Source organism: Cucumis melo, chromosome 2 (assembly GCF_025177605.1).
Source record: "Cucumis melo cultivar AY chromosome 2, USDA_Cmelo_AY_1.0, whole genome shotgun sequence".
Lineage (NCBI taxonomy): Eukaryota > Viridiplantae > Streptophyta > Magnoliopsida > Cucurbitales > Cucurbitaceae > Cucumis > Cucumis melo.
In genome coordinates, this window is record NC_066858.1 from 19,079,712 (window position 1) to 19,151,800 (window position 72,089).

The following is a 72,089-nucleotide window of genomic DNA, read 5'->3' on the forward strand; positions in this document are numbered from 1 at the left end:
GCAAGTTGAAAATTTCAGATTCTCGGAGAGAACTGGACGATTTTGCTTCCACTATAGTGCGGCCTTTTCTTGAACGAGAAAAAAGATTTAGCTCAATTAGTTACAGTTTGGAGGCCTCAGATGAATGGAGGTACCGTTCAGTCCAGAAGGAACGTGATGGGATTGAACTTTTTGAGGACAATGATAATGACCAATTGGAAAATCTTGATAAAAATATTAAGGGGAAAATACGTGAAGATGGCAGCATTGTTTTAAGACTTAGGATTACGGATAAAGAAGGTAGCTCAGTACATTTATTTTCCTTTCGTTTTTGGTTATGGATGCTTGCTTTCTATTTATAGTTACAGAAATGTTCAACTGAACAATGCGGTATCTGTGCAGGGCTTATTCGGAACATATATTTCCCATTTGACACCAAGAATGATACAGCATTAACAGTAGCCACCGAAATGATTGCAGAACTTGATATTACTGACCAAGATGTGATCAAGATAGCTGAAAAAATTGATGGGGAAATTTCTTCCTTGGTACCCGAGTGGAAGCCAGGGCCTGGCATAGACGAAACACCTCGCATCTCTTACGATGGTGGCTCTCAAAGCTACAACGCTTCTAATCAACCATCTGATAATATTTTGATAGAGAATAAAGGAAATGGAATCAAACTTTATCAGATTTTGAACTTAAGCACAGATGGGCATGCTTTGGCACATAAACATTTCGAGCAAGAGCAGTTCTCGCTCAAAGCAGATCGGCCTACACAACCTGTGGTAGGGAGCATACCAAATGTGTCAAGCCAGCACTATCAGCCAGATTCTGTCCTCCCTGAAAACCAAGCTCTTAGTTCTCGTAGTTTTAGGCAAAGACATTATGATGATAATTACAAGAAAACTGACCAATCACTCGCTGTTGGGTATAAAGAAAAACTACCAGATAAGAAAGCCACTGTCATTGACACTTCACAAAGAAGCTTATTGGGTTCCCGATCACTGTCCAGGGTTTCATCCTATTGCGAAGATAAATTTTCCTCTCAAATCCATTGGGAAATTAGATGGCTGTGGAATTGACAAAATTTAGATATTCGGTTTTTATTGGACAAGAGTGTGAAGATTGTAATCGTAGTTGGTTTGAGATTCATTTTGCTAGAGCTGCCCCGTTCGGATACCAAAAGGGTCCGAAGTTGCGAGGCGTTAGTGAGATTCTTTTATTGCAGAGTATATTTCAAGAATCAAAGCTTACAGGCACATTGCCTTCAAGCGACAGAACAACTCTCTACTCCACCGGTTGCTGCTTTTTTGTTGTACAAAAATATGTAAGTTACTCACAGCACTCACTGAACTTTTTACACTTACAATGTCATCTCTTCTCTTCTCTTTTCTTTTTCTTTTTCTTTTTTTTTTTTTCTTGATCATTGTTTTATAGTTCACAAAGTTATTTGAATTGTATTGGTTATTCTCTTGTATAGATAGTGAAGAAAAAATTACTTATGTCATGTGTACCTTTGTAAATATTTTGAGTTCGCTTCATATTTTTATGTATGATTGTAACTACCGGGTGAAGGATATGTAGTTTCTTAGAAGTGAAAATATTTTCAAGTTGTAAAGCTATAGATATATTGGCATGAAAACTAAATATATTTTTTTTTAAATTGTATTTTTTTTTAACTCAACAATTATGGAAACGAGAAATTGAATCTTACACCTTTAGAATAAAAAGCTCATATCAATTATCGTGGAGTTGATTAACTTTGGTTTCTTCTCAAAATTATTTTTAATAGCATTTTCTGTGAAATAATACATTAAAAGGTGTACACTCTTTTTTTTCAAATAGGATTGACTTCACACAAAATAACAAGTATTCTCTCAAATTTTGTGGTCCAAAACTCCTCGTTTATAACCAAGTTGGAAATAGTTTAAATATGTATGATTTAGGTCTTGTTGGGTAGTTTTTAATTTTCTATTTTGAAAATCAAGCCTATAAAAAGTCTTTTTATTTTTAAATTTCTTTCTTTGTTATCTAATTTTACCCAGGTTTGAATTAACAAGTCAAGTTTTTTTAAATTAAAAAAAATTAGATCTTTTTTTTTTTTGGTTAAATTTTGGCTAAAATTTTAACGCTTTTACCAAAGATACAAACCATTCTAAAAAACTGAAATTGTTACTAAATAATATGATCTAACATCGTTGAGACTGTGTGGGAAAAGAATCCATGAGAAAGAAGTTCAAATAGACAGATTTTTTTTTTTATTTTTATTTAAAAAGTGTAAATAGACAGCACACACTATTGAGTGGTGATGAGTTGGAATCTTTGTCAAACATTACAACTTTGAGGGAAAAGAAATAAAAAAAAAAAAGGAAGCATATCCAAAGTCCACTCCTCTTGCATATTGAACATCGGTAGCTACTTTTAATTTTGATGCCAAAGATTTTTGGTCAAATAAAATTGCCATGACCCACTTATCCTTTTATTCATTTTGTTACAAAATAACCCCTCTTTTGTAATGATTTAGATTGTGGCATGAGTTATTATAAATTAGTTAACATAATGATTATTGAGATTATTTTCAAAATATATATATACTTATTTTCAAAATTACACCATATAACAAATTTATATTCTATTTTAGCATCCATGTCATCAAACTTTTAAAATAGTGCACCATATGACAATATCTTATAGACAGCTAAATTCATGTTATTGTTTAGATTAGGTATGTGATTTATGATTTTTTTTTTTTATTTTTTTCAAAACTACCCACATAATTAAAATCACATTAAAAAATTGGATGTTACCCGCATGCTAGCCTTCAACTTTCTACCACAAACAGCCCTAAAATCACGTTCAAAATTTGGTTTGATCCACAATTTCTGATCTAGTTCATGTTTGTGCACTTACGAATCCTATTTTTGGAATCAACGTTTGTGTGGTTTCAATTTTGGTCAACTGGAGGTTCCTTGAAGCTGATTACTTTGTCTTACAATTTATGTTCAATTTGTTGATTGAAATTCGCTCAAACCTTCTCTCATCATGATTGTGCTCACCATAACAATGTTGTTTTTGGAAAATAGCCATTTAACTGAGTTCAATTTTTTGTGCATGAGATATTTTGAAGCCAATTATTTTTCTGTTTTCAACCGTAGTGTTTGATCTTTTTTGCTCGAATTTCGTCTTCACCTAGGAAATTTTCGTAGATTATTGATTTCTTTTTTTTCCATATCAATTTCGTGACAAGTTTGTGTTTGATTTAAGACAGTCATATATATTAATGCTGTAGCTCAAAGTCAAACATGTTTAAGATTGAGTTTTGGTTTAAGCTTGTGTTCATTCTTGCCTGAACACATGTATGAAGATTGTAGATTGTGTTTTCCCTTTCTATTTCTGATTTTGTTTGGATTTGAAGAGATTGTGTGGTATGGATTCACTGGTATGATAATTTGAGTTTTCTTAATAGTTCTGGCTAGCAATTGTGTTCGTTGTTATTTGATTATCATATAATTAATATCTAATTTCTATTTGATTATCAAATTTCGTATTATACATTGTTGTTGCACTTCGGTGGAGCTAAGCTTCTTGGTGAGAAAATCTTCAAAACAAAAAGCACATTAAAAATAGGCAAATAGGCAACTCGCTCTGATCTTTAAGAATGTTTCGCGACTCTGCATGAATGTGCAAACATAATTACTCTGCATGAATGTGCAAACACTTGAATGTGCATTTCACATGCCCGTCGTCCCAGGATAAAACAACTTATGATTTCGTCGGTATGAACTGTATTGGAACCAACACCAAAATTCCAACACTCGATAGGACACTTTTATGCTCGGCATACAAAAAATAAATAAAAATAGTAAAAATAAACTTTTGGCCGAGAGAGATAATAGACTGAGAGAGATGATAGACCGAGAGAGATGAAAGAGATTTTAGATTCATGGAAATTTGTTATATTCCAAAGGCAGAATAGTGATTTTATAGTGGATGGGGGAGACTCCAACGAACACATATTAATTATGTAACTAGTGTTTTTATGGTGGATGAGGGAGGCTCCAACGGACAAGTAACCTTAATATGGTAGTCAATGAAAACCGTCCAACGACTAGAAACAGCCCAATGATTTATGTTAGCATGAATGTTCACAACTTACCAACATCGCTCACAGCTTACCACGATCGCACATCCACGATCGCTCACAGTCCATCAACAACTAGCATCCACGATCGAGCAGATAGGCAGCCACGATCGCGCACACAAAATTTTCATTAACAATCCCCTACTTGAAAATTTTTTAAAACATTTTCATTGAGCAATATCTATCTGTGTAATATTGTGCTTAAGCAAAGGTGTCTTACGACTTTAACCTTTACGTAGTGACAATGATTTAGAATATTGTAAAGTAACCATTGACTTTGAACTTTACTCCTAACAACATTGCACACACAATATTATTTTAGTGAAGTTCTAAATGGTTGTGTTATAAGGCCTTGCACATATATCCCTGTTTAGTGAATGCTCTAGAAAATTTGCCTAGTATATATAGGAAGTAGCTCTCACTTCCACATCCACAAAGGTGAATCTATCAAGAGTACTCCTGTAGCTAGGTATCCTACTTGACATCAAGGATAGAATTCATTAAGAACTAAGTTCAACCTTTTCATTCACTTCATGATATCATGTTAATCGCTGAATCATAAGAATAAAATTCTTAGGTATTTTAGCATGATTCTCTTTATATCACTTGTGATTAGTTATTACCCTTTGAACTTGTTTCTTGGAATCTCTAGTCTTTCAAGTTGGGTTTACCTCACAAGTGATTCAGTTTTCATAAGCTTGAGTCCCATTCTTTCTGGTGTTTTAAAAACCTTCTCTTTAGCTAGTTCTTTCGTCAAAGGATCAACCAAGCTATAACCAGTCCCTACATGATCCACTATCACTGCTCTCCATGGTACTATGTTTAAAACGTATGTGTCCTCTCTTGTCGTTATAATGACGGTTCTGAAGTTTTGCGATAGCTACAGTACTATCGCGATGGATCAGTATGGTTGGTACCGGTCTTTCCCATGTGGGGATCTTTGAAAACAAGCTTTAAAGTTAGCTTGCTTCTTCACTAACTGTAGCTAATGCTATCATTTCTGACTCCATCATTGATTGGGCTAAAATAGTTTGTTTCTTGGATTTCCAAGCAACAACTCCTCACGCTATATTAAAAATATAGTCACTTTTAGTCTTTGAGTCATCTGAGAGAGAGTTCTAATCAGCATTGATGTAACCTTCTAGTACAACGGGAAACTTTTGGTAATGTAATCCTAGGTTCTGGATTTTCTTAAGATATCTCATTACTCTTTCTACAGCATTCTAATGTTCTAGGCTAGGTATGCTAGTAAACCTACATAGTAACCCTATAGCATAAGTTATGTCTGGTCTAATGTAGTCAACAACTTATCGGAGATTGCCTATGATGCTCGCACATTCAGATTGATTTAACATTGTTGTCAATGTTCTTGAACAACTTAATACTAGAATCATAGGGTGTACAGGTTGGTTTGTTATCAAAGTAATTGTATTTCTTTAGCATCTTCTCTATATAATGAGATTGATCTAAAGAAATTCTCTTTTCATTTCTAGTAATTTTGATACCTAGGATTACATTAGCTTCTTCTAAGTCTTTCATGTCAAAATTTGCACTCAACATTGAGTTTACGTCATTTATGACATGCAAGTTTGATTCAAAGATTAACATGTTATCTACATATAAGAATATGATAGTGCATAAGCCATTCTCAGTCTATAGTAGATACATCTATCACTCTCATTTACTTTGAATCCTCTAGATATGATTAGCTTATCAAAGTTGTAGAAGCTTGTTTTAGGCAATAGCGGGATTTATCTAGCTTGCAGACTTTAGATTCTTGACCTTGAACTATCACTACTACAAAAATAGTCTTACTTGACGCTTTTTGCCTGTCAAGTATATACTTGCTTTTAAATGCGTCAAGTAATAGTGTCAAGAATAAGAGTTTTTTCTTGACAGTTTTTAAGCGTTAAGATGAAGTGTACTTGACATTTTATAAACATCAAGTATATGAGATCAGTTGACATTTTTTTACGTGTCAAGAATTTGTTTATTCTTGACATATATTATTTGACAAGAATATTTAATTTTGATGCTTATTACCTATCAAGTAATCCAGTGTCAAGAATAAGAAATTTAATTCTTGACACGTTTTGCATGTCAAGGTTTTTTTTTTCTAAATGAAAATTTGTATAATTTGAAATACCCATATAATTATTGCACTTGTTTTCAAATCCATATTAATTGTGAATAATTGAATCAACCCAAACTTTTCATCAAATAACTAATATTTAACAAATTGCATATATCATTGAACCATATACATACTTACAATAGCCCAAATTAAACTTTTACCATATGAAGAAATTGTTCTACCTAGCTCTGTCTAATATGAACAAAATATATACCTAGCCCAAAAGTGAACCATATCAACATTGAGATTCACCTAGCCCAAAAAACTCAGCTAACCCAAATATATCATTGATTCATCTAAAAGGAATAAATATATATTTCTAGCTAACCCAACAAAACTTAGCTAATCATCATAATCACATGTGGCTACAAAAATAAATTAGTTAACTCTATTCGCACTTCATCCAACTTGAATTGACTATATGAGCTACTTGTATCAATTTGATATGAAGCCCAAAATATTGAAGTTCATACTTTAATTACGTGAATTATATAAAATAATTCAAACAATCATTTAAACATAACATACCAAATCTGTGACTACTATGCTCCCTTTAGTGATTATATCTCTCATGTATCTCATCACATAGTACCTGCATTCAGTGGTTTCTATGATGAATATAAAGAAGAGGTTCAATTCAAAGAAGCAAATACGTATAACTTATTTCATTTCTCAAAAAGAAATATATGATCAAAAGCTAAATGGAGAGCACATAAAAATATAAGTTGTATGTGTTTCAACTCATAAAAGAAAACAATACTCAATGATCTATGAATTTTCTATTGTACTCAAAATTACTGGGAACTATAAATGTCCTAACAAGAATCAATCTTTGTAATATCTCAAAAATAATAATTGAGGGCAGTGGAAATGGGATAATGCAAGATTAATGAAAGAAGAATTGGGGGTGGGGGAAAATTCTCCCATATTTCCTTTTCTGTTCATTCATTACTCGCTTAGTTAATTATTTGCCAAATGTAGGATATTTTTATACTAATGACTCTAGTTGAATGCATTATAAGTTATGTTTAGTTAAATATGACCATCTATACCATATCTCCATCGAGAGAAAAGATAAAGTATTGATTGTTATCACTTGACGCATGAGGACCCATGTTTCGCTAACCTACGAGTGAGGAGATTGTAGCAATACAATCTTGTCGTCGAATTTGTTTTTTGCATATATCACATAAAGGTATGATATATATGGCGAAAGCACCGAAAGTAATAAGGACAACTTATTTATAGTTTAAGCAAACAAAAGAAGATACAGATCATAGATTATTATTAAGTATTTGGATCTCAAGACGCGAGCAAGTATGGCGAATACACAGAGAGGTTACTTGTCTTAATTCTGAAGTTAATAAATGCTTTGTATTGGCTTGAAATGTTAAACTCCCTCGTTTCACATTAAATTAATTAAATTTTCTTACGCATCCACGCCTAAAATCACTGAGTTCATATTTCATCACATTTCACCGCGATATCCACCTTGTTGTTCTAATTTGCACCATAGTGTAAATAATTAGGAAAACCATACTATGCATAACTTTATACTGTATAGTCACTGCATAGGATTAAGATGCAAGATAGATTCATTTAGGAAAATTAAATCCTTGTGTTCGACTTTGAACTTACCAGGAAACCTCTTTTTGTGCTTACACTTGGGCGAGAAAGAGAAAAACTTGTACTAAAGGTTAATTATCATGCATTTATTAACAATGCATAGGTAAGACGACCCTTTTATCGCATAATCCTAACCTAGATGTCATCCTAGTCGCATTATTAGATCCTCGCATGACATATCTATGAATCAACTTTTCATATAACACAATAATAACGAAACAAATAAAACGAGTATCAAGTTTTTGTATTCTTTGCTTATAACTCCTATTGCGTTAGTTGAGCTATTTTCATCACTTGGCTAGTGCTTATCGCCAACTATCCGCGAGGGCAAGTAGCAAGGATATGGCTAATGCGTGGAAGAACGAGTTTAGACAAACTCCACTTTGGTGAGACAAACTCACCTTGGAGACGCAATAATAACGAACATTCACCTTTATCGCATAATCGTAACCCAGAAGTCATCCTAGTCACAGTAGTAGATCCTCGCATGATATATCTACGAATGAACTTTACATATAATGCAATAATAACGAAAAAATAAAATGAGTATAAAGTTTTTAGCGTCGTTGCTGGAAAATTAGTAATTTTTCTATTTGAATTTAATCCTTGCACTAATCTTATGCAGAAGTTCTGTTTCAGCTGTATTGTTCAAATGGATGTCAAGTCAACATTTCTAAATGGGTATTTGGAGGATGCAATATATGTTGAGCAGCCCTTCGCTTATGTCAAGATTGGAGAAAAAAAATAAGGTGTGTCGATTGAAGAAAGCATTGTATGGGCTAAAGCAAGCACCAAGAGCCTGGGACAGCTACATCAACATTTTTTTCTTGAAGGATGCTTTCAGAAGATGTCCATATGAACATGCTCTTCACACCAAAAAAGACGAAAATGATAATTTCTTGATAATTTGTCTTATGTCGATGATTTAATCTTTACGAAAAATTCAAACATGATGATTGAAGAATTCAAAGAGATGAAGAAAATAGAATTTGAGATAACTGATATAAGTTTACTTCATTACTTTCTTGGTATTGAAGTTAAATAAGGTGATAATGAGATTACAGTTTCCCAAAAGAAGTAAGCAAAAAATTTGTATATAAAGTTCAAAATAGAGAATGTTTATCCCTCTCAATACTCCTATGGAACTTGGTTGAAAGTTAAGCAAACATGATGTTAGTGAAGCTTTTGATGCCACAATTTATAGGAGTCTTTTTTGGAAGTTAAATTTAACTACAACTACACCTGATCTTATGTTCTCAATCAGTTTATTGAGTAGATTTATGACATCACCAAAGAGAAGTCATTGGGAAGCTGAAAAGAGAGTTCTTAGATATATTCTTGGAACTGTTGATCATGAAAACCATTATAAAAAATATGTGGTTAATGTTCTTGTTGGCTATAGTGATAGTAATTGGGGGAAATATTGATGATTTCAAAAGTACTTCTAGGTATGTATTTAATATTGGTTTGGAACAGTATCATGGGCATCAAAGAAGCAAGATGTTTTAGCATTGTCAACAATGGAAGCTGAATACTTTTCTTTGTCTGCAACTAGTTGTCGAGCACTTTAGCTAAGAAAGGTACTACATGAATTGAAGTATCCTTAAGAGAAAGGGAGCATCATGTTCTGTGACAATCAATCACCTATTTCACTTTCTACGAATCATGTTTTTCATGAAAGAAGCAAACACATAAAGATCAAGTGCTATCTCTTTAGAGAATTGATCAAAGATGGAGAAGTATACATCAAGTATTGTTAGACACAAGATCAAGTTGCAAGCACATTCACAGAAACATTAAAGACAGACTCGTTCTTGAAAATGAAAGAGAAGCTTAGAGTTTGAGAAGTCTAGCTCAAGGCGGCATGTTAGAAATTAATAAGCTAGATACATTATGTATAACACATACATTTCTAATTTCAAAAGACATGCATTTCTAAATACATTTAATTGTTCAAGTGCATGAATGGTATATATGCATTTACTTCATTTATTTTGTGTCTTTTAGGAAATGTCTTTTGAGTACTAGATAAAAAGTTTTTTTCCTTAGTTTATACGCAAGAGAAAAGAATCAAATCAATGGAAACAAATTGAAATTTATAAAGAAAATGAATTTCAAGATAACAATGTTCTTCTCTTGTGTGTTCTTGAGTTTTCTAAGAAAACAAGTTCCTTCTCTTAAAAGTTCGTGAGATTTAGAAAATTTAACGAATCCAACAGCCAAAATTGAATTACAAAGGGTTAATTAGCTTCCCTCTCGAGACAAATTGTACCTTTTTCATCTATCAAGTTTCAAGTGCACTCTGTCAATAATCGGCAGCCAAAACTAGTGTTGGTTCTACTGTTGGTTGTGAGTATCTTCCAAGAAGCAACACAAGTAGATAAAGGGTAATTAACCAGCTTTGCACTTCAATCTATTTGTCGTGGAATTCAAAGTAGCTTCATCAATGTTTACTTCCTATAAAGCTTATTTATCCGAATTAACATTTTGACTTGGATATCATTGGTAACATCTGCTTTCCCGACACCAAAAATCCTTCAAACAGTCCATTTTCATGGATTTGAGTTATCAAAAACTCCAGGAACTTCACTAATAATAAGTTTAATGTTCCCATCAAGACAAACTAAAATTTTACTTAGTCTCTAGTAATATACTTGAAAACAAGCATTGTTTTAGAATTGAAAGTGGGGACTTGTAGAAATACTTCATAATACACGTAGCTTTTTAATTAAAATAATGAAGTTAAGTTGAGAAAGAAGGTAATGAATTGTAATGAATAAATATAAAAAAAATTACTATGTGAACACAAGCTCACAATTGATTAAAATGTCTATTTATTATGTTTCAATATTTTATTATAAATAAAGAAGAGAAAACGCAAGAAGTTAGTTGCGTCGAAGAATTATGAAGAAAAGAAGCAACCAAATTTATACAAGATCAACATGTAAAGCGACGAACCGAAAGATCACGCAATGAACATACAAAAAAATGAAACTGCAAAACGACTAGTGTGGTTGGTAGCCGTCTAATCAAGAAGATAGTAGCAGCCAAAGTTCAAATTGTGCTAGATCCAATGGATCAGTGACTCGATGAAGCCGTGCAACAAGGCATGAAATTTAATGTTCATTGTCAAATTTCAAATGATAGATGCTAAATAACATTCCGTTTGGACACGTATATAAAACCCTCAAGGGCTTCATTCAAGACACAGACCTCATATTAGAAGGAATATTTCTAACTAAAGCTCTTCCAAATTTGACATTCCATCCCTTTTCCTCTTTCATTTTCATTGAAATTTTAGGTGAGAACTTAGTTATTCTTTGAAAATAAAGATGGAATCAATCTAGGCTATTATGGAGCCAAAGGATGGTTCAACACATATCTCTACCCTTACACTTGTATTTTGGCTCTGTTTGTTTTTGTATTTTGCTTTCAAAGGTTGACAGACCAAAAATTTCTAATCTATAGTATATATAAATAAAAGGATGAAAGTTGAGAAACATTTTAGCCCCATTTTATCCTTTCGTTATCACTTTTTTTAGTCTTGCGTTAGTGGTATTTTTGTAATTCACATAGATTTAATGTTTGTGGTCATTTTCACATTCAACAAGATAGAAGTTACCATTTGTTAACTTTTCATCTCCTTATTATAACTTTTCTCAAAATTTTAAAATTTTCTCTCCAATTAATTATATCATTTAAATTCATCCAAATCCATTCATATTTCTCTCTCTCCCTTAATCTTCCATCTTCCTACTATTCACATTCCATTATCTCATATTAACTCTTTTGGATCTCTTGCAACCTTTCCAAAATCTTTCTTTTCAAATCTTTAGATATAAATACCTCATTTTTTTCATTCATATTCACAAGTCACAACAAAATGCTAAGGGTGGATAAGAAATCAAATCATGTTTTTCTATTCTCTTCTAATTTTTTTCTTATTTTGTTGCCTATTTTTTTGTATATAGAAGTATACTTGTGTATATTCCTTCGTTTATAGGGTTTTTTTAGTACAGAAATTGGGAAAACTTGAACCACCAACTTTGGCATGTATATATGTCTGTTCTTTATGTTTAAGTCAAGTAATATTGAGAATTTTTTTAATGTAACCACGGGAATCTTGCTCATGTTTTTTTCTTCATTTATTTTTGTTTTACCAAAACTATTTTATTAATGAAATGGTTGAGTGACCTATACTTTGATTTTGTGAAAACAATGTAAATATTGTTGTAATTTATAAAGTATACGTAAAAGTAATAAAAATATGTAAAGCAAGAAATATTAAAGTATTTCCTTTAATTTTTTACCTACAACATCATTTAAAAAATTATGATTTCACATTTATAATTTCATAATTTCAAAAGAAATATGATTTTAACGGATGTTTTTAGCTTTTCATTATAACTTTTTTTAGTCTTGTTTTAGTGATAATTTTCTCATTTACATAGATTTAATGTTTGCGATCATTTTCACATTCAACAAGGTAGAGATTACACTTCGTTAATTTTCATCTCATTATTAAAAAAGAAAAAAGTTTTGATTTGATCATAACCGATATTAGTTAATGTTCTATGTTATTAGGGTCAAAATGTAACTTTTCTATCTTACACAACGTAAGATGATATTACATAACGCTACATGTTATTACACAACTAACAACCTTTATATCTTCCACTTTATTTTGATATATATAGATTTAGATGGTTAAGTTTGTAACTTATAAGCTCAAGATGTTAATAAATGAAATTTTAATTGGGCAAACGAATCAAAATTTAACATTCAATCAATGGAAAAACAAAGAAACATAGGAAAAGAAGAAGACGAATTTGGAAATTTTTGAAATGACTCTTTCAATTTTATAAATTTAAGTTAAAATTGTAACTTTTTCGTGTGTGATTTTCACGTACATCGCATGGGTTGTTTACTAGTATGAAGTTAAGTATGAAAGGTTACTTGTCTTAATTAGAAGTTAAGTATGAAACTCATTATCGTTTTGAGGACATCCCAAGTCTTTAGTTCATAGCAACCATGAAGAAGATGCATTTTCTTCATTTACTTCAAGCCTTTTTAATGCATGGCAACCATGTAGAGATGTATTTTCTTCGTTTACTTCTTACTTCTGAAGTCCGTACTAAGTAATTGTTACCCATTGCTTAGTTCTGTAGGTCTCGAACTCGTTGCTTCTGAGGCCATCATGTAAAAAGGGAAGAGTCATTGTTGGAAGCCTGAAACAACAAAAGTTTAGCCGCCATCATTGCATCTCGTGGAATTTGTCAAGGTGACCTATGGTCACCTTTTCTTTTTCTCACCCATTAGTAAAGTTTTTGGAGCTTTGATTTCTTAGATTCATGAAAATGGGTTATTTGAAAATTTCTTTGTTGGGAAAGATAAGATCCGTTTGTTATTACAATTTGCGAATGATAGACTTTTTTTTCCTTTCTTTTTTTTTTTTTTTTTTTTTTGCAGATATGATGGGGTCAATGCTAGACACTTTATTCCAAACAGTAGGATACTAATGGTGCTCAGGTCAGAAGTTAATTGGAAAAATCAGCATTATTAGAGAGAAGTATCCTTCTTTGACCAGCGCTCGACCTTTAAATGCATCCTTCCATATTCGTACCATTTGCCCAAGATTTCTTTGTTAAACTTCACAAGAGCTTTATCTTCAGAAAACAGGTCAATGGAGATGGACTCTTGCAAGAAATCTTCTGAAGTCTTATTAGTCTTGTGACTACCTAACAGAGAACTTAGATTCAAATGCGGCATCTCATTTTTGTTTCTATCCCAATAAGATGGCAAATCATGGTCTATTTGATGATGTCCTGTCACCTTCGTTGCCTGAACAACTTCCATAAACGATCTTTTTGGATGAACAATATCCTTATCAAAACTTCCATCTTCTACTATATCCTCTGGAGTCTGGCAGAAACTGATCATTGGTCCTCTTCAAGTTTTCTCTGATCATTTCAGCCAAACAATGCTATCCTTTTTTGTTGGAGCCAGCAGGAACATGTAGGTTTTTTAGTCCACCAGTAGGAGGCCAGCATGCTATATCTGAAAACCACCTTTTGTTCTAAACTTTGCGAAACGTACAAGCACTGCTACGATTTGGTCGTCTTGGAAATACGTGAATCGGATCCTTCAAGAACTTGTGTAGTTCTCCTTCAAGCCAAAGCCCCGCCTCTTGACTGAGAGTAGTTCTCTGACCTTCCCTCGAAGCTTATAGAGAGAAGCAGAAATCTTGTCACATGCAAAAATACTGATTATTAATGCTGCAGCTCTTGATTTCCATGATGAATTATGCAAACTCATTAAGTGAAGTGGAAGAAAGTTGAGGATGACCGGAGTTGTTGAATCAGACCACCTTTGTTATAGATGAGCTGAGAAGATGTGGAGAGGAGAAAGCATACTTACATTTTTGAGTTTTCCTCCATGTCAACAACCAGCTATAACTATTCTATAATTGTTAAGTAGTACATGGTATAAAGGCAAGGTTCATCCACTAAATGAAAACTAAATTTGAATTTTTTGTCCAATTTCCGTATATTATATACAAACTTTCTATGTCAAGACAGGCACTCTATATTCTAATCATTATGTGTAATCAGTAAAGCATGATAAAAGTATTGTTTCCGCACATACTTATAGAGGCCTTAAAAGTGGGTAATCTTCAAGGAGCTCGCGCTCGGACAATGTGTCATTTTCATTTTGTGGTGTCCACAAAACTTCAACAGCCTGCATGCAAACAGAATCGATTTTGAGACATGAAGAATAAAACAAACCAGAAATGAAATACAGTCCAACTTACCAATATTTTGCTGGAAGGAATAGATGCAAGTTTTTGCAAAGCTTCCTTTAAGTCCCCGCTGCCATTGATAGTGGGCAGCTTATGAACTCCCTCAGCAGCCACCAATATTGTTATCTAACATTCAAGATATTGTGATCAAATGGGAGAACAGAAAATTGGAAATCAAAGTCTTTTCTCTCATCTAATCAGATTATCATTCCAGCAAAATGAAAGCATCTTTCATGAAAATTTGGTGCAGTCAAGGTGTAAATTTTTTAATCTTGAAAATGAATCACATCTGAAATTAACTAAAGACACCAGCATACTTGGTCAACATTAGAAAACTTACAACCGGCTGAACAAGTTACAATTTAAGTGGTCAAGATTTGAGACTATAAAATTCCGTAACCAATCGTCATACTGCAAATAACACCAGTGTTTTTATTTACATTCAAGATGGTTTCAATTTTAATGGAGGAAAGTACATCATTTTGAAAATTTAAAAATAAATTAGAAATGAAAAACTAAAGATCATGCTGGGTGCAAAAATGTCCAGCCAACATTATTGTCGTAAAATTAAAGATTTAGCCCATGGTATTTGTGAGAGCATATGGATAAGAAGATTGTTGGAAGAATCGAAGCCCATGCGTATTTATTGCGATAACAAGGCAGCAATTCCCATTGCCCACAATCCAATCCATTCTTTGATAGGATGAAACATTGAAACATATTGAAGTTGATAAACATTTTGTAGAGGAGAAGACAGATGCAAGAGTAATATGCATTCACTACTTTTCGACAACAGAACAAATTGCTAATATGTTAACTGGTCTTCCAAAGTAGCCATTCAACAAGTTGATTGACAAACTGACCTCGAATGATATCTTCAAACCAGCTTGAGTGGAGAGTGTTGATTATTTCCTTGTATGTTAATATTTTATTGTATTTATTGCATTATACGCTAAATTCATTCTTTCCAAATGAAATAAGACAGAAAATTAAATATTTTGGCAGTTCCTAAATAAATACTTGTGGGGAGAAGCAATTTTTACGGCTATTTACCTGATGAATCAAATGTCTTCTAAAGTTTTGAATTTTAAAACTCCACTTGCTGTTCTGAAAGACTTTTTTCCAACTAATCGTTAGTCCTCTGATTTACATATTAGAGATTTTGGGTGTATTTGTTATTTCTAAAATTAGTGGGTTTATCGTGTATTGAAAGCTCAAGGGTAGTTTTGTAAATTATATCACCCTAATTATTCTTTCCTTTTTTATTTTAGGCTCTTGTTGCCTATTAATATCCCCCCTCTTGTATCCTTTTGTTTCGTAAGAAAATAATAAGAAAACTCTCTACTGTGGTTTTTCTATCTCTATCTGTACTAAGGTTTCCACATAAATTTGTGTATTAGCTCTTTGTCGTTACTTTCAATATGGTATCAAGGTAGGATAACAACAAAATCCTAGACACCAGTCTTGATGGAACCCGAGTGGAGAAGAAACTCAATGCCAGAAGACAGCAGCCGGGATCAATGTCGCCGTGACACCAGGATTGCCGCCACAATGGATGATCTGTACCGCCACACAATCCACCTATTTTCCAAAACCATACAAAGCCTCCAAGCTGTTTTATCTCATACAGTGATGTAGGGATCTTTCTAAAATTTTGACTCAGTGGAAAAAAGCGATTTTGTTACCTTTATTGATGATCACACACGTGTATCTCGGGTCAACTTAATGACAAATAAATCTAAGGTGAAAGATTTTTTTAAAAAAATTTTATGATATTATTGAAACTCAATTTCAAACCAAAAAATCAGCATTTTACACTCCGATAATGGAACGGAATATTTCAATGCCTATTTGAGAGATTTTTTAAAAGAAAAAGGCATTTCATATCAGTCTACTTGTCATGATACCCCCAACAAAATGGAATTGTTGAACGGAAAAATAGACATTTACTTGAGGTTGCACATGCCATAATGCTATGCATGTTCGAAGTATCTATGGGGGAAAGTTGTACACATGGCTACCTATTTGATAAATAGGATGCCTAGCAAAGTCTTAAAGTTTAGAACCCCTCTACTATAATGTCTCAAACTAGTTTTCCAACTTGTCGCATATACTCTATTTACCCTTGAAAGTTTTTTGTTGCACTACATATGTTCACATACCTAGTCTTTTTAGATCAAGTTTTGATCATAGAATGCTAGGCCACCAATCACCAAAACGTATAGGAGGGGTAAGAAGAAAATTTCAGCCTAGACAATATGGTTGTTAGGTTGGTCAGTGGTACTAACACCACGTGGCAGCAGATGGAGAGGAATATACATCTAGGTGTTTTGTGATAGGGTTCTTTATTCTGAATATTATGCATTTTGTATGAACTTTGTTCATTGGGAGAGAACAGCCCTCTTACTTGGCTGGAAAACTATTGCTGAACTTCTATTGTGCAATACAGATTATATACATCTATTCCTCCCAATACTATTGTGTTGTGTTTGTGCTGGTTGGGAATTCTGCATTGTGTTTGTGTGTGCTGGTTGAGTTTCTGCAGGCACCTGGGAGCTTAGCATAGAACTACAAAGTGCATTGTCTTTTTGTTATGCCTTAAATAAAAAAGGGTACAAATGTTTCGATCTTGAGCAAAAAAAAAAACATGCAAGCATAGACATGTTTTTTAGAAAAACAACCATATTTTACCCCAAATTCTCTTTAGGGGAAGAAGTTAGATGTAGAAGATAATTTTTTGTAAACATCTAAAACAACTTTCTTCTATTGGTCATCTCCACATGTCCATCCCAAGTGTTTCAAAGTCAAGTATAGAAATTTCTCATTTAAGGGAGAAATACTACAAACTAGCCTTATACGTCAAATTCCTAAGTTAAAATTTTATACTAGAAGAGTTTACAATCAAAGAAACTAAGACCAGAGAGTTGATTCTACGCAAAACCAATTTGGAAACTCGATAAATGATGCGGTAAGTCCTCCTTCTATTGCTAATATTTCAAATGTTCAAAATACCTCACCTATTATCTTTAATCTCAAAGTTCCTATTGCTATTAGAAAAGGGACTAGACCATGTACCAAGTATCCCATTGCAAATTACATCTCATATGCAAAATTGTCAAATAGTCATAAAGCCTTTACATCTAGAATAGATAACTTATTTGTTCCTACAAATATACAAGAAGCCCTAGATGATCCAAATTGGAAACTAGCAGTTATGGAAGAAATAAATGCTCTAAGACAAAGTGGAACTTAGGAAATGACAAACTTATCAAAAGGTAAGAACACTGTAGGGTGCAAATGGGTGTTTACAGTAAAGTATAATACTAACGGTTATATTGAAAGATACAATGCCAAACTAGTAGCTAAAGGCTTTACTCAGACCTATGAAACCGATTATCGAGAGACTTTTGCTATGGTCGCAAAAATCAACTCAATTAGAGTCCTTTCGTCAGTTGCAACTAATTTTAATTGGCCACTTCATCAATTAGACGTTAAGAATGTTTTTCTCAATGGTGATTTAGAAGAAGTGTTTATATGTTTACCACTAGATTTGAAATGGAATCGGAAAAGAACAAAGTCTGCAGATTATATGGTCTCAAACAGTCCCCAAGAGCATGGTTTGAACGCTTTGGAAAGATAATCACTAGCTGCAGGTACCAGCAAAGTGCTAAGCTCCCAGTTACCTACAAAGATACTCCAGCACAGAACCACAATGCAGAGCACCCAAGCAAAACACATAGCACAATACTATTGGGAGTAATGGATATATATATTCTGTATTGATCACACAATCACTGGGTTGCTCTCTCCCAATGAACAAAGTTCATACAAAATGCATAAAATTCAAGATGAAGAACCCTAGCACAAAACACCTAGATATATATTCCTTCCTTTCTATTGCCACACGTTGTTAGGACCACTGGCCATCCTGATAACCATATTGTCTAGGTCGAAATTCTCTTCTTACCCCTCCTTGAGTAAAGTCAGTCATTGGTGGCCTCACAGTACCCCATGGAGAAGAGACATCTTATCGACATCTTATCTTCAAGGTGGAAATTTGGGTATTGATTTGTGAGCATCGCATAGGACCCCCAAGTGGCCTCATGAGTCGGCTGATCCTTTCATTGCACCAAATATTCCCAATTGCGTTCAGCCTCATTTCAACGAATTTGAATCACATTTTTGGATTCTAAAACCAATTCCATCTGATCATTGAGCAAGGATATGTCGGTTTGGACTTGATGGTCACCCACCGCTTTCTTAAGTTGTGAACACGTGGAAAACCGGATATACTTTAGCGGTTTCTGGCAGGCCAGCAAATAGGCCACTTCTCCAACTCTTCCCAACACCATGTACGGGCCAAAATACTCAGAAGAAAGATTTTCACAACGCTTCTTAGCCACTGCTGTTGTCTGTACAGCTGTAATTTTAATTACACCTAGTCCCCAAGTTGAAGACCACATCTTTACGGTACACATCGGCAAACTTCTTCATTTGTTCTTGGGCATGTTTCAAATGACCTTTAATGGCAGCTAACATTTCATCTCTAGATTGCAATTGATACTCCACCGAATCATTCGGAGTGGTGCCCGATTGCCTATAAGAAATTATTGGAGGGAGTTGTCCATAAACAACCATATAGGGGTGTTTTTTATAGATGCTTGGTAGGTGGTATTGTACCAATATTCGGCCCATGCTATTTTCTCGCTCAAAGTCTTTGGTTTTTCATGACAAAAACACCTTAGGTACAGTTCCAAACATTTGTTAACCACTTCCGATTGCCCATCAGTTTGGAGGTGATACGTTGTGCTTCTCCTTAGTTGTGTACCTTGTAAACGGAACAACTCTTCCCAAAAGTGGCTAAAGAACACTCTATCTCTGTTATCCTATTGAACGGGGATACCCATGAAGACGAACCACCTCTTTGATGGATGCTAGGGGCTATTATTTTGGCCGAGAATGGGTGGCTCAATGCGATGAAGTGCGCTTACTTGCTAAGTCGGTCTACTACTACCAATATTGTTGTTAAACCCCTTGGAATGTGGCAATTCCTCTATGAAATCCATGGATATGTCTTCTCAAATGCGGTTAAGGATAAGGAGAGGTTGTAGTAGTCTGGCTGGTGATGGTGCTTGAATCTTGTTTTATTGGCAAATATGATACTGATCCACATACAGCTTGATATCATTCTTCATTTCTTCCCAAAACAACTCCGCTGCAATTCTTTTATAGGTACGTAACTTCCCCAAATGACCCCCAATTACTGGGTCATGGAAAGTAAAACGGTTGGAATTAAGCTCGACGTTTTGGGGAGTACTAATCTGCCCCTATTAAACAGTTTGCCTTCTCATACCGAATAACAGGAAACACACTCCGGATCTGACATCAATCGGTCAAATATTTCTTTCAATTTCACATCTTGAATTCTTTCTCCACCACCTCAATATCCAGCAAAGATGGTACTGTGATCATATCCAAACAGGCCTTAACTGGGATTCGTGAAAGAGCTTCATCTGCTTTGTTCTTCAATTCCACTCAATAATAGATCTCAAAATCAAACCCTATTAACTTCATTAACCACTTCCGAACCCCTGGTAGTATCTCTCTATGTTCCAAGATGTGCCTCAATGCTTTCTGATATACACAACAAAACGATGTCCCAACAAGTAGTGTGGGTCTCCACTGCTAGAACTATTGCCATCAACTCCCTCTCATAAATAGATTTTTCAAGAACTATATCTGACATTTTCTTACTGAAATATGTGATTGGCCTCTTATTTTGTGATAACACCGCATGAAGACTAAACTCAAACGCATTTGTTTCTATTTCAAAGGGAAATTGGAAATCCGGCAATGATAGAACAGGCAACATAACCATGGCTTTTTTAAGAGATTCAAAAGCCCTTGATGCTTCCTCCGACCAACAAAAATCATTCTTTTTTGTTAACTGTGTAAGGGGGGTGGTGATTGCACCATAATTTGCCACAAATCGTCGATAACACCAATCAGCCATAAAAATCCTCTGAGTTCCCTCGCATTCTTTGGAATTGGTCATTCCAACATCGACTTAATCTTCTCTTGGCCAGCTTCCACTCCTTTGGTCGATACCCAATGCCCCAAATACTCGATTCAATCCTTTGCAAATTGGCACTTCTTCCAGGTAGCAAAAAGGCTATGTTGTCGTAATAATTGAAACACCACCGTAAGTGCTCCAAATGGGCCTCAACATCTTTGCCTACACAAGAATGTCATCAAAAAATACCAGCAAGGGTTTACATAAGGTGGAAAAACCTAGTTCATTAGGGCTTGGAATGTCGTTGGAGCATTGGTGAGGCAGAACGGCATGACCTGGAACTCGTAATGGCCCTCATGTGTTCTGAAAGTTGTTTTCCTTACATCCTCATCTCGTACCCAGATTCGATGATAACCAAATTTCAAGTCTATCTTGGAAAATATACTCGCCCCATTCAATTCATCTAGAACCTCGTCAATCATAGGTATGAGGACTTTATCGGGTACAGTTGCCCAGTTTAAAGCCCTATATTCAACACAAAATCTCCATCACCCATCCTTCTTCTTAAATAACCGGATTGGACAATGAGCTGATGTTGGCTGTATAATACCAGATTCCAGCATATCATTTACTAATTTTTCTATTTCGATTTTCTAGGCGTGGAGATAACGATATGGTCTTACGGTTATGGGATCTGTACTTTCCTTCAACTGAATTCTGTGAGCAATCTACCTCATACAGGGCAGCCCATTCAGCATGTTAAACATATCTTCAAATTCTAGTTGGAGTTTTTCGAATTCCTACTGAAACTCTTCCACTGAACCTTTCACTACCAGTTGCCGGTCGATTATAGGAATTCCCATGGCTCTGAAATCGATTAGAAATCCTTGATCATCTGGTTGCCATGTCATCACTAACATTTTCAGGGATACTTCCATTCTGGTCAATGAGAGGTCCCCTTTTAAGATTGTTTTTGTATCTCCAACTAGAAAGGTCATGGATAGCTTGTTTTCGAAGCCACTACAAAAGCACCATATCAAGATTGCCTATCTCCAGCGGTAGAAAGTCATCCACTATAGTAAGAACCGGCAGCCCCACCGTGATTCCTTTACACATTCCTCTACATTGAACCGCTTCCCCGAGTCCATAATGAACCCGTAATTCGTTGTTACTGCCATGGATAGTTTCAGGTCTTCCACCAATTTCAATGAGATGAAGGTCTAAGTTGCCCCACAATCTATCATAACTACAACCTCTACATCTTCCACCATCCTCTTTATTTTGAATGTTCCCGGCACCGTGAGACCCACCACTGAGTTCAATGAGAACTCCACAACCAGGCTTACTTCTACCATCGCTTCTTCGTTCAGTATATCCTCCATCTCAGTGTCCTCAAGGTCATCAACCACTACGTAGAGGCGGAGCTCTTTGTTCTTGCAACGATGTCCTTTACTAAACGGCTCGTCGCACCGGTAGCTCAGGCCTTTATCTCGTCTTGCTTGAAGTTTTGAATCCGTCTATCACCAAAAGGTGCTTTCGCACAGGCCTCCTCCTCCCAATGCGTTAGGTTGCAAATTGATTATGTGGTTTGATTGGGCAAGAATCTTCTCGGCAAGGGTTACCACTTTCATAGTAGAGCTTTCAAAGTTCTTCACCATGGGTTTCTAGTCCGTTTTTACCTCTCTCGTGTATGGGCCCTGGGTATTCCTAGCCTTTTCAATCTTTTTCTTTGCTAATTGGGTTGCATCTATTATGTCTTCAAGGCCCACGGCCTGCATGGAAAACACCTCTGTCCTGATCACTGGATCCAACCCATTCGTGAACGTCCCCATAACACATCATCGGCCATCTCCAACAATGGTGCCAATAATTCTTCAAATTTTTGCATATATTCATTCACCATCCCCTCCTGTTTTATAGCAAGAAATCTCGCGCATCTCGTTCCATGCTCTCCACGACAAAATTGGTGGTACATCCTCTCTTCCAGTTCTTTCCACGATCAAAAGCATTTTCGATTTTTTGTCCAACGAAACCAACTTTGGCCTTTCCCTTCCAGACTCACCATAGCGATTTTCAGCTTTTCTTGCTCATTCAGAAGATGCAACTGGAAATAATGTTTCGCTCTATAAAACCAGTCATCCAGGTCTACCCAATTGAATACCGCATCTCCAACTTTTTGAATTTAATCAGATCCTACCCCGCCCATGTTTTCGCATTTAAGGACGTCTCTCTTTCTCCCACGACCGCTTCCTCTCTGGCAATATTCTCCATTCTAACCTTCCTTTTTCCGATGCTCATACACGTGAGTTCCAATCCTCCTTATTGCCTCTGACGATCTTCATACATCTCCACTAACATAGCATGCATCTTCTCCACGGTCTTTTCCACAATTGGTGATCTTTGAACCTCTAGTTTATTCGGTCCGATCTCTAATTTCGAAGTGGCTAAACATTCCTCTATTTGCTTTAGCACAATCTTGCTCCACCTCCCAAAATGTCAACTCGCTCTAATACCAATGCTAAGCTTACATGCAAAGATACTCAATCCAGCACACAACCACAATGCAAAGCACTCAAGCAACACACACAGCACAATACTATTGGGAGGAATGGATATATATTCTGTATTGATCACGCCAAGTAGGGGGGCTGCTCTCTCCCAATGAACAAAGTTCATACAAAATTCATAAAATTCAAGATGAAGAACCACAGCACAAAACACCTAGATATATATTCCTTCCTTTCTACTGCCAGATGTTGTTAGGACCAATTGCCATCCTAACATATTTGTCTAGGTCAAAATTCCCCTCTTACCTCTCCTTGAGTCTTTGGTGATTGGTGGCCTAGCACAAAGTCAAGCATATCATACAATCTTCTATAAACACTTAGAATAATAAAACTTCTATTTTAATTGTCTATGTTCATGACATTACTCTTACAGGAAATAATGAATATGGTTTGGTCGATCTTAAGAACAAGCTTGTCAGTTTCAAATCTCAGACTTGAGAGCCTTAAAATATTTTTTAGGGATGGAGTTTGCAAGGTCAAAGAAAGAGGCTTTTGTTAATCGGAGGAAATATGTTATCAACCTGCTTCAAAAGGAAGCTTACTTGGCTGTTAGACAGCAGAAACCCCTATTAAACCAAAATCTAAAATTACAAGATGTGAACCCTGAGGAAGTCGAGGACAAAGGTAGATACCAAAGACGTGTAGGTAGATTGATCTATTTATCTCACATACGTTCATATATAGCTTTTGCTATAAGTATGGTGAGTCAATTTATGCACTCATCTGAACCTACTCACTTCGAAGCAGTGTATAAAATCTTGAGATACTTGAAAGGAACTTTAGGTAAAGGTATATTGTTTCAAAAAATGATCACTTTCAAGATGAAGTGTACACTAATGCTGATTGGGACCGATAGAAGATCTACTTCTGGTTATTGTTCATTTGTTAGAGGAAATTTAGTTACATGGCGTAGTAAAAAACAGAATGTAGAAGCCAGAAGTAGTGCTGAAGCAGAATTTAGACCCTTAGCGCATGGAATATGTGAAAGCATATGGATTTAACAGGATCCTTGAAGAACCGAAAGTGTCTACAAAGAACCTATACAAGTTTATTGTGATAACATGGCTGTCATTGTTATAACTCATAATCCAGTTCTACATGATAGGACGAAGCACATTGAGTTAACAAGCATTTCATAAAGGAGAAGGTTGATGCAGGTGTAATATGCATATTTTATCTTCCAACGACAGAACAAACAGCAGATATGCTAACTAGGTCTTTTGAAAGGACAATTTGATAAATGTCTTAGCAAGCTACCTATGGATGATAACTACAAACCAGAGTGAGGGAGACTGTTGAATTCCCTGTTCTCTTGTATTACTTTCTTTTATTTATGTCTATTTTTTCCTTGTTTGTTGTTGGTTTTACTTCCTTTTTTTAAGCAATGGATTCATTTCCTAACAATTCAAACAACTATTTGTAGTCTATTTGAGGAATTAAGTAACACTAAATATACACGACCAAAGAACAAAACACTTCCATGAAAATTTAAAAATACTTCACAGAAAGAACAGAACATCATATTTTCCTTTAAAATGAGTGCTTCTCCAACATTAAAACACTCGCAATCCTCACCAAAATCAAGGAAATATATACACCAAGAACAAGCTCCAAATCAGTACATCAAGAAAAATCAAGACAGAAAGTAATGCAGAATTGTATAAATTGCATAAAACACAAAGCACAGAGAAACTAACCACAATGTACTCATTGCTAAATCCACTTGTCCTCTGGCTGCTTGTGCTCTGTCTTTTGATGCTATTCACATTGACAAGAGTTTCCTCGTCAAATTTCCCTCGCTCTTCAATTGATAATTTATTGAAACGTTTCTCTCCTTCTTCTATACTACGTTTCACATCCATCTAGGTTTTTCAAAAACAAAGTGTAAGTTTCCACTGCTAACTACACTACAGCTAATAAACATTGTACGAAATAGTTCAAAGAATGGTGTGACAACTGACAATCAGCATGCATATAAGCATATTATACATACATACATACATACAGATGTGTGTATCAAAAGAAACTTTGGTATCACTCTATCATGTGCGCAAAATTGGATACTCTACTGTTTAAGAGCACATATTATCAATGTCCACCCTACTAATCCAAAGGAGACTATGAAAGTTCACTCGTTCAAGTTCCATTTCCAGGAGTAAAAAGTTTTCTTCCATCAAGCTTTTCAGCCGGAGGTCTAACCTGCAAGAAAGGCTACATTTCATCTGCGCAGTCTCATGCCCTAACCTAACCAATGGCAATCAACCAGGGACTAACTTACACATGAAAGAACAGCAATGATACAATTTGTTAGGATACATCCTAACAAGAACACTGAAGAGCAAACTAGAACAAACAAAGTGCTAATTTTATATATTATTGAATAAATCATAATAATTTAGAGTACATAATGATCTTTTACGTAGGGAATAAATGGACCTCAAAGAATCCACTAAAGAAAAATTCATAAATGGAAAATACCAAAAAGGAAAATAATAATGGAAAATACTAATAATCCATACCCTAATTTTCCTTTTAACACAAAGAACACCAAACGATTGATGTTATATTGCAATATCAAGAAGAAACTACAATATACCTCGGCGCATTCTAGAGAGTTGAGAATCCTCTCCCAAATTCCCCAATGAAATCCCACAAAATTCTTCACCCATTACTCTCAACTCAAACCCTCTATTTATAACTAAATTTTTGACACATCTTACTAGCTATTTACTAATATACCCCTCCTAATAACTATACTAATATTCTACTAATAATCCTACTATTTCCCTAACTAAGGACCTTACAAGATACTTTAAAAGAAAACAACAATAAATATTGAAAAATGAGGAAGAAGAGAAAACACAAGGTATATGTAGAAAAACCTAGTACAAGGAGAAAAAACCATGATAGAAGCCTTTCTTATTATTTTCTAATAATCAAAAGAATACGGCGGGGAAGAATAAATATAGACTATAATAAGCGCAAAGAGTATAAAGACGAGAAGCATTCTGCCTCTTTGGGTGTAACTTCTAAACTGTATCTCATATGTCCCGAGCAATAGCGGCATACAATAAAAGTTTGCCAATTTAAGGTTCCATACTGTTGAAGGAAAATTAGAGTTTATGATTATGATTATTATTATTTTCCTTTTATGTATTTTCCTTTTATGTATTTTCCATTTATCTATTTTCATTTAGTAAGTTTCTTTGAGGTCTATCTATTTTCCTACATAAAAGGTTATTATTAGGTATTCTAAGTTATTATGGTATCAAAGCCTTAGGTTTTATCTCATTGAACCCTAGCCGTCATATCCTTCAATCTTTGCTCTCCATCAATCAATCATTGATGGAGGCAGACCCATCGCTTGCTTGTTGTAACAGATCTTCTTCCGCCTACCCTTGCTCGAGAGTTCACAAGCGCTTCAGTCCACGTCGTTGAGCTTTCATATTGCACCTCAGTCCATCCGTCGTCGAACAAATTTGCACTTCATTCTCAAATCCCTTCTACTCATTCGCGTACAGCAACCAAAGTCTGCCATTCTGCTTGTATTCCGCCTAACTCCATCTTTTTAGTTCCTATCGTGTGCCGCTCTAGATTTGATCCACTAATGCTACAGACTGTTCGAATCACGTACGTACTCCTTATTTCATGAAGCTCATGCAACATTTGGTTCAGTCATTAAGGTCGGTTCATTTAAGTTTTGGTTCAACTTTCGCACAACCAATCGCTCCGGTGTTTTCATTTTGAATCACACCGATTCAATTCACTTTAGTCAACTAGTTTAAGTTCGATTTGGTGTAATTAGTTTGGTTTGGTTCAAGTTGATTCAATTTGATTCATTTCCAATTATGGCAAATCAAAATAGTAATAATAATGGGTCTTTGTTCCGTTTTCAAATCAGACGTTTGTGGTATTTGTTTAGATCTCTTTATGAGGATCTTTGTTTTTGACCCAGAAGTTCTTGTTTCGTCCTTCGTAGGTTTTGTCATAAATTTCTATATGAGGATCTATGTTTCTATCCAAAAGTTCTTGGTTTCGTTCTTTATGGGTTTGTGTTTCTAGCCTAAAGTAGTTTTCGTTGTTCATGGGTTTTTGGTTTTATCCCACATCTGTTGATTTGATTCATACGTTTTCTTCATAAACTTAAATTGTTAGTGATTCTACACCTTGAGTTTAAGGGAGGGTCTTAAAAGAAAATTGGGGTTTATGATTATTATTATTATTTTCCTTTTATGTACTTTCTATAAATGTATTATCCATTAGAAGGTTTCTTTAAGGTCTATTTATTTTCCTACATAAAAGGTCATTGGAAGACTCGCCAATTCTTTGGCCCAATCAGAAAGTTCCCAAGGACCCCCAAATATCACCAAGTGCCCGATCACATACAGTAGTTCATTTATTGTGAAAACTCCTGGATTTTGGTATGCAGACGAGGCAGATGAAAAGTTAGCATAGGCCTCCCCGATGCTGATTAGTTCAAATAATCCTTGTATTGATTTTTCCCCCGACCAGAGTATGTTGATTAGTATCTAGAAACGAAGTATGCCAACCAACAAATCTTTCTCAACATCAATCAAGAAAAATCCCCTACGTTTCAAAGCCTTCCCAAAATTCTTCAGAAAAGGTTGCACGTCCTTCCGCAAAGCTTGGACAGGCTTGGCAAATTCAAATCTCTTGGAAGAAAGCTGCGTGAAGATTCCTACTTCGGATTCACTTGTTTGGTCAGCTAGCTCCTCCCCTTCCTTTTCAAACGTTCAATTTCATCATTCTCCCTTCGAAAGCCCAAGCTCAGATTGTGACTTTGTGCGAGGTATTCCATGTCCATCCTCAACAAATTCAAGGGTAGTAGAAGAAGAGTCCGAGGATGAAGACTCAGTGTTCAGTCCCAATAGTGAAGAATTAATACTAGAAGAAGAGCTTTGTATAGAGGAAGAAGAATTACAAAGTGGAGAGGCAGAGAACATAGATTCTTTTGGAGCTGAATTTGCTTCTTCTTAGGGTTCTCCTTTTCCTTTCATCTTGAAGAATTGGGTGTACAAGAATGTAGTTTCAAGTGGGCTCTTTTGAGAGAGCGTTTAATTTATGCTTTGTATTTAGCTTTCTACTGACGTGTTGTCCTTGAGTGGCTTTGATTAGCTCGTTATTTTTCTGGTTGGGTTCGTTTTTAGGTTGCCATCATATTTATGTTGCCCGAGTGTAGTCTTTGTTTTAGTTTTAGCCTGTATTTTCTCTTAGTTTCTTTTTATCTTACTATAATACTCTTGTACTTTAAGTTTTAGTCTCATTTATTATCATTAATAAAGAGGACCTGTTCCCGTTTCAAAAAAAGAACTCACCACCAAGTCATGGTATGTGTGTAGGATAGGGCAATAATGTAGAAGTCTTGGATATCACCAGTCTTCCCTTGTATTTTAATATGCCTTGCTGCAAAGAGAAGTAGGGAACTGCATTTCATCTCTTTCTAACTCACTGATGATCTCTCTTAGCCGAGTATCATTCTCCACTTCTTCCTTGATAATGATCAAATCTAATAAAGTTGGAGCAGAGATATAATTTAAGTGGACTACAGCAGGTACTCTTGATAACGCATCAGCTGCCCTATTCTCTAGTCCAGGCTTATAAACCACTTCACATGTGTACCCAAATAACTTGGCAATCCACTTTTGGTGTTGTGGTTATATCACCCTCTGTTCTAGCAAGAATTTTAGTGATTGTTGATCTATCTTAACCATGAACTTCCTCCCCAATAAATAGAGCCTCCATCGTTGTACAGCAAGAATCACGGCCATAAGCTCTCTCTAATAAACTAGTTTTGCCCAATCTCGTAGTGACAAGGCGTGGGTAAGCTATTGGCTGTACGGCTTCAATTAATACAGCCCAACTCCATAACCGGAGCATCCATCTCAATTTCAAAAGGAAGAGTGAAGTCCGGCATGGCCAATATAGGCAGTGTCATCATTGATATTTTCAATTTCTCAAAGGCTACTTGCGCTTGCTCTGTCCACTTGTAGGCACCTAGCTTCAATAATTGGGTCAACGGGGCTGCCACACTTCCATAATGCTGCACATATAGTAACCTGTGAGGCCAATAAATCCTCTCACTTCTTTAACGTTTGTAGGTGTTGGCCACTCTTTAATGGCTCTAATCTTCTTTCGGTCCACTTCTACTCGCTTGCCTGAAATGAAATGCCCAAGATAACCAACTCTACTTCTAGCAAAGTTGCATTTGTTGAGGTTGGCATAGAGCTCGTTGTCACCCAATATTTCCAACACCAATTCTAATTGTTGCAGATGCTCCTCCAAATTTATGCTATAGATGAGGATATCTTCAAAAAACACCAACACGCATCACCTTAAATAGGGTTTGAATATAGTGTTCATTAAGGATTGGAATGTGAAGGGAGCGTTTGTTAATCCAAAAGTAATGACTAAGAATTTGTAGTGACCTTTGTGCGTTCTAAAGGTTGTCTTTTCCACATCATGTGCACACATTCTAATCTGATGGTAACCTGCCTTGAGATCGATCTTAGAGAAAATTTGTGCTCCATTAAGTTCGTCAAAAAATTCCTCAAGCACGGGCATTGGAAATTTGTCTGGCATGGTGACATTGTTCAAAGCCCTATAGTCTATACAAAATCTCCAACTTCCATCCTTCATCCTAACCAGCAACATGGGACTTGAATATGGGGTATTACTCGGACGGATCACCCCTGAGGTTAACATCTCATCAACCAGCTTTTCCATCTCTTATGTCTGCTGGTAAGCATACCTATATGGCCTCACGTTAGCCGGATCTATTCCCTTTCTCAAGTGTATGTGGTGCTCGATGCTTCTTTGTGGTGGTAGTCCCTCCGGCCAATTGAACACATCTTCATATTTAGCTAATAGTGCCGGAATAGATTCTTCAATTGTAGGCACCTCCTCTTCATCATACATTTCTGCAACAGACAGACTTCCCTCCAACGCTTTACATTCTATCAAAAAGCCTTGATAATGTAGCACATATTAGATTCTTGATGTTTCTTTAGGTTCTTGATGTTTCTTAAACTGTTCCTTAAGTTTCTTGATTTTAGTTTAGGTTTATTATTCCTGTATCTTGAGTTAGTTCAAAATAACTAACTCATAACAAAGTGAGTTCAAAAAATAACTAACTCATAACTAATTCTTGTTTAGCTTTCAGCCTATAAAAGGACCCCATATTCATTAATAAAATCATAAAAACTTTTCATGCTTTGCATCACTTGATCAACTGGGGACCAAGTTCTCATCATACTTTTCAAGCTTACTCTGGCCTTCGTCAAGCTAGGATCCCTTTATCACTACCTTTTCTGCCTTCTTGTTGGAAAATCACGATCAAGTTCTTCCAATCTACCTCAATCACTCCAAGTGAATGGAGCCACTGCATTCCCAAAATCACATCTACACCTCCCAATTCTATTGGTAAGAAACTATCGATGATCTTCCAATCTCCCACCATCAATTCGACCTTTCCACAATTGCCCTTTCCTTTAGTAGCTGCACCTGAGCCTAGGATCATCCCATAATTCGTTCTCTCTAGTTAGCAAGTTCATTTAGTGAACTAGTTTTTCAGATACAAAGTTGTGGGTTGCTCCACAATCAATTAATACAATCACTTTTTCATCTTTGATCTTCCCTCTAACATTCATAGTTCAAGGATTGGGCCCACCACTGAATTGATAGATAGCTCTATAATGGGTTTATCTTCATTTTCCACTTCAATGGCTTTCATTACTGCCTCTTCATCATGATAGTCTTCCTCAATTATCTCTACTTCCTCACCATTTTAACGCACCACCAATACCCTCAATTCCTTCTGTTCCTTCACTTTACAACGATGGCGAACGTGGTACTTTTCTTCACAACGAAAACAAAGTTTACAAAGTAAATTATAGAACAGACAATTCTAACATACAGAAAACTAAAAACACAAAGTAAGAACATACCCTTTCTGCCTATGCTCTCTCTCAAGGAAGAGTGCAGAAAAAACTACCCAAAAAACTGAACCCCTTCTCCTTCCCGAACTCAGCATATTTAACTTCCTCTTTCCTTTAACTAACTATGGTCCCCACCACCACCATGATCCCCACTCCTAATGCCCTCACTCCCACTAACACATAGTATGCCCTCACCCTCAATAACACGTGCACTATCTTTCTTCTTTCTTCTACCATGTTGCAACATAATTGGAGGTCTAACATCGATCTACAAAAATCGATAGGACTCAATTGCATAATCGAATGAGAGATCTACAGATGATTGATTGTTTTATAACATAAGAAAAATTGATTGGACAAGTTAGATAATAAATTTATCATGAATTAATTTCTAAATAAACACATAGAGAACAGTTGTACTAAGTATTAAATTGGTTATTTTTGAAGCTATGAATACATTTTTACACTAATCTTTATAGTTTCTTAATACATTGTGCGCCCCAAAATAAAACTCCTGCATCTGCCACTGGCACGAACAGAGATGGAGAGAAAAGGAGAGTGCAAATTATTCGTCAACATCTTCTTGCTCTAAGTGAAAGTGCAGAGTAACTATATAAAGATTCAACTCGCCTAGCTATTCTTGGTAGTAATGGTGTTTGTAGTCTATTCAGTTTCTTGCATATTATGTTCGCTTACTGAAGTATCTTATTTTACATTCCCCTGCCTTATTTAACCTGGTTTATTCAGGGATATTGATGGACAATCACCAACGTATCCAGCAACCCTTGAAAAACCATTAATATGCATTTGTGAACTCTGTGCAAGAAGATAGTGGGACTTACAGATGAGTAACCAGAAATGCAATAATCAGGATGTCGAAGCAGCGCTAGAATCGTTTCTGCAACCCAAAGGTGAAAACAAAATCACATTGAGAATACGTTACATTGACCAAATAACAAAAAAGAATGGTGATTCCAACTTAAGGAAATCTCCATAAACCCATTTTGGGAAAAGTGTTAAAGACAGTTTGCGAGACAAATAACAGTATAAACTTAAGATGTTCATTCTATAGCACATGCAGGAAAATTTTTATTTCTTTCTTTTTTATGTAAGAAATGATGGAAACAAATTCAGAAATCATTAAGATGGGATCATCGCTTTTGGGGACTTCTATAAGTACCTTCTCATATGCAAAAGACTAACAATAGAGTTTACTGCTTTTTTATGAAAGCCGAAAGGAAACAGAAAGCAAGTAATTAATTCCCAAAGGAAGAAGAAAACAATTGCGTACCAGTTAAAACATAGCACAAACCCTCAGGAGTTGATGTATCAGCACTTTCAGCAATTCTATTTAGATCTCTTTGGAGTCCCCGGCCCATGCCCAACAGCCCAACCTGGGGGGGGGGGGGGAGAGAGAGTTACATCATGAGCAAAAGATGCCCTACAAAGTAAACTGCAACTCTACAATATCCATATTCTTCATGGCTACCAAAACCAAATTTTCTACCGTGCATCATTCCATGTGCCAATGTTTAATTACATTTGTTTCACCAATCACGAAACTAAACTTCATAACCTTTATTTTTTTTCCCTTTTGTAAGAAACCAAAGGAACCTTCTATTAAAATATTTTTAAAAAAGACCACAAAAGTGAAACGAATATTACAAAATCTATTCCAAGGAGATTGCATCCTCCGTCAAGGAGGAAGTTATAGATAATTCTCCAGTTTTAATTTAGTTAACCAAATGGGTAGTGTAGTTAAAATTTTGTCTAATGCACTCCAAACAGAGGCTATGTTGGGTACAATCCTTAAAGAGTAGAAAGGTCACTATTCTTTTGTTGAAAAGCATATGGTTTCTCATCCAAATGACAAGAGAGGGATACAACTGCATTTCTACCAACAATTCTACTTTTATCAGTAATCCACCAACCCAACATGAATCCAAAAGAAAGTAGGGTCACTCCACACATTGAAAAGCATATTGTTTCCATGAAAATCAAGCATTTGGAGTTTTAATTAGCAGACAATTTTTTTATAGATAAAAAACAACAAAGCATATTAACACAAAAGGGTAGAAACCAACAGCCTAAGGAAGGGGATGAGAGAACCCCCACTCAAGGAATCACTTACAAATCGTCTGCCAATCCAAAAGAAGCAAGGACAATGGATATCACAAAAACTTTTGCTATAACTATGACACCACCAGGAAGCATTATATTATATCGCTCAATTTCAACAGACAATAAACACCTGTTAACTAGTCAGTGATACAACCATTGAAGGTGAAAAAAATAGAAACTGAAAACATTCCTAGTAAGGCATCATTGACAGACATGATATCCTCCTTAGTCCTTCCATAAAATCAAAATACCTCAAAGAGCCTATGAATCAAGAATGAATCAACCAATTCTTTTAGAAGACCAAAGAGATTTCACCATTCCCCTATCAACTTGAAGAAGCTTAGTATCCTGAAAGATCACATCCAAACTAATCTTACAAATAAACTCCTTAATAAGTTTTCTATTGGAGGGAGCACCAAGCCCTCTTACATTCCAAGAGGCAACCTTCATGAAGCCACATCTTGCCCTGGTTTTCCTCACTACCCTGCTCCTTTGCTTCATCTGGTTCATTTTCCCAGGTTCTCAAGTAACATTTAGCTCCCTAATATACTTTTAGTTGTAGCACTACCTTTGCTCATCGGGTTGCCTTTCGTAGGAATTGGCCTAATACACAAGTGCGTTGTATCCAAGCACTGACTAAGCTTTAGCTAAAAGGACAGAAAGGGCTTTTATTCCCTTCTTAGCTAATTTCAACACCCATCTGCTTCTTGAATTTCCTTTGAATGATTAACTAACACCGTATTACACTCCAATTTTTGACTTCCTCAAAAACCAAGATTGCCTCCACCTCTAAACTAATAAAGGATCCTCCTTTCCTTAGAAACACATCTGATACTCTTTAAGGACCTCTTCATTAAGCACGGCCCCATTTTCCTCTTCCTGTTGGTCCAAGTGCAAACTCTCTTGGCTAGAAATTGATACCTGAAAGAGCAGGTCCCTTTCTTGATCCAACTTTTCTGTTCTATCACAAATTATGTTGGAGAGATCAACCGTAGCTCTAGCTAGAGCCTTTTCCTAAGGCTTCAAGAAATATGACCAATTTACCCTTTCCTCCTTCCGCCTATTTTTTAATTTTGGAGGGCAAATCTGGGATAGAACTCTAGTGCAAAGGACCACCAATACATTCTATTTTCTAAGAAACCCGTGGCCACATTGAACTCAAGGGAAGGCTAAGATCAACAAATTGAGGCCTCAAGTTAGAGGTCAAATATATTGGGATAGGAACCAACTAGACATCATTACTAAAATATCTTGTGCCGCTTTCGGCAAAAAACCATCGTGAACTTCAACTTTATTCTCGGCCAGCAGCCATCCTTCTTGGGGGATTCTCACATGGGCAGGAAAGAAGAAAAGTAATCTCTATCAACAATTCTACTTCGGCAGGAATGAAACAACAATAGTATTGTTTCCTTAATCGCAATTTCCAACCATTCAGTGAGAGAAGAATTTTGATCTGCATAATCCTTGAAACCACCAAAACAGTCACCTATCACCTTAAATGTGGCCAATCTCCATAATGAAAAAGAAATTTATTCATCTCCCTTAAGAGGAACACCAGTAGTTCTCCCATGTTTCATTAGGTCCCATCTCTCTAACTTCATGGTAAAAGCCTGAAAGTGACACACCCATATTCATGGCAAATACTCTTGCATGATCCTTTGAGTGACAGAGCAAAAGAGATTTGTCAGGGCAGAAAGACTTAACAGTGAAGGATTATTCCGATTGTTTTCTTTTTGGGTTTCCAAGTTTCTTCCTCAATCCTCATGAAAGTCTCTTGTAGTGTGTTAGGAACCTTCACCTGCACTCAGAAAAACCCAACAAACTACAAGAAACAGAGGCAGCACTCTGTGGATTCTTTATTTATATAAAGGGAGAATGAGTTCACAAGAAAGCTTAGACAACTCAAACAAAGAGCGAGCTAACGGAAAGAAAATAACAACAAAATAAACAGTAGCAGAATTCCAGCAATTAGAGATGCTGGTGTCTCCCTTCAGCCTCCACAGCAGCCGTCTCTCAAAATAAAACCTGCCTTCAGCAATCCCTAAACATTCCTTAAATATTCCCCTCTTTGTTGTTAGTGGGTCCCACCCCTTCTCTCAGCCTATTCGTTATTCATTCTTGTCTTGGGCCGGGCTGTCGATATGGATATTGGATTTCCTTCCTCTACGTCTATACGTATTTATGATAGGGGGTCTTACAATACCGGTGGGTTCAAAGTTCACCTTGTCCTCAAGGTGAAAAGAAGGGTATTGTTGGTTCATTGCCCCAACGGGTTCCCAAGTCGCTTCACTGTCCGATAACCCCTTCCACTTAATTAACCATTCGTTAGCTCCAATATCTGTATTCCAACGGATTCCCAAAACTGCTTCAGGTTCAACTTGTAACTCAAATTCTTCGGTCAACGCGGGTGGCATATGCTGCACTTGGTGTGAATTTCCCATTTTCAATTTAAGTTGCGATACGTGAAATACATTGTGTATGATGGCCTCGGGTGGGAGGTTTAGACGATAAGCTACTTCCCCAATCTCCTCAACAATCCGGTAAGGTCCATAGAACTTTGGGGCTAATTTTTCACAACGTTTTCTTGCCAATGATCGCTGCCTATAAGGTCGCAACTTCAGATAAACCTCATCTCCTACCTTGAATTTCAGTTCTCTACGGTGTAAATCCGCTTGTTTTTTCATTCTATTTTGTGCCATCATCAGATTTTCCTTCAAAGCGCTGATAACCAGATCCCTCTCCTTCAGCAGCTGTTCCACACTGTTGTTGTTAGATTTTATGTCTCCATAACGTACCAGCGGTGGTGGTGGTCGGCCATATACTATCTGGAATGGTGTTGTTTTGGCCGATGCGTGAAAAGTGGTATTATACCACAACTCTGCCCACGGGATACATCTATGCCATTTCGTGGGTTGCTCGTTACAAAAGCACCGTAAGTAGGTCTCCAAACAGCGGTTTACCCTTTCCGTTTGTCCGTCGGTCTGCGGGTGGAAAGCCGTACTTCTTTTCAAAGATGTCCCCATGGCAGTAAACAGTTCTTTCCAAAAATGACTTAAAAAAACCTTATCCCGATCAGTTACTATTGAATTCGGTATACCGTGTTTACTAATGATCTCCTCAACAAATTTTTCTGCCACTTGTTTAGCTGAAAAAGGGTGTTTCAAGATAATGAAATGGGCCATCTTACTCAACCGGTCCACTACAACCATGATACTGTCATAACCTCCAGCCTTAGGTAAACCCTCGATGAAATCCATCGTCCAGTCTTCAAGAATCAGATTGGGTATCGGCAGTGGCTGCAACAATCCCGCTGGAGTTAGCGCTTCGGTTTTATTCCTTTGACAGATTTCACATTGCTCTACGTACTTCTTAACGTCGTTTTTCATGCCCATCCAGTGTATCTCTCCATTCATCCTCTTGTATGTTCGGAGAAATCCCGAATGACCTCCTAATACCGAGTCATGGAAGGTGTGTAGTAGTGATGGAATAAGGGTGGATTTTCTGGATAAAACTAACCTTCCTTTGTAAAATAAATTTCCCGCTTTCCACTGGTAGTTGGCTTTGCCATCCGGGTCTTCCTTCAAGATTTCAATGATACCTTGCAACTCCTCATCTTTTTCCACTTCCCTTGTTACGATGTCAATGTCTAACAGCCCGTGAGCCATTAAAGAGTGGAATTCGGCCGGTAGCTTCACTCGGGATAGGGCATCAGCCGCTTTATTTTGTAAACCGGGTTGATACAGAATTTCAAAATCATATCCCAACAATTTTGTTAACCATTTTTGGAATTGTGGTTGCACCTCCCTCTGCTCCAATAAAAATTTCAATGCCTTCTGATCTGAAATAATCGTGAATTTTCTGCCAAGCACGTAATGGCGCCATTTCTGTACAGCCATCACTACCGCCATTAACTCCCTTTCATAAATGGATTTTGCTTGGGCTCGAGGAGATAATTTCTGACTAAAATAGGCTATCGGTCTGTGGTTTTGAGAAAGAACAGCCCCCAAACCTGTCCCTGAAGCATCAGTTTCAATGATGAATGGTAACGAGAAATCTGGAAGGGCCAGAACCGGTACTGATATCATCGCTTGTTTTAACGAATCAAAGGCTGCTGTAGCGTCTTCACCCCAATGGAACCCATTCTTCTGTAGTAATTTGGTCAGCGGCGCAGCAATGTTTCCATAATTTTTGACGAACCTCCGGTAGTATCCCGTCAACCCAAGGAACCCTCTTAGTTCCGATACACTAGTGGGCTGAGGCCAATTAACCATGGATTTCACCTTCTCGCCATCGGCTTCTACCCCTTTTTTTGATATCCAGTGACCCAGATAGTTAATTCTTGAATGCCCGATCACACACTTCTTCTCATTTGCAAATAACTGATTGTCCTTCATCACATTAAAAACTACTCCCAGGTGTTTCTCATGATCTGTAATATTCTTACTGTAAATTAGTATGTCGTCAAAAAATACCAGAACGAATCTCCGCAAGAATGGCCGAAAAATCTGATTCATTAATGATTGAAAAGTGGCTGGCGCATTGGTCAACCCGAATGGCATTACCAAAAACTCGTAATGTCCCTCATGGGTGCGAAAAGCCGTTTTTTCGATGTCTTCCTCCTTCATCCGAATTTGATGATAACCGGAGCGTAGATCCAATTTTGAAAAGACTTCCGCTCCGTGGAGCTCATCTAACAGTTCTTCTATGACGGGGATGGGAAATTTATCGGCGATAGTAACCTGATTCAGCTTGCGATAATCAACACAGAATCGCCACCCTCCGTCTTTTTTTTTAACCAATAAAACTGGGCTGGAGTATGGGCTTCGGCTGGGTCTGATAATTTCCGCTTGAAGCATTTCTGATACCAATCTTTCTATCTCCCCTTTTTGTATGTATCCATATTTGTAGGGCCGAACATTGATTGGGTTTTGTCCTTCCTGAATTAGTATTCGATGGTCCACTGCTCTCTTCGGTGGTAATCCCTTGGGCAGCTCAAATATAATTCTGTTTTTTGCCAACAGGTTTCTGATCATAGGCAGATTGGATTCCTCTCCTTCCTCTTCTTTTTCACTCTCCACTTCCGAGCCGGCTTCAATCTCGATCTTCTGAAACTCTATCAAAAATCCCTGATCCTCTTCTTCCCATGTTTTGGAAATCGTTTTCAAAGAACACTCTGCTTTGGTTAGTGAAGGATCACCTTTTAATATTACTTGCGACGATCCTACCATGAATACCATTGTCATTGACGGCCAATGGATTTCCATAAATCCTGTAGTACTCAGCCATTGCATTCCCAATACCACGTCAACTCCTCCTAATTCAATCACCAAAAAGTCTGCCACTATTATTAATTCCGGTAGTTTGATCTCCACGGTTTTGCAAATCCCATTTCCTTCCAAGGCTGTTCCATCGCCAATGGTCACTCCAAATTTATTTCTTCTTTCCAGCGGTAAGGCTAATTCCTCCACTACCCCTCTATGGATGAAATTGTGGGTTGCCCCACTGTCGATAAGAATGATTACCTCTCGATCACAGATCGTCCCTCGTATTTTCATCGTTCCCTTCGACGTGAACCCCAGAATGGTTCGAAGTGATATTTCGGACCCACCTTTGATTACCAAGGATCCCAGCTCTGCTTCTTCAGTCACCTCATCTTCCATCTCTTCTTCAGTTCCAAGCTCTTCATCTTCATTCGTGATAAAAAACATCAACTCCCGGTTCGTTTTAGCCTTACACCGATGACCCGGCGAATATTTGTCGTTACAACGGAAGCACAACCCCTTGTCTAGCCTTGCTCGGAACTCGCTATCGGATAATCTCTTCACCGGCGCCTGTGGTTCTTTTTTTACAAAATTCCCCTTAATCGGCAAGGTCAGCTGCTTCATCGCGAAATCGGCCTTTTTTCCTTCTTTATTTTCTAGGTTTGTTAGGATCTGTTTTCCTTTGTGGGCTTGGGCCCCCACCACCTTTGGCCCATTACCTCTCCAATCATTTAGGGCTATATTAATGGCTAGATCCCGATCACTTACCATTTGGGCTTCCCGCATACACTCTTCTAACGTCACTGGGTGACGGCTTTTCACTTCCGCCTGCAGGTTGGTTTCCAGACCGGTGACGAATGCGTCGATGAGGACGCTCTCTGCCATCTCCGGCAATGGGGCTGAGTACTCCAGAAACTTCTTCAGATAATCGCTGTAACTGCCGTCCTGTTTAATTCGTATGAGACGCGCTCCTAGACTTCCTTCTCCCGGTGACTTAAAATGTTCAAACATTCTTCTTTTGAGGTCCTCCCACGTCTTCACCTTTTTCCGATTGTTACTCCAACGAAACCAGTTTACCTCGTCCGGCCCAAAACTTACTACAGCTACCTTCACTTTCTCCTCATCCATCAACTCATTGATATCGAAATAGTGTTCGGCTCGATAAATCCACGTTTCTGGGTTTTCTCCATTGAACATTGGTATTTCTAGTTTCTTATACTTACTTCGGTCCGATGACCCCACGGCGAAGCCCGGTGTCGTTTCTGTCTCTCCTATTTTTTCTTTACCTTTCAGTACGGACCCCTCGGAGGCACCTGATTCCTCCCTGAGTTTCGCCCGACTGCCTTCCTTAACTTCCTCCGTCAGACTCTCCATGCTTTTAAGTAGATTCAGCATCATTTCCTTCATCTCTCTTATTTCCTTTTCGTTCATGTTCAATCTATCTTCCCACTCCTTTTGAGCCATTGCTCGTGTCTTTCCCAGGATGTTTGTGGCTCTGATACCACTTTGTTAGGAACCTTCACCTGCACTCAGAAAAACCCAACAAACTACAAGAAACAGAGGCAGCACTCTGTGGATTCTTTATTTATATAAAGGGAGAATGAGTTCACAAGAAAGCTTAGACAACTCAAACAAAGAGCGAGCTAACGGAAAGAAAATAACAACAAAATAAACAGTAGCAGAATTCCAGCAATTAGAGATGCTGGTGTCTCCCTTCAGCCTCCACAGCAGCCGTCTCTCAAAATAAAACCTGCCTTCAGCAATCCCTAAACATTCCTTAAATATTCCCCTCTTTGTTGTTAGTGGGTCCCACCCCTTCTCTCAGCCTATTCGTTATTCATTCTTGTCTTGGGCCGGGCTGTCGATATGGATATTGGATTTCCTTCCTCTACGTCTATACGTATTTATGATAGGGGGTCTTACATAGTGATCGTTAGAAACTTGTCCCACTTAAATGACCTAACCTCCTTTCGATTCACTTCAGTGAGATGCGGCTCCTCCACTCTAAAGGGGCTAGTAACACCTTCCTTTCTTTTGGTGGATTCCATTTTAACAAGATTCCTCTTTCCACTTCAGCTATGGTTTTTAATAATCTCAATAAAGGTCCCTGTTTTGTTGTGATCTTTTGTATCCAAATAAACCCATCATTGCACTGCAATTGGTCTTTGAAAAGAACTTTTGCAGATGCGAAGCATGCAACAAATCCTCAAAGTCCTCAATTAACCAAATTGCCACCACTTCTTCAAAAACTAGTTCAAAGCTTCTAAGAGAAAGGAACATGGCAACTGCGTACCCTCCAAGTAGGTGAGGAGTGACAGATGAAAGAGGCGGGAGAGATATAGTAGTGTTGAGGAAGAGAGCTCAAATACAATGATTCCTAACCACCAAAAACTTCAAGTGTGAAGAATAAAAAGAACATAGGTATAATCATTACAACGTTCAGCATCACTTAGTACATCAAATACAACAAGGAAGAATGATGTGAAGGCTAAGCAAATTTGTTCCACTTTCATTATTGCTTTCTTTTATTTGTGGCTAAGAAACTTGTTACCTGTTGTTGTCTATTATAATAATTAAAGCAACCATATCCATTGCACCGAATCCTACTTTTCAAGAACAAACAAAACACATTGAAACAAACAATCATTTCGTTTGTGACAAGATCATTGATGGGTTTCTTAAGCTATTACCTCACCAAGGCATTACCATTGTCTGTTTTATGCTTTATTTTGTGCAAGTTGGGCATTACTGACATCCATATTCCAACTTGAGGGGGAGTATTGATAGACTAAATTTGTTGTAACTATCTTCTTCAGTTGTATTCTTTAGTTAAATCTGTTAGTGGGTACTGTATTTTCTGGTATTTCCCACTTGTATTTGCAGATGAGGAGGCTGATGTATTTTCTACGTAGTTTCACTATGTATGATAAAAAATATTCTCCACACATTACGCGTGTTAATTCTAAAGATGAATGAAATAAACAATAACAAAAGATCGCAGATATCAGAAAAGAGGGATAGTGGTTTATCATACTTGTAGTTTAAGTACGCTAGTTTTTTCAGAAGCAGTAAGAACACTACTGTCGGAACGATCAGAAAGAAATCCCGAGACCAGAAGAAACGCCGCGAAACCCGCCAATATGAAGAAGAAACTCGAGCCAGCACCGACTCCAACCCCAACTGCCGGCCCAACATAAATCCCGCCACCGCCAAACATCGACGGAGAAGTGTACGGTGCAGAATACGAAAACCCCGAACTCATCCTGGGAGTCGAGTAACTCCTCGAAGACGAGGAGGAGCGAGACGAAAACGCATTCCCTCCAACTCGCCCACCAGAAGCGGCCAACGCGGAATTGGGGTCGTACATCAACAGCAATCCCAACAACACCGCAGCAATTGCCGGTTTCCGCAACGTCTTGAGAGCATTAATAATGGAATTCCCAATTACCTCCATTGGGCTTTTGGGTTTATCTCCATTAACCAATTCCACCGAACAAGAATTCGAAATCGTAGTCGTTGAACTCCTCCCTTTCTCGGAAAAGAAGCATCTAACACGGGATTTGACAGAGCTAGAATCATGTATTTTCAAATTTCTGGGTACGATAAAGGGCCGGTAGAGATGATAGCGACCACTTGTTGATGGAGAAGGAGAGGAGGCGAAATGAAGTGGGAATGTTTTGTTCCATTTTAATGGATGGGGTTCGAGCAAAGACGCTGAAACCATGGATTTTGGAGGATTGAGACTGAAATTCAAAGAGAAAATGAAACGGATTAGAGATTTGTTATTATTTTCTTTCAATTAATTTTGGTGGGAACGATCAGTTTTTTCATTCTTCTGGAGGAGATATATCAAGTTGTTGTGGTCGTGTGAAATGGTGACGTGGCAGATATTTGCAATGCTCGTCGATAACCTGTATTGCCCCTTCTCTCCAACCGGTTTTTTTAAAAAATGGTTAATATGGGTAATCAATTAAATGAAGCATAAAAATAGACGGGAAATTGTCAAAAATAGGTTAAAAAGAGAGGTTTAAATGAATTTTGGGACAAGTTTTCAAAAGAAAGACTTTTAGGACACCTGAACCTACTCCGCTCATCGTCACTTGGCCTTCCTCGCTTACCCTTCGTCGCTTGCCCTTCGTTGGTCGTTGTCCAGTGCATTTCGTCGCTCCTCTTCGAACCATTCAATAACTTCGAGCGTTTTCTCTTATTTCGGTGAGTTTCATGTCTAACCGATTTTCAATTTATCTGCTGTAAGTAAATGTTTGGTTAGGGTATTTGGTGCTATTTTCATCCGTAATTGTCTGGTTTTTGGAATTGGATTTATTTGTCGTAAATTAGTTTAGTCAAAGTTTGGTTTTAGGTTCTTAGAAAGTTTAATGGGTAGTGAAAAATGAATTGAACTAGAGGATGAGGATTTAGTTGGATCAAATAGAGGAGGAGTAAGCAATAGGAATAGAAGGAATGAAGGTTTTTTTTTATCTCGCACGTATTTTTTTTTTATCTCGCACGTATCTCGCACGTATTTTGCACGTTCCAAACTTTCACTATTTATTTCAAAATCAACTTGGTACACCTGCTAATCCATTTAGAGCTATTCTTTGCATATTTAGTAACTCTCTTACGCCCTCATGCTTTATCTCGCACGTATCTCGCACGTTCCAAACTTTCACTATTTATTTCAAAATCAACTTGGTACACCTCCTAATCCATTTAGAGCTATTCTTTGCATGTTTAGTAACTCTCTTACGCCCTCATGCTTTATCTCGCACGTATCTAGCACGTTCCAAACTTTCACTATTTATTTCAAAATCAAATTGGTACACCTCCTAATCCATTTAGAGCTATTCTTTGCATGTTTAGTAACTCTCTTAGGCCCGCACACATCTTGCAGTTATTTTTGTTATTTCTTTACATCTTGCACGCATCTTGTAGGTTCTTAAGTTCAAATCAATTTTTGAAGATACAAAACTACTTAAGGTAGTTTAAGGATGGCACATGTTCGGATTTTAGTGCGTCACAGTGGTGCATGGGATGAGGGACGAAGAAAATATGAAGGAAGAGTGTTAAAAGGCATTGTTGTCCCTAAAGAAATTAGGCACAAAGATTTACGGTATGAATTATATGACCTTGCAGAAGTTGACCCTACAAAGTTCGACATAAAGATAAGATGTATATATGAGATAAGGGGGAAAAGGAAGCTCCTCCATTTGAGTTAAGCAATGACCGTGATTTGAAGTTTTATATTCTTAGTGAAAATCCATTGGAGGTCCCCCTATATTTATCATTTGAGCCTACAAGCAACCGAAGCATGAAAGTGTTAAACAAATATTACAATTCAGTATCTGAGAGCAACCAAATTCAAAATTTAAACCCACATATGAGTCATATCATTCAAAAGATGATACTTTTACATGGGAAGTTCAGGTTGGCTTGTGTGATAACAAACAATGAGAATACCAAACACAACCACAAGGATTAAACCCTAAACCTAAACCGTTTTCTATATGCCCTAACAAGAATAAGGATAACGAACGATGAGAATACCAAACACAACAAGGATTTATTTCCAAGTGCATTACTCCTGATTCCAAACTAAAATGAGGACAAGGCTTCTTCACCTTTTCAATATATTCTTAAATCACCAATTCACCCAAAAGATTAGCTTAATAGCTTATGGTAAATTTAATATAATATCCAACACTTTCCCTCCACTTGTAGACTTGAAATATCAAAAAAGACCAAACAAGTGGAAATCAATATTAAATGGGAATGAAACAACAACACAAGAGCTTAAATTCAGGGCATCTTGTTTAATATAATATCCAACATATACAATATCTACATCACTCACCCAAGGAAAAAACAAGCATATAATTGAAGATTGAATGATCGCAGGATTGAAATATATAAGAATATGGAAATCTAAGGAGAGTCTACAGTTAACCCCCTTTTATATGAGCGCAATCACTCCCCAAATCAGACCGACTTGGAAGTAGTCATCTTTCCTTCCAGAACAGAAGACATTATAAGAATCCAATTGATATGGACTTGAAGAAAAGGCTACTGCGATCCTTTGACAGAGAACACCACCTTGGAGCAAGAAAACGATTCTCCCTTGAACTCAAACAATTCAGCATTTCCCTGTAGAAATCACCTCCCAACTTTCTCAAGCCATGTAGCAACTCTAACTTTCAATAAAACGAAGCCGAAAACTGCAAGAATTGACCATGTGGTCTTCTCAACAGAATGGAAACTGTTAATAGCTCAATAGTTGGCAGCACCCAAACCACATATTTTAATGGCCATAGCACATTGGAAATATAAGTTTTCACGAGACAGGATTAGATGACCAAGCAAATCATGCAACAATAGGTTAGATAATATTAGCAATTAAGCGTTAGAAGCTGTATATGATACCCAGATAGCAGTAGCCTCAGTCACAATCCTAGGCAATCCATACAGTACATCTGAAAATGTTGATCATTCGCTGGATGATAACCTCTACTGTGACTTCTTTCTCTCATCTCTCTCCACATGTGTAAGAGTGATTAGAAAGAATTTCCTAAGAGACATGATTCTTTGTCCTTTTTCTGACTTCCATAGTTTTTCGTTTTTCATATCCATTTCAACCACATCCTTCAAGCAGAAAAAGTGCTTGCTTATTACTTTACTATAAGATCAAATGCCTCGAATAGAAACTTCAAGCTTCTCAATCTTCTTTGCTAAATCATGTTTTCCACAGCTCTTCAACCCATCAGTAACCATATCAAAGCACCTTGAAATTGGAGGTAAACCAAGTTCAGCCATTTCCATCAAGTAATTAGCAGCATCAACAAATCTCCCTCCACGTCCACACATTGTAATCAACATTGTGTACACTGGTCGATTTGGTGGATGCCCCTTATGTTTCATATCACCAAAAAAGCAAAATGCATCATCAAACTGACCCCTTTTACACATTCCTTTAATTATTGGTCCATAAAGACTTGGAAACGGTACATGTCCATCCTCAATACAGCAATTCAAAAGCCTGAATGCTTCATCAATCCTACCTACTTTCGAAGTTGCTGGAATCAAAATCTTGTAGGTATTTATATCAGGACAAAGCCCCAACTTGCACACCTCATGAAAAATATTAATGCAAAAATCAACTTCTCCAGAGTTACATATAACATCAATAAGAGAATTAAAAGTTCCTATATCAGGCACACAGCCTTCTTTAGTCATTTTTCTAACCATATCCTTAGCAGATTCTAAATACCCTGCATTAAGCAATCCTTCTACCAAAAGATCACGACCTCGCAAAGGAGGATTGAACCCCTTCTGGCTCATTTCCTCCAAGAACTCCTGAGCTTCCTTCATCTTCCCCGCTGAGCACCATCCAGTTACAAGAGTTCCATAAGTCTTTTTATCAGGAGTTACCCCTTTTTTAATCATCCTCCTAATCAACGCATAAGCTCCATGAAACATTTTAACCTCACAAAGCGCAAAAAGTAATGCGTTATAGACCTCAACTGTTTGTGGACAATCGATAGATTTAGAACATTGATTGAATATGGTAACCGCATTATCTACAAGGCCCTGCTTACCATACTCTTGAATAATGAACGATATCGTTTCCGGTGAAATTTTGAGATTCTGCGTCTTCATCTGAAGAAGAACTTTCCACATCGTGGTATACTTTCTGGTCCGAGCTAGGGTTTTGACGAGCTCTTCAAGTTCAAGGGTTGTGGGTTGGTAAGAGGGGTTGTGAGAGCAAGCCCAGTTGAAGAAACGGAAGGACTCAGTACCACAGTTGGAGCAAGCGCGTAGGACTCTGAAAACGAGCTCGGAATTGAGGTAGGAGATTCGCAGCTTGTTGAGAGTGCGCTCCATGTAGAAGTCTCGGCGGACAATGTGGGAGATATGGTGGATTGCAGCGAAATAGTCGTCTTTCGAAGGCGCGGTGGAGCCATTCACCGAAGAATTTGAGTTACTGAAACAGCGGATGAGAGAAATATAGTGGAACCGTATTGCCCCTGTTGCGAAATTTTTGAAATGAAGCATTTGGGAACGAAATCACGAAAAGTTTTGTAAGATCGTCAACGGTCTGCGTCAAACCAGAAAAAGAGCAGGAAGAACTGAAGCCAAACATTGGGCTCCATAGTCACGATGTCGTGGCTTTAAGAGTAGACCTCCCACGATGTCGGCCGGATTGAGTGCAAAAATAGGGATTTATAATATTATTAAGAAAAAAGTAAGTTATTTTTTAAATATTTCAGATTTGGCCTTTCATCTCTTGTCTTCTGCAATTAGTCTTTCTCTGTTTAATTCGTCTTTTTCTTTTCTCTTTTTTCTTTTCTTTTTCTTTTCTACGATTTCTTTCCATATCTTTTTTATTTTTCAATTATTTATCTATGTCGTTTAATCTTTACCTATTTTTCTTCTTTTTCTCTTTTTTTTTCGCTTCGATTTCTTTCCATCATCTTTCTACTTTTCTTCTTTTTTTTACGCGTTTATATTTGGATAACCAAATCTAAACAACCGTGTATAGGAGTATACAACAAAATAGAAAAATCTAAAAAAGATTGTATAAAGAACCTTAAAAAAAATCATTTAAATTGGAGTAGTCAAATGTAAACAATCGTTTAAAAAAATAGATTAAAAAATAGGGTGTAAAAAAAATAAAAGATCATGCTTAAAAAGTCAACCACACCGTCAATAACGCGGTTACATTTAAATTTGGTTACAATCGTTTAGATTTTGGGACTCAAATCTAAATGATTTTTTTTTTTCAAAATTCTTTTGGTACACAGTGTTAGAGAAATCTAAACGATAATTTATTTTTTTTACACGATCCTTTACTTTTTTTTTACTAGATCGTTTCCATTTGGCTACTCCAATCTAAATGATTTTTTTTTAAGATTCTTTATACACGATCTTTTATTTTTTCTACACCATCGTTTACTTTTTTTTACACGTTTACATTTTGCTAGTCCAATTTAAATGATTCTTTTCAAGATTCTTTATACACGATCTTTTATTTTTTCTACACGATCGTTTACATTGGGCTACTCCAATTAAATGATTCTTTTTCAAAATTCTTTATACATGATCTTTTATTTTTTTCTACACGATCGTTTATTTTCTTTTACACGATCGTTTAGATCTGGCTACTTCAATCTAAATGATTTTTTTCAAGATTCTTTATATACGATTTTTTTTACACGATCGTTTACTTTTTTTACACGATCATTTTTTTATACAATCGTTTACATTTGACTACTCCAATCTAAATGATTTTTTTTCAAGATTCTTTATACACGATCTTTTATTTTTTCTACACAATCGTTTACTTTTTTTTACACGATCGTTTATATTCTGCTACTCCAATCTAAATGATTTTTTTTTCAAGATTCTTTATACACAATTTTTTTTTTACATGATCGTTTACTTTTTCTACACGATCATTTACATTTGCCTACTCCAATCTAAATGATTTTTTCAAGATTCTTTATACACGATCTTTTATTTTTTTTACACAATCATTTACTTTTTTTACATGATCGTTTACATTTGGCTACTCTAATATAAATGATTTTTTTTCAAAATTCTTTATACACGATCTTTTAGATTTTGTTATTTTTTATATACGGTCATTTAGATTTGGTTACCCAAATTTAAACGACGTAAAAAAAGGAAAGAAATTACAGCGAAAAAAAAAGAAGGAAAAAAGAAATACAATGAAAAAATTAAACGTCAAAAAATAAGAAAGATGATGGAAAGAAATCACAGCAGAAAAAAAAAAGACAATGAAAGAAATCGAGGAGGAAGATGATGAAAGAAATCGCGAGTAAGAGAAGAAAGATGAAAGCCCTAAAATATTTAAAAAATGGCTAACTTTATGAGTTTTGTTATACAGGTCGTAAATAATTTGGTGTTTGATTACATTTATGAAAGTTTCCCTATAATATAAATAAGAAATTAAAAAAAATTATAAAATCTCAAAATTCTCTACTTTCTCCCACTTATTTGGATTTCTCTCCAATCTTGCGTCTTACAACTCCACCAAAAGCCACTATTTATAGGCAATTTGGCAAGCATTGTGTTACATGGCCACTAACATTGGCTATTTGATAGACACGTGGCATGAATGTTGGATGGCTAATGAGATGACATGTCGCGATGGCCACTAAGCATACTAATGGATAATGGGCATCTATATTATATTAATATTTATAATACTCCCCTTTAGATGCCTATTATATATATGAAATATGTCTCGTTGAAACCTTATTAGAAAAAATTTCTAGTGAAGGAAAAAGACATATTTCATATATTTACAAAAATAAAATTCTCCCCCTCATGGAAACATCACTTGAGATCTCTAAGTCGCGGCATTTCAATGTTGTGTACCAATTTTTCAATGGTTGCAGTAGATAGTACTTTTGTAAATAAGTCTGCTAGGTTATCCTTTAAACAAATTTGTCGTACTATGATGTTGCCATTTTCTTTAAGATCATGAGTATAGAAAAGTTTTGGTGAAGTGTATTTTGTTCTATCACCTTTAATATAACCTCCTTTTATTTAAGTTATACATGTCGTTTTGTCTTTGTATAGTTTTGTTGGAAGGAGTTTACTAAAAGACAAACCACATGGTTCCCGAATGTGTTGAGTCATCGATCTTAACCATATACATTTTGTGCTAGCCTCATGAATTGCAAGAATTTCGGCATGATTTGAAGTGGTGGTTGTTATGGTTTGTTTCATTGATCGTCAAGATATAGTTGTTCCTTCATATGTGAATAAATAACCTGATTGAGATTTAGCTTTGTATGGATCAGATAAATATCCAAAATCTACAAAACCAACTTGGTTAAATTTTGATTTATTTGAATAAAATAATTTCATATCAATTATTCCTCGGAGATAACGAAGTATATGTTTAATTCTATTCCAATGCCTTTTTGTTAAAGAGGAACTGTATATAGCTAACAAATTTACTAAAAATACAATATCTGGTCTTGTATTATTAGCAAAATATATAAGTGCACAAATTGCACTAAGATATGGTACTTCCGAACCAAGGATTATTATCTCGAGGTCGAAATATATCTTTTTTCACATTTGGTGAACTTGCATTAAGATGTACAATGGATGTGCTTTATTCATATAAAATTTTTTTAATTTTTTTTTCTACAAGTTGATTGATGAATAAATATCTCATCTGCTAGATGCACAATTTGTAAACCAAGATAAAATTTTGTTTTTCCAAGATCTTCCATCTCAAATTCTTTCTTAAGATATTCTATTGCCTTTGAAAGCTTGTCAAGAGTTCCAATTATATTTAAATTATCAACATATACAGTTATAATAGTGAATCATGACTGTGATTTTTTTATAAAAACGCATAGACATATTGGATTCTTTCGATATCCTTCTTTCAACAAATATTTCACTCAGGCGATTGTACTACATTCATATTGATTGCTTCAATTCACATAATGATCTATGTAACTTTATTGAACATAGTTCTAGAGAACTTGATTTATATATTTTAGATACCTTAAATCCTTTGGGTACTTTCATGCTAATATTTTTATCAAGAGATCCATATAAATATATTGTAACTATTAATGTGATTGCATCCACCATCGGAGAATATGCCTCCTCATAATCAATACCAAGTCTTTGTGAAAAATCTTGTGCAGCTAATCTTGCTTTATATCTTGTGATCTCATTATTTTCATTTCTTTTTCACACAAAAACTCATTTATATCCCTCCCGTTTGACACCTTCTAGTGTTTAAACTACTGGTCCAAAAAATTGAGATTTGGAAAGTGAATTTAATTCTACCTCAATTGTTTCTTTCCATAAAGACCAATCTTTTCTTTGTCGACATTCTTCAACAGATTTTGGTTTATAATCCTCATTTTCGAATATAATATTAAGAACAACATTATATGAAAAAATATTGTCAACAACTACATAAATTTGGTTCCATCTTTTTCCTATCATGACATAGTTTATCGAGATCACATTAATATCCTTCATTGTTTTATCTTTTTCGATATCTTTGTCAGAAGTCAAATTTTGGATCTTCTGGAATATCTACATTCTTAATCGAGGTATTGGCTTGATTTATTTTTCAAGGATTTTAATCTTTAGAACCTACTGGTCTACCACGCTTTTGGTGTGTTCCAAATTCAGTAATGACAACATGTAATTCATCTCATGCTCGCACTTCTCGTCTTACGTGCTTTCAGCTTAGGTCCCCAACCAAGGCTTTTTGAGTAACCTAGTCGTCTACCCAACACCTGATTGCATATTTTATCCTCAGAGAGTGGTTGACTACCTTCTAGGGTAGGCTAGAACTGGAGTTTCAACATTTTATTCTGCAACAAATTTAAAAACTAAGTTAGTAAGTAAAAAGTATATTATCAAAGAAGAAAAATAAGGGCATAAGTGTTGCTTCCATAACTTACATGCACATTCTTTGCGGCCTGTGACACAAACATCCCGAATCGAACGTGTGTTTGCCAGAACAACTCTACACAGTCGATCGCCTCTCCTCTTTCCTCAACGAGCTCGTGCTCTCATTATAGAAACAACTTTGACTCGCTGCTATGATTATAAGGCTGCTTCTGTCTAACAGCCTTGTTCATCTGTGATTGCTTATGCATGAAAACAATTTTGTTGTTTATTCTTATACATATTAAAAGTTGAAATCATAATTAACCATGACAAATGATTCAATTGTTCACCTAAAATGCACGGCTCATGTAGTGGTCACAAAGGAAGTGACAATCCTCATCATGTCCCACCAATATGTTTGGTGGGTTGGCACGAGCCTCCTCGGGGTGTTGTACTTTTTGAAGTGTCTATGACAGTCGTCCCGAAACTTTTTAAAGGTGTCGAGCATATGATGCTCAATGAACCTATTCATTGCTTGATCATTGAAATCGAGCATAAAAAACCATTACACATTACAAAAATAACACATTAGCTTGGTTAACTTAAATATGTTTCAAATTAAATCCTAAATGTGTAGTGGACTTAATTACCTGGAGGTCAGCCTTGACGACCTCAATGTATTCTCTGCCAACATCCGCTCACTTAAGGCAGCGGACGGAAAATGTCTTTCGTACACACGCGCCTATTGCCTGGCTGAAGCGAACGACGTATGAAAAAAAAGGCTTCTTCACACTAAGGGCGATCATCATCATAATGTGCACATTGGTTGTAACGTAGCGCTCCAACTCTAAGAGTCGAGGTTGCGCACGTTTCCTAGGAGTCGGAGTCGTAGGTGGTTGAGAAGACGACCCTGCTCAATAAATTATAATAACATATAATGTTAGAGAAAAAAACATGAAATAATTCTAAATTAAAATGTAGAAAATTATTAGACTCACTCGAATTGTCGTCCACCGCAAACGACCCTTCCGCAAGGTTATCTAAATCGTTCTCAAACTCAAGGAACGTTTCATCCGTCTCGAGAAAATTATTTCATTGGTATGACGACATAATGCCTGTGGACATAAAAAACATTCAATAAGCAAATACGAACATATAACTAGAATCAAAATATATAAATTACATAAATATGTGAGTATGTGGTTTGTCACTATAATTCGTCGTCGTTGTTTGAATGTGACAAGTGTTCATCCACATCGTCGATGAAGTCGTCAATGACATGATGCAAAACCGGTCTTTCAACGATTGTGGGATCAACATCAGTCCTGCATAGAGTGTCATCCTCGATGTGGTCATCCACTCGATGGCTCACAACGATTTCTACTACATTAATGTACTTATTCTCAACATCCTCCACTTCTAGCACGTCCTATATACGTTTATTTTGGACGACTTGCACAACTTTCCAATTGCTACCATTTTTTGGTCATCTAGGTAAAAAACTTGATATGCTTAAGTTGCAAAAATTATAGGTTCCTCCGCGTACCAAAAACGGGACGTGTTGATAGATTTGTACCCTAATTTAACGTGTGTTCTTTGACTTTTGTTTACGTTCGTGTCATACCACCGACACTTAAATAGCCATACATTTCTTCCCAACGGATATTGTACGTGCGACACTTCGTCTAGAACACCATAGAAATTATTGTTGTCACTTTCACTTGCATCGCTTTCACCAATGACCATCAGTCCACTGTTTTGTATAGTACGTCGGGAATCAAGTTCAAAAGTGTGAAATCTTAGCCCACTCACGATGCATCCATTGTAACAACAAACGTCAAATGATGGTCCCATCACAAGTGAGAAGAAATTGTCAGATAAATTTGTAGACTCACACAATTTTAACACCTGAAATGAGTGTAACAACGATTATAGACATTTCACGTGCTTAAATACGTTAGTGCATGCTTACATGTCACACTAAAACTCGCTATATACCTGTGCTTGAAACCATTCAGGAAATGCCTCGTTCATGTCTTTTATACAAATCCTACTACTAGTTTCTTCATCAAAAGGGTTACTACTAGTTCCTTCCTCAAAAATTTTTGTACCTCTAAAGCTTAATAACTCTCCATGATACACCCATTTTGTGTAGTAGGGGGATATTCTAATAGTCAGTAGATGTCGTTCCCTACCCTCTAACGAGCTTCAATTTAAATTCATACATCTCATGCATGGACACCTTAATCGTCTGTAGGCATCAACGTGAAATTTGGCAAATTCTACAAATTGGATCACTCCCTCTCTATACTTAAGGGAGAACATATTCTTAAGCTTCATCCAACTCTTGTCCATCGTTTTAAGTCCCTAAAACATAAATAGGTTTGATTAGAAACATATCTCTCTCCTCTTACATCCATAACTTACTCCCTTCAAACTACAGAGGCTACCATAACTGCAGGATAGCCAACATAACCTAATTAGTAACAATAAAATACTTCAATCTTTGCATCCTACCCACCCCTTCCAACAACGCTACCTTACCAGCTATCTTACTACTATCCTTGAAACCATCCCAAATATAAACAAATTCAAAACAAAAAAGACTACCATAACTGTAGGATAACCATCTGAAATCAACAACAAAGTTTCAACACAAACAAGGTACAATAATAACTGCAAGATAGCCAAAATAAATTTTAACACATATTACATAATTTTTAACGCAAACAAATTGGATTTCCCCTCTCAAATTTTCAATTCAAACCCCCATCCCTTTCAAAATTTCAATTCAACCCTCCCCCATTTCAAATTTTCAATTCATCCTTCCAACCCCTTCAAAATTTCAATTAAACCCCTCCCCCGACACTTCAAAATTTAAATTCAATCTCCCATTTTAAATTTTTAATTCAACCCTAAACCCCCTTCAAAATTTAAATTCACCCCCGCCCCTTCAAATTTTTAATTTAACTCTAAACTTCCCCTTCAAAATTTAAATTCAACTAAACCCACTTCAAATTTTCAATTCATCCTCCACCACTTCAAATTTTAAATTAAATCAACCCCCACCCGCTTCAAATTTTCCACTGAAAATGCCCCCCCCCCCCAAAAAAAATTTATTCAACCGATTTCAAGTTTTAATTCAACAACATTCAAAGTTTCAATTCAACACACATTTAATACAACAATACATTTTATAAACAAAAATCTATTCCAAAACAAAATCCTAAAACAATTTTTTTAAAAAAACCCTAAACTATCTAAATAAAGCTAAAAACTAACGATTTTAAACTTACCTCAATGTATGGCGGCAGAAGGTTGCAACAGACGATGGCGGCGAGGGCAACGGCAGGCGAGGGGCACGACAAAGATTCTTCTTTATTTCGCTTCTCTCTTTTTTTTTTCCTTCGGGTTTCAGTTCTATGATTTTCACAAAAATGAAATGAATATATATGGGCTCTCTCGACTCTGCCCGAAAACGTCGGGAGATCCCTCTAATGGCATCGGGAATGCGCCTCCATTTTGACGCACAACAACAACATTGGGAATGCTCCTTATTCCCAATGTCGTACCTGATTCATGATGCATGGTGTCGATAATACATGTGTACTATAATTAATGTGGCCTAATGTCCGACGAATCTTTCCCGACTCATACACGATGCATCGGGATAACATGTATTTCCCGACACCTACCCCGATGTATGGTGCATTGTGTCGAGAAAACGTATAATTCCTGACGTTTACACTGGGTGTCGGAAGAGCCTTTCATTCCCGACGATAGTTCGCCCGACATCTTCTTCTACGTCAGGATAACCCTGATTTCTTGTAGTGAATTCATTCGTTGATATATCATGAAAGGTTCTAATTGAAGGGATAAAAGCCCTACGCAGTGGAAAAATAACAGAGACCTTAACTCAATTTAATTAGGAACTTAAAAAATACCTGTACATTGGTAAAACCTTATTTATGATGAAGCATGCTTTCAAGAAATAAATAACAGAGAAATACAGAGAACAGTAAACTTACGTACGTTGACGTCTCTGAATTACATAACTCCAAATTGGGGCACCACCACTTGGAAACTTTCCTATTCTTTGGTTGAGATTTGGTTTGTGGGAACCAATTGGAAGGAAAATTTTTATCTAGAAAATTTCTCTTTTCAGAGAGAATTTGAGAGAATTCGCATTCTAGAACTGTTATGTGAACTGCGTATAACTCTCCCTTCTTCAGACTGAAGAATAGGGAAGTTGGAGAGAATCAGGGAACGTGGGAAAACTATTAATTTAATAAAATTAAATTAATTAATTAATTAATTAATTCAATCATATTTAATTAATATTTCATTTAAATCATATTTAAATGAATATCTCTCAAATAACCTATAGTTTTAATTTAATTAAATAAAATTAAACTAAACTATTAATTAATTCTCTAATTAATTAAATACTAAATTAAATATCTTATATTTAATTTAATCCAAATTTGAATCATATTCAAATAGAAATTTCTCTTATAACTTATAGTTTTAATATGTATCATATACACATTAAATTTTAACCTATAGTTTTAATATGAATCTAATTCACATTAAATTAATATTTGAATTCATTCAAATATTTTATTCTCTCATAAACTAATTTTGAATAATATCCAAAATAAAATTTATATAATAAAGTCTAATAAAAATATAAGTTTTATATTATAATGTATCATCATACATTATATTAATTCCCAAAATAGATTTGAACATTTCAAACTACCGTTTTACCCATTTCAAACTGTATAAATAAATCTCATTAACCTTTACGAGCTAGGAAGGAAAACTAATAAACCTACAGATCAGAAACTACAATGATATGAGATTAATTGACTAAACTCATTAACCCATTAATCAATATTCATTAACTGTGTGTACACTCCAGTAAAGACTCACAACTGAACTCTTCTCACTATAGACATATTTTTGTGTCTACAAATATAGATAAATACTAGTAAGTTAATCCTTCACAAGTGTTCGTAACACCAGCTGAGTCAAATTACCGTTTTACCCCTAGGTTATTTCTAGTCCTTAAATACCAGTGCTCCTCTAATGAACAACTTGTTTATGGTCCAACCACTAAACAGAAACTCATCTCGTGTCATAGAGAGGGTAGGGCCCTTTGTTCAAGTCCTGCAGACATCATTTAAAGGAACACTTATCTACTTACCTAAAAGTCGAGAAGGAGTGAATTTCATCTTGTGTGATTATGTTCCTAGCTCCCCACTCGGTCTTGTCCCCAAAATGATAAGCATATTGAGTCGACAATTTGGCCACTCTCACGCGTAAAAATCAAAGGACAATCCCTCGTGAACAGATGTTTATAATACACTCAGGATTAAGACTAAGTTACCTAGGTCATCCTAATGAAATAGAAACCCAACTAGTTAACGGAGTTACATTTAGTGATTACTATTTCGTGGTTTGATGTTATGCAAACTCATTGTATATGATACCCTCACTCGCACGTCGCCTACATGAACACATTGAATCAATGCGTTTGTATCAAATACAAAGTCAGTCGTATCAATAGTGTTACCAGAATAAGGTACACAGCCTTAACTCTATACTATAGACCTTTTAAGCTAATTTTGAACATTGATCCCCATATGTCTCTCTACATACTGTTTAAGACTCATCAAACAACTTAGGATGTTAGTTTATTGGATTTAGGTTATTAAGAAAAAACTAATAATATAATCAATAACACTTATTGAAATTATAACAATAATAAAACACTTTATTAATAACTATCAATGAATTATATTTACTATATACAAGTTTTAGGATATAAAATCCAACACTAATAATGTGACTAAACTAGTGTCGAGGTTAGGTTTATGCGAAAAAAGATGCATATCCTAACTATGAGTTGATAAATTCATGATGATTAACGGTTAGCACAAGTTCTTCTCTTTCTTGTCCAAGTGTAAGCGAAGCAAGAGGTTTCCATGTAAGTCCAGGGCTGAACTCAGGGAACTTCTATCAAACTTAATTATAATGACTACTCTTAATTCCAGGTGGTATAAATTCTATATAGTATAATAGTAAAAGTATACTAATCCTAATATGTACACAAAGGATTCTGTAAAAGATGGAATGAAATAGAATGGAATGGAATGATCGTGGAATGTGAACTGTGGAATGTGAACTAACTTGCATTTAAGAAAGATGAAGGAAAGTATCCGCATTGTAGGCGATTTAAGCCATGCGATATGCATCTTCATACGTTTAATTATCTTATATTTAAGGCCAGCAACCTCCCAACGCTTAAACACCATACTTGTTCTCCTTTCATGACACAAATTGAGACAAAACGTCATAATGAAATTTGTTTCCAAACTCCTTTACGAGTGTTTTTAATGAGGTCTTTCCTATTAATTACTCTCTCGACCAGTTGTCGACCAACACTTAATTCCTTCTCTCGAAGATAACCAGGCAATAGAGTTAATCTCAAGCTAAACACAATAAATCTTATAATTAAAGAACTCTTATGAAGCACATACTTAAACTACTTAAAACACTTCAACAAGATGATGAAAAATAATGAGATGAGAGAATAACAATGGATAAATATGCATTGTATTGATAAATGTAGGTCTCCCGACCATAAAAATAATACAATCAAATATTACATCAAAAGATACAAAATGGAAATTGAAGAAATGTGTCGAGTCGCAGAATGTATTGTTGTGCATTCCTTGGCTCTTTTATAAGTTAAATGAATGAATGATGAGCTTCTCTCTCTAATCTCTCTTTAAGCTCTCACTCAAAAGTTGATCGAAAAAGAGGTGAAGGAAGAGGAATTTCTACTACAGATGAGGGAAGGGTTTTAAAACTTTTCTTCCACGGGCCTTCTTAAGGGATCCCCCTCTAATTTTTTTGCTCATGGTGGAGTTGGAGGTACTTATAGGCATATTTGGGCGACAAATTAATTATGCTTTGCTGTACAACTATCTTTATCCTCTACAAAGAGCAGAATGTAGCCTTTTCACATCACATAAGCTCCAACTACCATTCTTATCTTTTTGCGAATCATATCGTGTAATGATGTGTTGGTATCTCGCCTTACAAATCGCCAAACAACCCCAACTACCATTATTTGTGATTCGCTTCATTTCTTCTTTTCAACACCCTACATTTAAAAATAATAAAAAACATTGTTAATTAGGCGTAGTGACTTATGTAAGTTGCATTTTCTTAACATTATAAATTTGCACTAAAAGCTAAGCGTTTTGGTCCTTAATCTCGTGTTTTGACTCCATTGTTTTACCTAAAAGGCCATAATTTCACAAGTTATCACACCCCCAAATTTAAAATAATGTTTGTCCTGAAGCATAGCTCCACACGTAAGTCTTACCTTCCTCGTCGCATCCACTAAACTTATCATAATGTGATCTAATCCTACTTGCCAATCAGTTCCACTCTCGTTGTGTACTTCCAACTGTGAAAATATTTCCAGGTTCAGAACGCGGCAAACTTAAGTCTCAAAATATCCTTGTTCATTTCCGAAAAAAAATCTAATTTTCAATTTATAGAAATGGCTTTGTTTTTGAAAATTTTTGGTTTATTTTTAGGGAAGAACTTTTGGGTTTGGCGTTGAGTAGGAAATCATTGGTATTCGATGAATTCATTCTTCTCCTTAACTATAACTCTCATCGCCTCTTTTTACTGTACTCTAAGATTTTTGAAGTTTTTCTCCTTATTTTTTATTAAGAGTCGGTAAAATTGGAGTTTTTATTTCAATTGAATTTGAATGAAATAATCTTTATTTTACTTTATTTTCAATGGATGGTTTTAACTTTTGTTAAAACGCCTTATTTAAAACACCTTGTAAGGATCTTTCAAAATTTTTGAAAGCTTTAGCTCAGATCTCGCACCCTGAAATTTAGAACATAACAAGGTCCTCATTGCTGAAAAGTGAATGATAAGATTTGCGTAAAAAAAATCTTACAAAAGAGGTTTGAGGTAAAGCTCGCTCGCCTAATGAACTTCTAGAAATATTTCCTAAGTAGGTTTTCTTAACAAGTTGAACGCCTAAGTGACAAATAAGACTTAATCTCACAAAGTTATATCATTGAAGTTATCCTCGCACGACAAAGAAAAATTAAAGAACTTAAGCGCAAAAGTTAAAGCTCGCAACAAATAAAGTATAACGCAAAATAAATACATCAAAAGTTGTACTTCAATTGCAAAGAATATAACTACAGAATAATGAAAATTACTTAAGTACTAAAAAATGAAATTACAAAATAAGGAAAAAATACAACCTTAAATTTATGATGTACGCCATGCTGCGAAAGGTCCCACTAACACTCAGTGGGATAAGTGACTACATGAGATGTAAACACCTAGCCCGTTAAGAATGAGCAGAATGTGAGATGTTGGACTTTAGGTTAATTTTCACATGCAATAATTGCATGTCTTTTGCCTATTAGGCTTGTTTTCAAAATTGAAATTTTTTTTGGCAATTTAATTTTTGAAATTAAAAAAAAAAGTAGAATATTTACCTAAGTTGTCACACCCCCTCTCGGATTACCTACTCTTGATCCAAGATCTAACCGCATGAAGTCAACTAATATTGTTCCCTTTTAACGACACCAACTGACCCTTAACCTTAACCTTTAAATAAAATGCAAGTAGAAGCCAATAACACAACTGATGAACAAAACTACAGTGCAACCCATTTATTAAACAAACTTCCACACAAGTCTTATACAGATATTTAACATGAAAATAGACTCCTACTCCAACCAACTCTAACCTAATTCTGGTATAATTAATAGACCAATTGTACGTAATTTCAAAACAAAACCTTGAGCAAAAGAGAGTCTTCTCCAGAACCATCTCCAAACTTCAATCCTAATTCTCTTTGCGGTTTAGCATTGAACAATTGGAATCGGAGCTAATCAATAAAATTCAAATTAATTTCAATTGATTTCAAATTTCATTTCAAGGGGACAAGAGATTGAGATAATTTTAAGTACTCTTTGAATAAATCTTGTTCTTTAAAAATTTTATTATTTCAAAGAAATTTGAATTTCAATGATCCAGCCTCTACGTCAGATGTATGTTCGTATCTAAGTTTGTGGTCTAGATCGTTGCTTGCGTTTTGTTATGTGCATATATTTGTTTGTGGATATGTCATGTTTAAACTCTAATTGAGCGGCCTATTAGGCAACTTAGAATATCATGATGCGATAAAAGGAGCAAATCCTATATGTGTTTCTAATTTTCAATTGATAAACATATGTAGTACAAGTTTTCCTCTCGCTTGCTCAAGCGTAAGCGAAACGAGGGATTTCTTGGGTAAGCTAGGGTCAAACACAGGGAAATTCTATCAAACCTTAGTTATATAGTTCACTTCTTATCTAGGCGGTATACAATATCTATATAGTAAAGTATATGTGTGGATGTATATTAAACCTACTATCTATACTTGATATTTTGTAAAGGATGACAAGAAGTGTGGTAGGAAGATTGAGAGTGAACTAACTTATGTTAAAGAAAGTGTGAAGGAATGTCGCACATCGTAAGTGATTAAGCAATGCAATAGTCTTAATGCGATAGCGATTACTCAATCATCTTCTAATTATGGCAAACACTTCCCAGTGCCTTAAACGCCATACTTGTTCACCTCTCAAGATGCAAATGATAAAGAGTAATTAGGCAATAGCTATCTAGAGTTCTTTACTTGTAAGGGTTGCATTACCTTTTTTTTAAGGGTGACAACCTCTCGATGCCAAATTTACTACACTTGTTCTCCTTTTGGGACACAAATGATGAATGTTTGATCACCGAGATGGGGTTTATTTCCAAACTTCTTCCTGTGCACGTTTAGCCATGTCTTTGCTACTTACCCTCTAGAGATGTTGACAACAAGTGCTGGCCAAGGGATGGAGTGAGCTCAGCAAAACGCGATGAACCTTATAAGTTAGTTCTCTTATTAAGAACTTATCATAAATCTAAACTACTTATAACACTTTAATAGATGAACAGTAAAGAAGTGATAGATTGAAAAGGAATAAAGTTGCAATGTTTTGATAAATGTAGGCCTTATAGCCATACAATATGAATGTCAACATTACAATGAAAATACAAAATGGAAAGTAAGAAAGGGGAGCCAAGTTGCAGAATGCCTAAGCTTTCCTTGGCTCTTTTACAAGTTAGGGGGAAGAATATGATGGCTTCTCTCTCTAGTCTCTCACTTACAGTTTGACGGGAGAAGAGATAGAATATCTTTTACAGAAGGTGAAAAGGCTAGTCCTTTCCGCCAGCTCACATGGAGGTCTCTAGGTTTTAGTCCATTAAAACCTCCTCTTACATGGTAGGGATGAAGGCTTTATATAGACTACTTTCGGCAGGAAGCTTCTATCCTTCAGAATATGTCAGCTTCAATTCCAGTCATGTTAAGTCACATCAACTCTAACTACCATTCTTGTTTGTTAGTAAATCTTCATCGCGTGATGATGTGGTTCCTTGCCTAGGGATGTTAATTGCCACACAAGCTTCCTATCGCATAGCTTTTGCACGCGTTCCTTTTGCGATTCACTATTTCCCTTATTATATGTATAATCATGCGATAAACACTGAAAAATAGAGTAAAACAAGCATGGAGAGTTGTGCAAGTTGTATTCTCTTATGTTTATGAATTTGAGATAGAAGTTATGCGTTTTGAAGTATTCTCTTGCTTTTTAAAACGTCAAGTATATATTTACTTGACACTTTATTAACGTCAAGTAATCCAATTTTTGTAGTTGTGTCAATGATCTACCTTAGCACATATATATATTGATTCTTGATCTAAGAAATTTTTATTTTTAGAATTAATAGACTTTTGAAAACTAAAGATTTATAGTATGAGAACTTTTTTTTTCAAATGTCAAATTTCCTAAAGAAATATTTGTCTTTTGAATCTTCTTCAAAAGAGCTTTCTAAAAAGGAAATAGTGGAGTAACATATTGCTTCCTCCAACAAAAATGATATTGCAAATGAATCAATGTGAATAGCGAAGATAGAAATGTTTTTCTTAATTGGGGAATACCTAAACTTGATTCAAAAACAATTTACTTTCAAAATACTTTAATTTCAAAGAAAATCTTTGTGTCAAAATTGATGAAAAAAGAATATCAATTTATGGAAAAGTCGATTCTATACAATTATTTCCAAGAAATGATATCGAAAAGCATCAAAAACATTTTTCATTTATTCACATAGGTGTTGTCCAAGTAGCCTTAATTACAATGTTTAGATCCAAACTGGATACACCAGTCTTAGCAATTTTACGTGACAAACGTTATAAAAACTTTCCAAATTCATTAGTATGAATAATTGCATCAAATTTGGCCAACAACCCTGTCTATTTTAACTGTTTTCCAAATTATATGGTGTCTCTTAATGACCCACACATTCTCAAAATTTTGAACCTTGATATCACTCGCTAAGGATTAAACTTTGAAGAAGGTGTTAAAAAACTTGCCCTTGTCTACAAAATTACTTACAAAGTTATAACTACTACCATGCATACAAAATCTTTAATGTCATCAAGTAAAGAAAAAACCATGTTGATAAAAATAATCTAAATAAACTTTTTTGTCAGTGTTCCAAAACTCCTTTCTTGGGAAGAAATTGAAAAAAAAAAGTCCCACTAGCTTTTGGACAACAGTTTTATCCCTCAAAAGAAAGAAAAAGAACTTCCCATATAATTGAACATCTTGATGCGAAAGTGGAGATCAAATTTAAAAACGAATTGTCTAGGTTCCCCGTTGTTAAAGAAAAATGAGATCTTGAGAATTCATGAGTTTAAGACTAAGCATATCTAGTATTAGAAGTGAATCAATACCTAATCTAAACAGATCAAATTCTCTAAAAATTAATTCTATCGTATTAGATCAATGAATACTAAATAATGTTTATGAAGAACAACCTCCCAGATTCTCCAACTCAAACCAAAATGGATACCAGTTTTCAATTAAATATAATTGTTTGAGAATCAAAGTTTAAGCTTGACAAAGAATCTCTTTGAACGTAATTTATGCGTAAAGTAAATCGCAGTGAAAAAATTTTCTTATTAAAAAAATTCTCGGAAACATAAAGAAACTTATTTAAGAAGAGTATTTATAGACCTTAGACTTCAAATCAAGGCAAGCAACCACTCAGTGTCTTTACTACACATGCTCACCTTTTAGAATGCTTATGCTGAGGTGAACATATAATCTAAATCTAAATCCTTTTTTAACAAAATGTTCACTTTTCATCCTTTATTTAAGGCAAGCAATCTCTCGGTGTTTTAATGTCACACACTCGTAGCTTAAAATTCCAAGAAATGTGTCCTATAGCCTTCTGGAACTCAAGATTGTTCAAAATTCCTTCGAAAAAGACCTTTCTTCCTTTCTTGAACTCAAACCCAAGTCTCCTCGCCTAATTTTCGTCTAGCAGCCCTATTCTAGAAATTAGACTCAATTTAGGAGCTTTTAAAAGTGGTTTGTGGCAAAACACACAAGTGGTTTGGGAAAACTTCCTCTCTAAAGTCCCCTTATATACTGACTCTAGCACGACACTTCTAAGCACCTCTTACTTGCCGCAATTTGAACCCTTGCATGTTGTGGGCACCTGGAATCCACTTGATCGACTTTCCTTGAACCCTTACAACCTTCAACATCTCGCCCAACCTTTAGTTCCACACCCAACACTTCAATCCACTTGTCTAGCAAACCTTTTCAATTAGTTGCAGATTTTGTTTAAAGTTCAACAATATTATGTTTATCAAATGTGTTGCCTAATGTCTGAATGTTTCTTTAAAGCCAATAATTTATGGTTAACTATTTTAGAAGACAAGTTTTATAAAATTGTCACTCGCTAAATCTTTTGACTTAACCTTTCAAATGATTTTTCACTTTTCAGGTATAGATTATGCATACCCGAATGTTAAACTTACTACGGCTAGGCCAATCAATTTTAAAATGGTTGTTAAAAACTATTGGGAATTAGTATTAACTCTGTAAGTTAAGTTCAAGATGAGCATGTCTACTGTTATTGTTAGAGTTCCATTATTGTAAGTTAGACTAGTAAAAAAGGGTTGTATCTTATCTAAGCTTCCACTGAGTGTTCATGTTTAAACTTTCGTTGATGTCTCACAAGGGTTGTAACTAATAGTCTAAATTATTAATAAAAGCGCATAGCTTGTGTTGATGTTTGTTTCGAGAATGATTTTGAATGGTGACTGCTAGTTGAGTCAGATAAGTTAGTCTATTGGTGAGTGTTGTCAAGATATGACAATACTTGCCAGCCCTTGCACCATCTTTTGGAGCTAGGGATAAGGATTCGTGTAAGAACCTCCAGGAGGGTGTGTGATCACAAAGATATTACTCATTCTGATTCCTCCTTTTACATCACACATTTAGTATAAATAGTAGTGAAAGAACTAGATATGAATATGATAATACTGTATAGATACCACATGAGATTAATTAATGTGTTATGATCAAAGGAAATCAAAACTCCCTGTGTTCGACCCTGGCTCCCAGGAAACTTCTATTTTCACTTATTCTTGGACAAGTGATAGGAAAACTTGTATGCAACTGATACATTTTTAGAAATAAGTAACGCATAAGATAAAGTATGCCCCTATTATTGCATGACATTACTTAGCCGCCTAGCATACTCGCATACTTAGAACCTTAATATCACATTCTCACCGACAATAATTTAACACATACTTACAAGAAAGTAGAGGTGGTTTTCAAAGTTAATGTGGTTATCGATGTAGTCGTTAGAGCAAGTCATCAAAGTCGGTCGATAATAATTTCCAACGGTTGGAGTCATTGAAAAACAATGGAGAAATATTTATGAGGTATAGATATTTCACGTGAAGCAAAGAATTTATATTAGATATGTATTAGATACCGGTACTTCCAAATAGATACTTCTCATATACGTATTTGACACACAACTTGGCGTATCTATTTTTATGTTAACTATCTAACACGTGATTTGACTTATCTGTTTTTATGCAAACATAACTAATACACAATTTGATACATTGTTTTTATGTTAACCTTTTTCTGAAGAAAAATAATGCAAGCATCTCATCTAATGTTTTCCAACTTAAAACGGTACAACTTATTTAAAATGTTCATTCCCTTATCTAAAATAAGGAAAAGAAATGACAAGATCTTGGAATCATTTGATCATCATCCTTACATTTGAATATCTTCAACAATTTAAGAAAAAGTACATTTATCTTTGTACTTTCTCCTAATCTTTTTCCACTTTTCTATTGCATTTCTATTGACTATTATACTTTTATGTTGCTTTTATGTATTGCCCTTGGGTGTTTGCAATTGTCATTAATTTGTCGGTTATTCGCTAAAATTTTAGGGCCACAATGGATCAGGTGCCAACCCAGTTTCTTTCTGATCAGGTCAGGTCATTCTCAAAATACACCATATTTCAAAGGAATTCTGCATCGATTGAAAGAAAATTTACATAACATCTTCCGCTCATCATATTCTTCTAAATCTCAGGCCATCGTTTTTCTAATCACATCTTCCTTCTTAGGAGAGTGGTCAGGAGAAAGAGAGAGAAAGGGAGAGCAAATAACTCATTTATGCGAGTGAGATAGTGGGTTTAAGGGAGAGAAGAAATGGTGGGCGGCAATCGAACTCGTCCACCGGTTTGGTTCAGATTTTCACCCTGCTCAAGAAATCAAGGCATCACCACTCATACATAAACCAATTTTCATATTTCCTTCACTCGTCTTTCAGAGTCGAGAAGGGCAACACAACAACTTAAACCACTTTTTATAATGAAACTTTTGATAACTGTAAAATATATGGTTACTAATGTCAAAATTGTTCCCTGCAAAAAACTCCCCAAATTCAAAATTAATGGCCAAAACATTGGTGTCAATAATTCTCCAGACATGGATTTCATTGGCAGTGCCCAACACCACTTAAGAATTAAAATTTAGCGGGACGAAATAAAGACATGATAGAGAAAAAACAGAGGCACAAAAACAAAGCAGTGAACTCATTTCTTCTTTCCAGCCTTGGCAGCATCTGAGGCCTTTGTCTGGTAAAACCAAAAAAAAAAAAAGATGCAGCCGGTATTAAACATTCTGTTATTTGCATATTTAGAAACTCAAACAAGAAAAAGGAGAAGATTTTACTCACTTTCTTTACTCCACGAATCTTCTTCGCTCTGTTCTTCCTCTCTTTCATTTGCTTCCTTGATTTTTCTACTTTAGTGTCAAGTCCATTCTGTATACAAGATACACTTGATTTCAGAAATAACCCAACTCTTTTGCAACCAGACAGAAACTATCTTCATAAATAGTGAACCAAAATTGCAAAGATATAATGATTCATGGCCTTTTATCAAATACGACTCTTATAAAGAGTGTCTTGCAACAGCAAATTGAAGTCAACATTATGTTTTTCCACATCACTCCTTTTGATAAAATCAAATGAAACTGAAAGGTCCACCAATACCCGATTATGCTTACTTCCGATAAGGTTCTATCTTCTTTTTTTCTCCTAATGAAATAATGCAATATTCCTCTATTCATAAAAGAATTATCAATTTTTGTCTAGTTACTTCATTCTCTACAAAGTCCTCCATACAAATGAATGGAATCCTAACACTCCCCCCCCCCCCCCCACACACACACACCTGCATATATTCACCTCCTGCCAAAGTATTTAAACTAGTAATATTGAATCCATTAGTTAACAACAATACTAATTAAAACTATTTCATTAAATATAAAGTATACAGGCAAAAACCTACAATGGAACAAAGGGAAAAGTGGTGTAAATAATGCATTCGCCAATCAGAGGATAAACATGGATGATGGATCAATAACAGGATTTTTTCCGTTACGTAGAAAACCAATTCATATCATTGTCAAGATCTACCAAATCACAACTCACAAGACGAAAATATAAATATTAATAAGGAAAAGAAATTACCCTGATGAGCCTGTACTTGGGCTCATATTTTTTGGCATTTTCAACAGAATCATAAATCAAACCAAACCCAGTTGATTTTCCACCCCCAAAGTGAGTTCGGAACTTAAAGACAAAAATTGCATTTGCATCCTTCACATCATATATTCTTGCTAACTTTTCCTTCAGCTCTGCCTTCAAATAAGAAAGAAAAAAGTAAAATCAAATGAACAAACAATTTAACAAGCAACCATACTTGAAACTCAAAACCATTTAACTCAACAATGTATCCAGCACTGGGCGTAAAACATTAAAGAAAGAGAAAAATTATAAATATGAACTGTGATAAATTGGCTGTAAGACATAATTACTGGATTTATTCATTATGAAAGCAACAAGCTGAAATGCAATTATGATAAAACAAATGAACAATAACTTCTGTAAGTAAAATCAACTTACCTTAGAGACATTAGGTCTTCCTGGGTGAAGAACATCAATGATCTGCATCAAACCGGAAAAGGAACCGTAAGAATTAAAGCCTACAAATTGGAAATATTGGACTCTACAGTCATGATGTCGCGGCTTTAAGAGTAGAAGTCCCCGGATGTTCTCAGCCAGCAGAGTAAAAAGGGACACGAACACCCACACAGTTCATCTAAGCACAAAGAAAAGCGTGGCCTGTTCATAAAATATGCTTGTTCTTTTTTATCAGCAAGGTTAGCAGATACTTAGACTATGAAATCATAGATTGGCAGCCACCATTCACATAAAACTTGGGCATAATGAACAAGATTCAAAGAAAAAGTAAAAAATATCAACCATATACACAATTTTCATCTACTTATAAGAGAAGGTTAGCAGATACGAACGGAGTACAGAATGTCGACAAAGAGAACAAAAATAAAACTGTAGGACTACACTGGGCTACATATGAAAACTGGGGTCAAATGGGAATCATCTCAAGAAAAACCTTAAACAACGGGATTTGATTAATTTGAATATGGATTGTGGAATCTTAAACTTTAAAGCAATTTATAAAAGAAAAGAAAACGCGTAATAGAGATCTGAGGTTCGAATACTGAATTTCTTCTTGATGAAACTAATCCAAGAAAGACTTCAAAGTTCAAACCAATATTTCGTTGTTGATGAAACGTAGACAAGAAACGGAAACTCACAAATTGCTTCCTGGAGAGAAGCCGGTTGGTCATGAACTTCCGGGTTCGTATGGTGACTGCCTTGTCCGCCATTGTCGTTGACGAATGGGATGAATTGAAGTGAAGCGAAGCGAAGCGTAGCAGAGAGCAGGAAGACGAAGGTTCGGCAAAGAGGAAAAGAGATAGTGATGAAACGTTGAGTTATAGTGATGAAACCCTAGGAGTTGCCGCCATTGTTGCTATAATGGGTTGTTGTTATGGGCTTTCCTTCGAAGCCCGTCATTCAAGGGCCACCTAAAATTTTCTAAACTTTTAATTGGCTCCTTGGTGAAAAACATGCCTTACTTGATCATGGGTTATTAGAGTTTACTCTTTTTTTCCATTTTACTTCATCATTGTTTTATATATATATTTTATAACTTTTAATTGGCTCCTTAGTGAAAAACAAGCCTAAAAGTTTTGTTTTATTATAATTATCAGAGGGTTAGGCCAAGGATCAAGCAAGCATAGTCTCTTAGTATCCATCATGTGTCAAGAAAACATGAACACTCACATCATACTTTGTCAAATTGTCTATAAATGGTTGTATATGGTGGAGTTGTGAAGCATTAACGTTGGAGTTAAATCCAAAGAAATTGGAGAAAGCGAAAAAATTTAATAATTTTTAGATTTTCCTAATTTTCTTATTTCTTTATTTCTTTATTTATATTATGTATATTATATATTATATTTTAGAGAAACCTTCATAAATATAATAAAACACCAAAACTCCATATAACAAATATCGTAAAGTTAGCTATTTTTTAAATATTTCAGGTTTGTCCTTCCTTTTTTTGTGTTGCAATTTTTTTATTTCTTCTTTTCCTCTTCATTTTTTTCTATTGTGATTTGTTTCCATCGTCTTTCTTCTTTTCTGATTCTTTTTTTTACGTTGTTTAATCTTTCTATCGTATTTCTCCTTTTCTTTTTTTTTCGCTGTGATTTTTTTCATCAATTTTCATCTTTTTTTTATGTTGTTTAAATTTGGGTCACTAAATCTAAACGATCGTATATAAAAAAATAGCAAAATCTAAAATATCGTGTATAAAGAATTTTGAAAAAAATCATTTAGATTGGAGTAGTCAGATGTAAACGACCATTTAAAAGAATAAACGATTGTGTAAAAGAATCATTTAGATTGGAGTAGTCAAATGTAAACGATCATGTAAAAAAAATGTAAACAATCGTATAGAAAAAATAAAAGATCGTGTATAAAGAATCTTGAATAAAATATTATTTAGATTTGAGTAGCCAAATGTAAACGATCGTGTAAAAAAATAAATTATCCTTTAAAGAAATCTAAACGATCATGTACCAAAAAAAATTTAAAAATCATGTACCAAATTTTGAAAAAAAAAATCGTTAAATCTAAACAATCAAATCTAAACGATCATGTAACCAAATTTAAACGTAACCAAATTAAACGATCGTGTAACAAAATTAAACGATATAATTGAAATGATAAATTGTAGTCATATCTAAACGATTGCGCACCAAACAATAACCAAATCTAAACAATCGCAAATATATTACGCGCGCGTTGTTGACGGCGTGGTTGACGGGACATTTTTAGTATTTTACCGGTGAGCCTATGAGCTTTTTCTGTTTTTAGTATTTTACCGACGTGGACTGTAAATACTTTGTCGCTTTGTTATATTTTTTAAAAGACTCCTATATTTTATTATTTTAATATTATATTTTCTTAATTTTCGTATTCTAGTTGTGCCTCATTTGACAACATGTTTCAAATTTTCTTTTCTTTCTTAATTTTTAAAAGTCTGGTTCAATTCTAACTTTGACTATTTTTTTTATTTCAATTCTAGCTTTGACTATTTTTTTTATTTCTTTCTTTTTTTTATATTTCTTAACGTGTTTTATTTTTTTTTTCCTTTATTAATTTTTTATATTACCATGTATAGTATTTGGTTAATTTTCATAAATATAACAAAACATCAAAATATTTACGACCCGTATAACAAAATCAAAAACCTTAGGAAGCCAAGTAAAATATTTTCATAAATTTCATATTTGTCATTGATATTGCTGACAATTCATCACTTTTTTTTTTTCTTTTTCTTCTTTACGACTTATTCATTATCTCTTTCATACTTCTTTAGCTCCTCTTTCAGATTTTCTTTCTTCTATTTTTATTCATCTTCTCTTTCATTCTTTCTTTCTTCATCTTTTCTTTCTTTCTTCTAGCTCCTCTTCCAGAATATCAAGATCGTTTAAATATTACTTTGATATGATATAAACGATTGATTACATAGTCAACACAATCGTTTAGCATGGTCAACATGATCGTTTAGATTTGAAGTCTTTTTTCCATCGTTTAAAAAAAATTATAAGATTGTGTGGATATAATTTAAACGATCGCTTACCTAGTCGACACGATCGTTTAGCATGGTTAACATGATTATTTAGATTTGAAGTCATTTTTCCATCGTTTAAAAAGAATTATACGATCGTGTGCATATGATGTAAACGATCATGTATCATAGTCAACTCGATCGTTTAGCGTAGTCAACACAATCGTTTAGATTTGAAGCATTTTTTCATCGTTAAAAAGAACTACACGATCATATATAATTTCTTGCTCGAGTGCATATCATAAACGTTTAGAAGAAGAATTACATGCAAATGTGACTAATTAATCGCGTGTTGACTGTGGCAATTTTGGTATTTTCCATTGTGGGTCGATAGACTTTTTTCCGTTCTTAGAGTTATTCTATATGTTGTAAATATTTTATCCTATTTGTTATATTTTTAAAAAAACTTTTTAATTTAATTTTCAATTTTAAATTAATTAATTTTGAATTTTAAATTGTTCAATATTTAAATTCATATATTATTTTGATCTTCCAAATTTAAATTATGAATATGTTTATTTGAATGTTTTCTGAATTTTAAATTTTAAATTTTGCAATGCATGTTTATATGTTACTTTATATTTAAACTTAATATCATTAGAATTAGTTAGAATTTACATTATGTAAATTTTTTTTACTACCTAATCATTTAGGTTATCTTTAATATTTTACAACCACAACATTTGTATTTGAATCAATATCACTTAAGAGAAATGAATTGAATAAGCAATAATATTTCAAATCAAATTTTAACAACATACGATTAATAAAAAATGTATTATAGTTATTAATTTAGTAATGGGATTTATGTATATTTGATAATGTTATTGTTTTATAATTGTTTTTTTATATACTTTTTTTATTTTTTACATAATTAAATTATATTAAACAAAAAATAAGCAAAAAAAATGTTAGGAAAATAACATAAGAAACAATTAATGATTATTAAACAAATTTATGTTTTTGTTTCTTTTTTTCCTAAGAGACAAAAATTGGGAATAGTTATCAAACAAAATAACATTTCTTCTTCTAAAAAAAGAAACAAAAAACAAAAAACGAGCATATTATCGAAGAGACACTTGGATAACATAATTGTTTTTAGCCTTTGAAGAAAAAAAAAAAAAAAACAAAAAGCCATTACATAATGATTTCCTTTCTTTTCTATTATTAATATTTTAAAAAACATACTTATTTGAAAACATTTCACATTATAAAGGGGTTTTTAACTACGAATACCTAAAATGATATACCATATTACAAGATGGTTCCAAACTTTCCAAATTTTTCAGAAATGTCCTACATGGGCTTATATTTTACACAAATATAGGGTTCAAATGACTAATTTACCCATCTTTATTATTAATTAAATATTAAAAAATAGAAAAATGAAATAAGGAAAAAAAGACCAAGATAAATTAATATTTACATTTATTAGATATCATATGTAAATATGATATGTGATTAATTCTATTATGGTAATATTATAATCAAAATTATCATTTAATTATTTTTCTTTTGGTGATTTTCTTAAAACATTCTTCCTTCTCGA

The 72,089-nt window shown here is 35.2% G+C and overlaps 4 protein-coding genes across 5 annotated transcripts in view; 1 reads left to right on the forward strand and 3 right to left on the reverse strand.

The window, feature by feature from the left end:
* LOC103501021 (probable serine/threonine-protein kinase WNK9) overlaps positions 1 to 1,484 on the forward strand; it is a 3,370-nt gene extending 1,886 nt beyond the window's left edge. For both annotated transcript variants that reach the window (XM_008464501.3, XM_017047421.2), the window contains 2 exons: positions 1 to 279; positions 382 to 1,484. The exon at positions 1 to 279 is cut by the window's left edge and continues 142 nt beyond it. In XM_008464501.3, the coding sequence (XP_008462723.1) occupies positions 1 to 279; positions 382 to 1,064 (962 nt within the window). In that variant the 3' untranslated portion in view covers positions 1,065 to 1,484. The remainder of the gene's footprint in view (positions 280 to 381) is intronic.
* A 12,885-nt stretch (positions 1,485 to 14,369) lies between these two features.
* LOC103501059 (uncharacterized) lies at positions 14,370 to 42,476 on the reverse strand. The gene is made up of 6 exons (XM_051080882.1): positions 41,634 to 42,476; positions 32,509 to 32,611; positions 32,060 to 32,115; positions 24,960 to 25,124; positions 14,695 to 14,808; positions 14,370 to 14,621 (listed from the first exon to the last, which is right to left on the reverse strand). Exons 1-6 carry the CDS (start codon positions 42,321 to 42,323, stop codon positions 14,529 to 14,531), a joined length of 1,221 nt encoding a protein of 406 aa, XP_050936839.1. The 5' UTR covers positions 42,324 to 42,476; the 3' UTR covers positions 14,370 to 14,528.
* Positions 42,477 to 44,371: 1,895 nt separating this feature from the next.
* On the reverse strand, positions 44,372 to 46,774 carry LOC103501022 (pentatricopeptide repeat-containing protein At5g18390, mitochondrial). The gene has a single exon (XM_008464502.3). It carries the CDS (start codon positions 46,643 to 46,645, stop codon positions 45,278 to 45,280), a length of 1,368 nt encoding a protein of 455 aa, XP_008462724.1. The 5' UTR covers positions 46,646 to 46,774; the 3' UTR covers positions 44,372 to 45,277.
* A 19,055-nt stretch (positions 46,775 to 65,829) lies between these two features.
* LOC103501023 (40S ribosomal protein S24-1) lies at positions 65,830 to 68,453 on the reverse strand. The gene is made up of 5 exons (XM_008464503.3): positions 68,154 to 68,453; positions 67,438 to 67,479; positions 67,003 to 67,173; positions 66,205 to 66,291; positions 65,830 to 66,103 (listed from the first exon to the last, which is right to left on the reverse strand). Exons 1-5 carry the CDS (start codon positions 68,223 to 68,225, stop codon positions 66,062 to 66,064), a joined length of 414 nt encoding a protein of 137 aa, XP_008462725.1. The 5' UTR covers positions 68,226 to 68,453; the 3' UTR covers positions 65,830 to 66,061.
* Positions 68,454 to 72,089: the final 3,636 nt, after the last annotated feature.

Coding starts and splice junctions, on each gene's coding strand:
- LOC103501059 (XM_051080882.1), bottom strand. CDS start 42,323: ATGGTTTCAGCGTCTTTGCTCGAACCCCATCCATTAAAATGGAACAAA. Junction 32,612..41,633: donor CTAGCGTACTTAAACTACAA/GTATGATAAACC, acceptor CCCCCCCCCCAG/GTTGGGCTGTTGGGCATGGG. Junction 14,622..14,694: donor TTCCTTCCAGCAAAATATTG/GTAAGTTGGACT, acceptor GTTTGCATGCAG/GCTGTTGAAGTTTTGTGGAC.
- LOC103501022 (XM_008464502.3), bottom strand. CDS start 46,645: ATGCTTCATTTCAAAAATTTCGCAACAGGGGCAATACGGTTCCACTAT.
- LOC103501023 (XM_008464503.3), bottom strand. CDS start 68,225: ATGGCGGACAAGGCAGTCACCATACGAACCCGGAAGTTCATGACCAAC. Junction 67,480..68,153: donor TTCTCTCCAGGAAGCAATTT/GTGAGTTTCCGT, acceptor GGTTTGATGCAG/ATCATTGATGTTCTTCACCC. Junction 66,292..67,002: donor CCAAGTACAGGCTCATCAGG/GTAATTTCTTTT, acceptor TCTTGTATACAG/AATGGACTTGACACTAAAGT.